This window comes from Lagenorhynchus albirostris, chromosome 17 (assembly GCF_949774975.1).
Source record: "Lagenorhynchus albirostris chromosome 17, mLagAlb1.1, whole genome shotgun sequence".
NCBI classification, from domain to species: Eukaryota; Metazoa; Chordata; class Mammalia; order Artiodactyla; family Delphinidae; genus Lagenorhynchus; species Lagenorhynchus albirostris.
Genome location: NC_083111.1, coordinates 18,071,469 through 18,143,557, shown reverse-complemented (window position 1 = coordinate 18,143,557; position 72,089 = coordinate 18,071,469). Strand labels below are relative to the sequence as shown.

The following is a 72,089-nucleotide window of genomic DNA, read 5'->3' as shown; positions in this document are numbered from 1 at the left end:
ATTTTGAAAATATTTTCAAATATTTCTTCTATTCTTGACATCCTGGGGAATGACTGGAACTCATTAATATTTGTGTGCTAATATTGAGCCACAAGTTGGAGTATTTTCTCCCATTGGTCTCATAATATACTTGTTCCGTTTAAGATCTACAAACATTTGATGATTACTTTAAAAGATTACAACAAAATTTTTTACAGTCTAGCCTAACTGAAGAAAATGTGCAGTGAAATCAAAGTGATGATTTATGATATTTGGAGGAAGCAAAGTAGAAATGCTTCTAAAAGTCTCTTTTTGAGACTCAACATAGAAATCATAACAACCAAATTTAATGTTTACATGCCACTGAAGATTTCTACTCTCTGATTTGAAAGCTAATGAATTTGCTTATTTTTCTAGAGACCCAGAATCCTTCTGCTCTGATACAACCTACTTTAATTGTATGATTTAAAATTCAGATGTGTTCCAGGAATTTTTACAACCATGCAAATTATCCTCTTTATAATTCAAGCGTCTCATTTGAATTGGATGGAATAAGAAGCAAAGACAGGGACTGACCCTGTTGAAATGATTTCAACCCTTTCATCACTCTGTATATCGACTCTGAATTGCCACTGAAAATACACTCCTGTGTTTTCCAGTTGGATGTTTCTTAGTTCTCTTTGGAAATAGCAGAGTCAGCTCTTGAGTATCAGTCAACCTCTGTCAGGATTCATATAATATTTTGTATCACTCCTCTCTCCGGCTTCAAATTGTAAGTTCCTTAAGACTACAGACTGTCTTTTTATTACTTAATATCTCTCAGTCTTGGGTTCCATGTATATCATACCAGAATGCTTTGAAGGAAGAGATTTCCAGGAACTTACTTCCAATAAGTGGTGTTCTAATTTTTTTATTTACAAGTAATTTTGTCTCACATTACTTTCGTGTCAGAAGAACAGGAGTTGTATCATGTAAAAAAAATGACTGCCATTTAAGATGTTTTAAAAACATCTGATTTTTAGGAGAGGTTACTAATGATTGAGCATAAATATAAAAATATTTTTTAAAATCTTCATTTTCTGCAAACAGCAGAATGGAAGTTTGGATGCATTCTGGAAAAGGTAAAAACTTGGAATATCCATGTTTAAGCTCAAATCTATTAAAAGATATGTTTCACACTTATGTGAAGTCACCTTCTACTCTCTATATGAAGTCACCCAAGCGTCACTTGCGAAGTTAGCTGTCACACTGAAGACGTGTCATGAGATGACTGTAATTCCTTATGGAACTAGGGATAATGAGAGCAGTTTGTAAGATTATGGTTTTCATTAGGAAGGTTTATGGTTGAGGGCGTGGTATGAGATCTGATTCCATCCATGAGCAGTTATCTCAAAAAGTTTTGGCCATTTTACCCATGTGTGATAAAGACCAGGTAGAATGAGAATTCGTGCTACATTTTATACCTAGATCCACTTCAAGTCCCATCTTCTTTGATATTGATCTTACTTTGTAATAACAGGTCATAGCACAGCATTTTCTGTACCATAGATTTTAGCACTTGATTACATTCAATTCAGTACTGCATCATAAACATTAAGTATATTCTGATGGTCTAATCACTTTATGAGAGCAGTTCCAATGAGTATTTATACAGGTTAATGCAGGGAGAAAGTCTCTAGAGCTTAAGTAACAGATACTCTCTCAGTACCAGTATGTGACTATACAACAATACCAATCCAGGAAGTGCATCCAAGCCTTTGTTATCCAGACTTTTTATTAAGACTTGATTACATACTGCCTGTATGATCTTTGCCAGCCCTTTTTAGAGGTTGGGGCTAATACCTTTAGTCTCCCGTTCCTCTGGAGTTTGGAACTGATATGGCAAGTCCCAAAGCCCCCGTCACAAATCACATTGTTAGACTGTGAGGTGGCCAAAGCCCCAGGCAAACAAAGACACTCCTATCAGGCAAGACATTCAAGACATGTAGACATCACCTCCCAGGAGCCAAACGCAAAGGCCAGAACTCTCTTTAGGTAAGGTTAATTCTTCGAAAAACAGCTTAAGATTCAACCGTAGGAAATTGCTGATATTCAACTATTTTTGATATACAAAAATGACAATTTCATATGGTTCAACATAATAAGGAAAATTTGTCCACTCATCAGATAGTCACAGTGTGCATAACCTATAAAAAGGATTATGATAATTTATGTGAAATAGGAAAACAGGCTGTGCCTATGTAGTACAGATAATCTAGTAAAGGGGTTTTAAAATGTTCATTCAGCAAATATTTATGAAACACCAATTATGTGCTAGCCTCTGTTCTAGGTGATGGAAATACAGCATTAAGACCAAAATGATCCCTACCCTCATAGAAATTTTAATGTAGTGGAGTTGGGAGGAGAAGCGGGCAGAAAAGACATCCAAGGGTTAAACAAACAAACATGGTAATTCAAGACACTTGAAAGTTCTACAGAGAAAATAACATAGTATAATATGATAGGGATTCCAGGGTAGGGGTTGGGCTAATTTAGGTAGGGTGAAGAGGAGAGGCGTCTTTGAGAAAGGACCTTAGATAAAGCATAAATAATGAGCAGAGCCCGGCCATAGGAAGATCTGGAAGTAGAGTCTTACAGACAAATGGGGATGACTAATCAATGGCAAGAAAAGCTGGGTTTTCTGAAGAATATAAATAAGACCTATTAAGCTGGGGTATATTGAGGGGAGACAATCATCTCATAGGTCATCAGAGAAGCTGGAAGGAGCCAGATCATGTGAGCCTTTGTACACAAAACTGATAGGATTTTATTCCAAGTATAAGGGGATTCATGATATCATATGAATTTTTTAAACATCCCAATTTTTAAACTAACTATAATATTAATACCAAAATGTCAGTGATGCATGCTGTAGAAGGAGTAAAGCAAAGGGCTATATAAAATGTAGGACAGCCCTTCCGGCACCTAATAAAGCAAATTTTCAGAGAAGAGTGACATTTGCAAAAGACCTTGAAAGATGAGAAGTCACTTATTAAATGGACAGGCAAGGTGTTATATTCCAGGTGAGAGGCAGCCAAGCCTAGAGGCACAGAAGCAGCATACTTAAGAACTTGGTCACTGCACCTGGTGGTCCAGTGGTTAAGACTCCGTGCTTCCACTGCAGGGGGCGCGGGGTCAATCCCTGGTCAGGGAACTAGGCAGAGTAGAACATAAAGCTGGAAAAGTTAATTTGGATAAAGTCAAAAAGGATGTTAAATACCAGGCTGAGTGGTTGGCTTTTATTTATTAAAAAACTAGGAAGTCTGTTCATATTTTGAGTGACAAGTATTATAAGTAGAGTTGTGCTTTAGGTAAAGGGTGGAACGCTGTTTAAGATATGTTAGAATGTGTGGAAATGACTAGAACAACTTCACTTGCTAGTGTCCGAAACCCAACTCAAATAGACTTAATAAATTATTGCCCCAGTAAGTGGGAAGTCCAGGGGTATGCTAGCTTCAGGAATGACTGAACTTAGGAGCTCAGTGTATGTTGCAATGGCTCTGCCCATCCAGTGCCTCTGCTTTCCTCTGAGTTATACCTCAGACTCCCTCTGTCTCCTAGTTTTCATTTATTAAACTTAGAGAAAATAATAATAGTTAATGATGATTACTAAAATTTCTTGTACACTTATTATGTGCCAGAATGTGCCCCGATCATCTCACATGTATTATCTCATTTAGGTGGCTCAAGAATCCTATGAGGTAATAATACTATCACCCTCAGTTTTCAGATTATGAAACAGAAAGGTAAAATGATTTACCTACAACCACTTATTTACTAATAATTCAAACCCAGGTGAATGGACTCTAGAGATAGCGCTCATTATAATTTTTTTATTATAAAGAATTTTTAACACCTTCAGGATTAGTTAAACTCGTATAGTTTGATTTATACTTGACTGAGCTCCCCAGCCAATCAACAGATCAATTGCCCCTCCATATAATTTTAAAGCAAATTTCAGACATTACATCATTTGCATTTGATCCTTATATACTTCAGCATGTATTTCTTCTTAACAAGATCACACTACACTCTCACCCTAAGAGATAAACAATAATTTCTTAATTTCATCAAATAACCAATCCGTGTTTGCTTTCGCAATGGGCTGATAAATGTCATAAATCTTTATGTTTACATTATGGGGATGCAACAGCAAAATACAGACTCTGAGGAAAACTATAAGATAAACAGTTTTCATCAACAAGAACAAAAATTTTTAAATAAAGGAGAAAAAGAAATGTAGGAGAAAATATAGATTATAAAAGGCTTAAAAGACATGTCAGACAGGCAATGTGTTGGACCTTTTTTGGATCCTGAGTACTGAAAATGGTTTAAAATTCCTTTTTGTGCACCAGGGATGAACGATCAAATTACAGTGTATTAAAGCCACTTGGACTAGTTCAGCTCTGTGAAGTCATGTCCCCAACTGAATACAGAGGATATTTAGGGATTGCTTTTTGGGTTTTTTTGTTGTTTTATAATTAGGTAATTACATAAAATATTCACACAGTTCAAAAATTAAGTTTACAAGACATATTCAAAAAGTCTAGCTCCTGTCCAAATTCTCTTTACCCTATGTCTTCCCTCCCTTTTTAAGTGATGTTTTTTTCATTTTACAGTTTATCGTTCCATTGTATACCAGTACACCCCGTTTTTCTCTGATAAATGATAAAATATACACTTTTCTCCACATTGCTTTCTTTCACTTGACTTACATCCCAAAGATATTCCTCATTCCTTGTAACAGCTGCGTAGAACCCTACCAACACCTTGATCTTGGCAACAGCTTGATCTTGGATTTCTAGCCTCCAGAACTGTGAGGAAAACATTTCTGTTTTTTAACCCACCCAGTCTGTGGCACATTGTTATGGCAGCCCTAGAAAGCTAACATACCGTAGAAACTCTTTTAAAGAGTGAATTTTTCATTCTTGTTTATATAAGAAAAAATCATAATAATTAGCAAGTTATCTATTAGATTTTCACCTGTTTCTGATTTTCTTAACATACATCACATAAAACATAGACATCCTTTCTCCCTACTCACTTAGGAGGTGTTCTGGTTCTTCTGTGATGGTCACAGAACTACTGTGGATCAGCTTCTTTGTATTTCACCACTGTCTGGGGGAACATCTATTCAAAGATGGTGATAATCTTTTCATTTTTCTTCCTAAGTGACTCTTCCTTAGGGACAATTAAAAGCCCACGAAACTGAAGCTTTGACAAATATTGAACTGATCTTTAGGTGCTCTTGCCTCTGGAGATTCAGAAGGTAGCTAGAACTTCAGTAACCACAGGATTTCTTTAAAACATTCTTGCCATTGGACATTGGTAAAGATAGACCAAATACCACCGACTGGGTTGCTTATAAACAACAGAAATTATTGCGCACGGTTCTGGAATCTGGGAAGGCCAAGATCAAGACACCAGCGTGGTCACGTTCTGGTGACAGCCCTCTTCGTGACCCATGGCACCTTCCTGCTGTGTCCTCACATAGTGGAAAGGCAAGGGGCTTCTCTGGAGCCTCTTTCATAAAGGCACTAATTCCATTCATGAAGCCTCTGTCCTCATGACTCAAGCACCTCCCAAAGATGCTCCCTAATACTATCATCTTTGGGGGTTAGGACTTCAACGTATGAATTTTGAGGGGACAGTTTCACACCATGGCAAGCGTTCAAAGTGTAGTTGGTCTAACTGTAATGTGGTATCCTAGAACAGAAACTTTTCATTCAAAGGCTCAAATACAGTTCCACTTCTAATCAAATTAAATCCAAAATACTCAACCTTCTTATCTGACTTAAGCCTAATATTCTAACTGCTCCTACCTGACCGACTTTCTCCCGGTGTTTGCATCAGCTATGTTTCCAGGGCAATGGCTTTATTCCTGTGCTTCCACCCACTTCTACTTTCTGTCTCCTTCCAGTTTGTCCCATCCAACTACAGTTAACCTTTTAACATCTGGTTTTTAAAAAATGTTTTTGGCGAGTTGTTACAAGTGCTATAGAATATCTCTTGTTGAACCCCAACTCAACAAAGTAAAACACGGTCACCGTTACCTGTCTTCACGTTCTGATTTGAAGAAGGCTAAGGCTACTTACAAGTATTTTCTGGAGCAAATAAGAGAGGAGTGAGATTACATATTGCAAATGGTACTAATCCACAGCAGCTTCAGAGGCCTTGGTGCTCAGAGGCCAAGGCAAATACGGGGAAAGAACAAGCCATGTGCTGTGCAGTTTGCTTTGGGAGTTAATATGGGATTTTATCAGGGTCATGCACAGACAGCATCCTCCTGAGGACCCAAACCAAATATGTGTGCCTGTAGGGAATATACCATCTGACCCGCTGCTGAGGATATTCCAGCTAGTTTGAGCAGAATACAGTTTGCCTTTAAAAAAAAGAAGGATCCAAGAAGCCAGTATATATATGCTCATTCTCATCATGCAGGATAAAGAATTCTTATGACTATAAGACAATATAAGAGGGAAGTTTAAAGATTTTGAATGCATATTGTAAACCTGTGGAAACTGCAAACTCAGTATGTGTTAGTGTGTGGTATCACCTAGGATGTGTAAAATAGATCTCAGTATAGTCCACAGGCACAACGTCCAACACCTAGACCAGACACTCTTAACCATTTTTGTTTCATGGACACCTCTGGCAATCTGGTGGAGTCTATGAACATCTTCTCAGAATAGGATAAAATGAAACACATTTAGTTACAGAGACAACTAGTTACATTGCAAGATAGTTATCAAAATATTTAAAAAATAAATGTGATGTAGCAATGCATGCACTCCTTTACTAGCACTTTAAATAACAAGATCTGGTTATGGGGTTAATAATTACCTTAGTGAAGAGTGTAAATGATAGTAGATGTTGGCCACTACTGTCAGGAAGTGAATATGTTCATGTTTTCTGCATAGTTAGGGTTTTCTGAGCAAATTGTACTGGAACCTAGATTAAAGGACAAATCTTGGAAGCTAAATGATGACTGAATAAACAGTGGGGGAACTCAGGAAAGTGATTTATCTCCTCAGAGGTATGTATTTTTCATTTCAAAGAGAGATAAAAAATGGAATCATGAAAACATTTCAGGGGTTGTAACCCAGAGAGGTCTATTTTATCTTCCCCCTAAAGATACAGATTAGTACTCCAAAGGGTAAGAACCCAGGGACTTTCCCCTCTCTTCCCAAGGAGACTTTGTCTACATTAGAGAAATTAGGTTTCTCTTCACTCTCAGGAGGGGAGGGAACAATGTGTATATAAGCTCCTAGACTCATAATTTGGGGATTCCTCTCCTGTGGATCATGAAATCCCTTTGGCATACACAGAGGCGTCTCTTTGGCACTCATCAATTTACCCCAGAAGGGGGAACAACTGAAGCATGGATAAACAATGGGGTTATTGCAGTAAGTAATAATAGTAAGTCCATCTTAATGCAGAAACCTCATGTTTACATCCAGGATAATATAAATAAATATAGATCAGAATCAATACTTATCAAGCTTGTATTGGGTTTATGAAAACCAGAGGGATTAGAAAAATGCAGAGTTACGTATGAGTCAACACCAATGCTAGCACCATCAATTCATTTATCAAACATTTGTTGAACATGTAATATGTGTAAAACACTGTATTAAGTGAGGCATTTATTCCTGAATAAAACAAACCTTATCCCTGTCTTTTGTAACTCTTACAAGTCAAGTGAGCCCAGGAAATGAGAAGAAAAATAATAATAATAAACTGTTCTTATAACACAGTAGAAATTGTACCAATTTCTTTTAAAATTAAATAGAGAACAATAGGATCAGAGCGAAAGGCTTCCCAGATTGGTAGCCAGGGATATATTTTCCATTAATTAAGATTTGCTGTGTGGCTGACTGCAAGGGCCATGGAGGCTAGGAATGGTGCTGGCTCACTAGTGGGCAGGGCCAGGTCCCTGGCACTAATAGACTAGAGAGAGGATTCTAAAATAGCACTTACTAGTGCTGGTGTTATCATGGCAGGATAAGCTCCCCAAAATGGCCAGTGTCTGCATCTCCAGGGGGAATCCCAGTTGCCTCCTGCCTTTCTAGGAGGTTCTCTAAGATCAACAAGTGGGTCTTACCCAGGCTTCTTTCAAACTACTCCCTCTGTGCTGGGACTCAGAGTTTGTGAGATTTTGTGCATACCCTTAAGAGTGGAGTCTTATTTCCTATAGCCCTCTTGCTCTCCCAAACATAAGCTTCTCTGGTTTTCCAAGCCAGATGTTCCAAGGGTTCACCTTCCCAGTGCAGGATCACCAGGCTGGGGAGCCCAATGTGGGGCTCAGACCCCTCACTCTTGAGGATGACCTCTACAGTTGTGTTATTTCTCCCATTTCTGGGTCATTGACCTGGGGGTATGGGTTCTGACTATATTGAGTCTCCACCCCTCCTACCATCTCATTGTGGTTTCTTCTTTATTTCTTTAGTGTGGAAAATCTTTTCTTCTTCAGGTTGTTGTCATAGATAGTTTCTCTGTAAATAGTTTAATTTTGGTGTGTCCTTGGGACTCCTACCAAGTTCAGGGTCTTCCTACTCTGCCTTCTCGACCACCTCTTCCAGGAAGAAGTGGTTTTAAAATGGTGTGAAAATTTTTGCTTTTAATTTTCAAAAATATTTTAAAGAACTCAATAGGTGAAGAATGGTATGAAATTTTTACCCAGATATATACTTTACTGCTGCTCTTCCATCATTCTTACTATTTCAGATTTCCCTCTGGTACCATTTCCCTTCTATCTCTCCAAATTTTTAAAGTAATCCTCTTAAAACAAGTCTGCTTTCAAGAAGTTCTCTTAGTTTTTCTTCATCTGAAACTATTTTTGCTCCTGGAGAATATTTTTGCTAGACATAGAACTTTGAATTTATACAACAAAGGAGCCAAGAATATATGACAGTCTCTTCAATAGAAGTTGTTGGGAAAACTGGACAGCCACACGCAAAAGAATAAAACTGGATCTCTATCTTATACCGTACAAAAAAGTTAACTCAGAATGGATTACAGACTTGAATGTAAGACCTGAAACCATAAAACTCCTAGAAGAAAACACAGGCAGTACGCTCCTTGACATCAGTCTTGTCAATAATTTTTTTGGATTTCACACCAAAAGCAAAGGTAGTAAAAGCAAAAGAAACAAACAAACAAAAAAACCAAGTTCAACTATATCAGACTAAAAATCTTCTGCACAGAAAAGAAAACCATCAAAAAATTGAAATGTCAACCTGTGGATGGGGAGAAAATATTTGTAAATCATATATCTGGTAGGGGTTAATACTGAATATATTAAGAACACATACAACTCAATAGCAAAAGAAAGTAAACAATCCCATTTTAAAAGGGCAGAGGAATTGAATAGACATTTTTCTAAAGAAGACATCCAAATGGCCATTAGGTACATGAAAAGTACTCAGCATCACTAACAGTCAGGGAAATGCAAATCAAAACCACAATTTGATATTCCCTCACACCTGTTAGAATGGCCATCACCAAAAAGACAAGAGATAAAAAGTATTGGCAAGATGTGGAGAAACGGGAACACTTGTGCACTACTGGTGGAAATGGAAATTGTTGCAGCCACTATGGGAAACAGTGTGGAGCTTCCTCAAAAAAATTAAAAATATAACTGTCATATAATCTAGCAGTTCCATCCACTTCTAGGTATATACTGAAAGGAAACGAAAATAGGATATCAAGGAGATATCTGCACTCCCGGGTTCACAGCAGCATTAGTCACAAGATATGGAAATGACCTAAGTGTCTTTTCATGGATGAATGGATAAAGAAGATGCAGTATATATACAAAGGAATATTATTCAGCCATGAGAAAGAAGGAAATCCTGCCATTTGTGACAGCATGGATGGCCCTTGAGGGCATTATGCTAAGTGAAATAAACAAGACAGAGAAAGACAAATACTGCCTGGTTTCACTTATATGTGAAATCTAAAAAAACAAAGTGAAACTCATAGAAACAGAGATTAGAAAAGTGGCTTCCAGAGGCTAGGGTGTAGAGAGAGGTTGGTAAAAGGGTACAAACTTTCAGCTATGAGGTGAATAAGGTCTGAGTATCTCATGTAAAACATGGTAACTATAGTTGATAATACTGTACTGTATAATTGAAATTTGCTAAGAGAGTAAAATTTAAATGTTCTTCTCCCCCACCAAAGAAAAAGATAGATATATGGGTTTGTTTTGGGGGTTGGTTTGTTTGTCTGTTTATTCTTGGGTTTTTAGGTGCAATTAGTCATAAAATTTCCCTTTGGTTGTTCTTTATATCTTGCATTACTTTGCTGTGAATTTCTGTGTTTCCGTTCCTTTCACAGATGTTTATTCTTATTTGAGCATTTTTATAATATGTATGCTTATAATGCTTTAAAGTCTTTATCATAATTCCAACATCTTTGTTATCTCAACATACACATCTGTTGGTTATATTTTCCCTTGTGGATTAAGATTTTCCTGGTTCTTCCTCTGCCAAATAATTTGGTTTACATCCTAGACATTTTTAATATTACGTTAGAGGTCTCTGGGCCTTGTTTGAACCCTGTGGGATAATATTGAAATTTTTATTGAGGCAGGTAATTGCCCAGTTGTGTTCAGTCCACCAGTTGGATTCAGACATCCAGTGGCTGAAGTGTCAGCTCAGTTTACAAAGCCTTTCCAAAGCAGTGTTACTCTGAACTCTCCTGCAGGTGCATTTGTCATCGACTAGTCTGAGATTCTGGTGGTGGTCTATCCCATGGTCTAGTTATCAAAGTCTGTCTGTGCCTGCTGTTTTAGGTCCAGGCTTGCACAACCCAAGGGTGAGCCCAGGAATTCATAACCAACTTAAAGGGTCACTTTCTCAATGGCTTTCTTCTCTGCAATCTCCCCGGTGCTTTCCTCTTCCCTCGTGCACTGCCCCCTACAACTTCCTCTGGCCAGAAAGCTGGGCTTTTATTTACCCTACTCTGCTGTGTACTTCCCATGACTGTACCTACTTTGGGGCCAAATGGTGGGAGAACAGGAAGAGAAAAAAGCAGCAAGTGTTCACCCCACCCTCTGGGAGCTACCACTTCTCCAATCTCTAATCGGGGAGGAAGAGTTCCCTCCTTGGAGCTTTAGATTTTAACTGGGCTCTTGTTGCTTCTGCTGCCACAACCATTATAGGAATGCTTGGGGGGTGGGGTGCGAGAGAACAGAGAAGCAAAATGGGTGATTTCTACACTGTCTCTAAGTGCTAGGAGATGTCTTTCCTACTCCTCCAGCCAGAACTAACACAAGAAACTGGGTGTTCCCTTGTCTCTCTCCCTCTGTCTGTCTCTGTGTCTGTCTGTCTCTCTCTCTCTCTCTGTCTTTCTCTTTCCCCTTCTCCCCAGTAGTGCCCACTTTGGGATTTGGGCTACGTTGAATCCAGGGTAGCACAATACAGGAGCCAGGAGAGGGATTGGTAAATCCACCACCAGTCCAGTGATACTTAGAATTCTTGCCTTCTTCCCAAATCTGCCCGCTACTACTCTTTACTTTTCAAAGTCCTCAAATAGCTGCTCTGTGCATCCTGTTCAGGTTTTATAGCTGCATTCAGTAGAAGAAACAGAGGGAAGTGGGAGTGGGCTTACTTCATCTCATCTGGGAAGGGAAGCCCTCTCTACTATTTTTAGTATACAGGCCTGAATTGAAAAACTCTATGGTTAATGTATATAAGAGCTTCAGAAATCTTGACATCTGATCACCTCCTCCCATCTTACATAATGTTTACCAGTGTTTATTCCATCTTGTTATTCCTTTGCTCTCAGTTTTTGTTAGTATGAAAATTTGTTTTACCTTCATTTTTAAATTCATGATTGACAGTAATGTTCTCTCAGCACTTGGAAGCTATTATTCTACTGTCATCTTCTTCTGTTTCTTTTTGTTGACATATCTGCTTTCAGTTTAATTTTATTTCCCTTATGAATGGCATGCCTTTCTCTCTTTTTGTTTTGAAAATCTTGTTCTCTCTTTTATTGGGACTTCCTGTGCTTCCTGAATCTGAGAATGTATCTTTAGTCATATCTGGAAATTCAGAGGCATTACCTTTTCCAATATTGCCTCTCCTCACTCCTCTCTAGTCCTTCTGGAACTTCAATTTGACTTTTATATGTTGAACTTCTTCACTCCATATTTCATATCTCTTTAATATTTCTCATCTCTATGTATCTTTGTGTTACTTTTACAAAATTCTTCAGGTATATTTTCCACTAATAGTTTTCCCTTTGGCCAAGTATAATCTGTTTTTCAATCTATCCAATGAGTATGACTCTGACACGTTATATTGTTATATTGTGTAACTGTGGACTGTGAACTCATGTTCAATGAGGCTTTACCTGTAGGAATACTGAATGATAAAGAAAATTCCTTAGATTTTATCTCAATTTTTTTAAATGTTTAAAAAAGAAAAAAAAAAAAAAAAGAAACTCTCCCACAGTGTTTCCAAATTCCTAACAGATATTAATGTTTCAGATTCAGGAATGAAAAATCAGAATTCTCAAAATCATAAATATTCTTAAAATACTTTTAACATTATCATGCTGTTTATTTACTGTTGTGGATATATTAAAAATGGTTTAAATTAAGAAATATTAATTTTACAAGGAACTGTAGACTATAGCAAACATTATTGAATAGTATTTTTGTAATACAACATTTGGATCTCCTAGCAGAGTTAGCAGCACTACACAGAATCATGAGTCAAAATTACCAATATGAGGACTTATTTTGATTCCAAATTTGTAATTTCTTAGAACACCACTCATAGGGGTTTTATAAAATATTCTATGTGTAAAAACATATTAATATTTACTTATTTACAAGAATGGTTCACCATTACCAGTAGTCAGGGCCACAAGCATATGCTTATAACATGATAACAGCTAGAAGCAAGCCTAACTCACTCCTGACCCCACTAAGCTGCTTCTTCCCTACATGCCTGCTCCCGCCCAGGTTCCCACATTTGTCCACTTTAACTTTAGGCTCTTCATGTCTGTATGTTCTGCTCTTGTTTTTGACTTAACATCAGTGGATTTCTTTGAACCAGTAATGTTATGTTGACTGTTAAACTTTAATTCTTGCAGTGAATTATGATACATTTTCCCCATTTCTCTACTGAGTTTTCTCAGGATTCAAAACAAAGATCATTTAACTATCCCAAGAAACTCTGGGAAGGAATTTCCAATGGGAAACGCAATGTAGAACTATAGATATCTGTTTTAAATTATATCCAGCCTAATATTTCATGGTCATAGACTCTGAAATTTTTCTCTAACTGAATCTACCTTAGTACCTAAGTCTCCGTTTCTGCTGATGGTAAGGAAATCCAACATTGCTGGTTCAAGGTACCTCAATTATTTTGGTCATAAATGCGGGAGAACTCAATCAATTCAAGATTTCCTCTTACTCCTCTCTCTCTCCTCTCCGTGATTTTTTCAGCAGACTTTATAGTTTTCTGGCTATAGACTGAGGTCGTGGTGGATATGTTGATAACAGAATTAACATCAGAATGTCCCACTGGTGACTGCATATAACTAATTCAAGAGGCAGATGGATCTTATACCATGTGTCATATTCTTTCATTGACAGTTTTCTCTTATATCTCTCTGTATTCTCTTCTCGGTAGCAATGTGGATGCAAATACACAAAGCTGGGGATATCTTCAATTTAGTAGATGTACCAAATCTTAGAAGACAAAGACAAGGGACCAAAGGGAGATAGACCATTAAAAAAAACTAGCTAATCATATATGCTTCTAATTTTGGCTCCTATACAAGGTTCAGAATTCTTATTGCACATCAGAATTGCCTGTGAGACGTTTTTTAATGTATATTTCCTAAGCTCCAGGGCTGGAGATTAAGTAACTCTAGGATGATGTCCAGAAATCTTCATATTTACAAGTTCCCCAAATGACTCTGATGCAGGTAGTCTGGATCCAAACATTGCTCTTGAAGCTCTACAAGGGATTCTTCTCAATTTACCTGGCAAGAGCTTCAGATAGGGATTAGGGACCAAATTTATAGCCAGTAACAAAGGGTGCACTTCCTTACTACCTGTGTTATATAATTCTCATGATCCTACTGGGGGTACCTGTGGCCACATTAGAAGGATTCAAGGATTTGGGGTCAGGTTGGCCCTCTTGTTAGAGATATCACTAACAAATGAGTCCTGAAAGCAACACAGGGCAGAGAACTAAGAGAATGATGCCACATTCTACCCTTTCACCCACCTCCACTAAGAAACATCCTGAGAGAATTAAACAGTATTCCATGGAGAGGGCAAAACAAACCACCATTAAAATGAATACCAACATTCTTCAGATGTAAGGAACACTTTTTCTTCAAGTCTATCCTCCAAGAATAGAAAGAAACAAAGATAAGAAATAACAAGGGTTGATGAGGAAATGGAGAAAAAAGAACCCTCCTACACTGTTGGTGGGAATATAAATTGGTGCAGCCACTGTGGCAAACATTATGGAGGTTCCTCAAAAAACTAAAAATAGAACTACTATATGATCCAGAAATTCCACTCTTAGGTATATATCCAAAGCAAATGAAAAAATTCAAAAACATACATGCACCCCAATGTCCCTAGCAACATTATTTACAATAGCCAAGATATGAAAGAAACCTAATTCATCCATCAACAGATGAATCCCATTGAATTGGACGCTTTAAATGGGTGATCTGTAGGAAAGCTATTTAAAAAAGACAAAAACAAGTTTAGTTCAAAATGGCAGAGTAGAAGGACGTGCTCTCACTCCCGCTTGCGAGAACACCAGAATCACAACTAACTGCTGAACAATCATTGACAGGAAGACACTGGAACTCACCAAAAAAGATGCCCCACATCCAAAGACAAAAGAGAAGCCACAGTGAGATGGTAGGAGGGGCACAATCACAATAAAATCAAATCCCATAACTGCTGGGTGGGTGACTCACAAACTAGAGAACACTTATACCACAGAAGTCCACCCACTGGAGTGCAGATTCTGAGCCCCACGTCAGGCTTCCCAATCTGGGGGTACAGCAACGGGAGGAGGAATTCCTAGAGAATCAGAGTTTGAAGGCTAGAAGGATTTGATTGCAGGACTTCGACAAGACTGAGGGAAACAGAGACTCCACTCATGGAGGGCACACACAAAGTAGTGTGTGCATCGGGACCCAGGGGAAGGAGCAGTGACCCCATAGGAGACTGAACCAGACCTACCTGCTAGTGTTGGAGGGTCTCCTGCAGAGGCGTGGTGTGGCTGTGTCTCACCGTGAGGACAAGGACACTGGCAGCAGAACTTCTGGGAAGTAGTCCTTGGCGTGAGCCCTCTGAAAGTCTGCCATTAGCCCAACAAAAGAGCCTGGTACTCTACAGTGTTGGGTTGCCTCAGGCCAAACAACCAACAGGGAGGGAACCCAGCACCACCCATCAGCAGACAAGCAGATTATTAAAGTTGTACTGAGCTCTACCCATCAGAGCAACAGCCAGCTCTACCCACCACCAGTCCCTCTCCATCAGGAAACTTGCACAAGCCTCTTAGATAGACTCATCCACCAGAGGGAAGACAGCAGAAGCAAGAAGAACTACAATCCAGCAGCCTGTGGAACAAAAACCACATTCACAGAATGATAGACAAGATGAAAAGTCAGGGGGCTATGTACCAGATGAAGGAACAAGATAAAACCCCAGAAAAACAACTAAATAAAGTGGAGATAGGCAACTTTCCAAAAAAGAATTCAGAATAATGATAGTGAGGATGATCCAGGACTTGGAAAAAGAATGGAGGCAAAGATCAAGAATATGCAAGAAATGTTTAACAAAGATCTAGAAGAATTAAAGAACATACAAACAGAGATGGACAACACAATAACTGTAAATAAAAATACACTAGAAGGAATCAATAGCAGAATAACTGAGGCAGAAGAACAAATAAGTGACCTGGAAGACAGAATGGTGGAATTCACTGCTGTGGAACAGAATAAAGAAATAAAAATGAAAAGAAATGAAGACAGCCTAAGAGACCTCTGAGACAACATTAAATGCAACAACATATGCATTATAGGGGTCCCAGAAGGAGAAGAGAGAGAGAAAGGACCCGAGAAAATATTTGAAGAGATTATAGTCAAAAACTTCCCTAACAGGGGAAAGGAAATAGTCACCCAAGTCCAGGAAGCACAGAGAGTCCCATACAGGATAAACCCAAGGAGAAACATACTGAGACACATAGTAATCAAACTGGCAAAAATTAAACACAAAGAAGAATTATTGAAAGCAGCAAGGGAAAAATGGCAAATAACATATAAGGGAACTCCCACAAGGTTAACAGCTGATTTCTCAGCAGAAACTCTACAGGCCAGAAGGTAGTGGAATGATATACTTAAGTGATGAAAGGGAAGAACCTACAACCAAGATTATTCTACCTGGCAAGGATCTCATTCAGATTCGATGTAGAAATCAAAAGCTTTACAGACAAGCAAAAGCTAAGAGAATTCAGCACCACCAAACCAACTTTACAGCAAATGCTAAAGGAACTTCTCTAAGTGGGAAACACAGAGAAGAAAAGGACCTACAAAGAAAACCCAAAACAATTTAGAAAATGGTAATAGGAACATACATATCTATAATTGCCTTAAACATGAATGGATTCAATGCTCAAACCAAAAGACACAGGCTCACTGAATGGATACAAAAACAAGACCCATATATATGCTTTCTACAAGTGACCCACTGCAGACCTAGGGAGACATTCAGACTGAAAGTGAGGGGATAGAAAAAGGTATTCCATGCAAATGGAAATCAGAAGAAAGCTAGAGTAGCAATACTCATATCAGATAAAATAGACTTTAAAATAAAGAATGGTACAAGAGACAAGGAATAACACTACATAATGATCAAGGTATCAATCCAAGAAGAAGATATAACAATTATAAATATATATGCACCCAACATAGGAGCACCTCAATACATAAGGCAACTGCTAACAGCTATAAAAGAGGAAATCGACAGTAACACAATAATAGTGGGGGACTTTAACACCTCACTTACACCAATGGACAGATCATCCAAGCAGAAAATTAAAAAGGAAACACAAGCTTTAAATGACACAATAGACCAGATAGATTTAATTGATATAGGATATTCCATCCAAAACCAGCAGATTACACTTTCTTCTCAAGTGTGCACAGAACATTCTCCAGGGTAGATCACATCTTGGGTCACAAATCAAGCCTCAGTAAATTTAAGAAAATTGAAATCATATCAAGCATCTTTTCTAACCACAACACTATGAGGTTAGAAATCAGTTACAGGGAAAAAAATGTAAAGAACACAAACACATGGAGGCTAAATAATACATTACTAAATAACCAAGAGATCACTGAAGAAATCAAAGAGGAAATCAAAACATACCTAGAGACAAATGATATTGAAAACACAACAATCCAAAACCTATGGGATGAAGCAAAAGCAGTTCTAAGAGGGAAGTTTATAGCTATACAAGCCTACCTCAAGAAACAAGAAAAATCTCAAATAAACAATCTCATGTTACACCTAAAGGAACCAGAGAAAGAAGAGCAAATAAAACCCAAAGTTAGCATAAGGAAAGAAATCATAAAGATCAGAGCAGAAATAAATGAAATAGAAACAAAGAAAACAGTAGCAAAGATCAATAAAAGTAAAAGACTGGTTCTTTGAGAAGGTAAACAAAATTGATAAACCATTAGCCAGACTCATCAAGAAAAAGAGGGAGAGGACTCAAATCAATAAAATTAGAAATGAAAGAGGAGAAGTTACAACAGACACCACAGAAATACAAAGCATCCTAAGAACCTCCTACAACCAACTCTATGCCAATAAAATGGGCAACTTGGAAGAAATGGAAAAATTCTTAGAAGGTATAACCTTCCAAGACTGAACCAGGAAGAAATAGAAAATATGAACAGACCAATCACAAGTAATGAAATTGAAACTGTGATTAAAAATCTTCCAACAAACAAAAGCCCAGGACCAGATGGCTTCACAGGTGAATTCTATCAAACATTTAGAGAAGAGCTAACACCCATCCTTCTCAAACTCTTCCAAAAAATTGCAGAGGAAGGAACACTCCCAAATTCATTCTATGAGGCCACCATCACCCTGATACCAAAAACAGACAAAGGGACTACAAAAAAAGAAAATTACAGACCAATATCACAGATGAATATAGATGCAAAAGTACTCAACAAAATACTAGCAAACAGAATACAAAATACATTAAAAGGATTGTACACCATGATCAAGTGGGATTTATCCCAGGGATGCAAGGATTCTTCAATATATGCAAATCAATCAATGTGATACACCATGTTAACAGATTGAAGGAGAAAAACCATATGATCGTCTCAATAGATGCAGAAAAAGCTTTTGACAAAATTCAACACCCATTTATGATGAAAACTCTCTAGAAAGTGGGCATAGAGGGAACCTACCTCAACATAATAAAGACCATATATGACAAACCCACAGCAAACATCATTCTCAATGGTGAAAAACTGAAAGCATTTCCTCTAAGATCAGGAGCGAGACAAGGAGGTCCACTCTCGCCACTATTATTCAACATAGTTTTGAAAGTCTTATCCATGGCAATCAGAGAAGAAAAAGAAATAAAAGGAATATAAATTGGAAAAGAAGAAGTAAAACTGTCACTGTTTGCAGATGACATGATACTATACATGGAAAATCCTAAAGATGCCACCAGAAAACTACTAGAGCTAATAAATGAATTTGGTAAAGTTGCAGGATACAAAATTAATGCACAGAAATCTCTTGTATTCCTATACACTAATGATGAAAAATCTGAAAGAGAAATTAGGGAAACACTCCCATTTACCATTGCAACAAAAAGAATAAAATACCTAGGAATAAACCTACCCAGGGGGCTTCCCTGGTGGCGCAGTGGTTGAGAGTCCGCCTGCCGATGCAGGGGACACAGGTTCGTGCCCCGGTCCGGGAAGATCCCACATGCCACGGAGCGGCTGGGCCCATGAGCCATGGCCGCTAAGCCTGCGCGCCCGGAGCCTGTGCTCTGCAACGGGAGAGGCCACAACAGTGAGAGGCCCTCAAAAAAAAAAAAAAAAAAAAACCTACCCAGGGTGACAAAAGACCTGTATGCAGAAAACTATAAGACACTGATGAAAGAAAAGAAAGATGATACCAACACATGGAGAGATATACCATGTTCTTGGATTGTAAGAGTCAATATTGTGAAAGTGACTATACTACCCAAAGCAATCTACAGATTCCATGCAATCCTTATCAAATTACCAATGGCATTTTTTACAGAACTAGAACAAAAAATCTTAAAAATTTTTATGGAGACACAAAAGACCCCAAATAGCCAAAGCAGTCTTGAGGGAAAAAAATGGAGCTGGAGGAATCAGACTCCCTGTCTTCAGACTATACTACAAAGCTACAGTAATCAAGACAGTATGGTACTGACACAAAAACAGAAATATAGATCAGTGGAACAGGATAGAAAACCCAGAGATAAACCCAGGCACCTATGATCTACTAATCTATGACAAAGGAGGCAAGGATATACAATGGAGAAAAGACAATCTCTTCAGTAGGTGGTGCTGGGAAAACTGGACAGCTACATGTAAAAGAATGCAATGAGAACACTCCCTAACACCATACACAAAAATAAACTCCAAAATGATTAGAGACCTAAATGTAAGACTGGACACTATAAAATTCTTAACGGAAAACATAGGAAGAACACTCTTTGACATAAATCACAGCAAGATATTTTTTGATCCACCTCCTAGAGTAATGGAAATAAAAACAAAAATAAACAAATGAGACTTAATGAAACTTGAAAGCTTTTGAAAAGCAAAGGAAACTACAAACAAGACGAAAAGACAACCCTCAGAATGGGAGAAAATATTTGCAAACGAATCAACGGACAAAGGATTAATCTCCAAAATATATAAACAGCTCATGCAGCTCAATATTAAAAAAACAAACAACCCAATCAAAAAATGGGCAGAAGACCTAAACAGACATTTCTCCAAAGAGGACATACAGATGGCCAAGAAGCACATGAAAAGCTGCTCAGCATCACTAATTATTAGAGAAATGCAAATCAAAACTACAGTGAGGTGTCACCTCACACCATTTAGAATGGGCATCAGCAGGAAACCTACAAACAACAAATGCTGGAGAGGGTGTGCCGAAAAGGGAACCCTCTTGCACTGTTGGTGGGAATGTAAATTGATACAGCCACTTTGGAGAACAGTATGGAGGTTCCTTAAGGAATCACCATACGACCCAGCAATCCCACCACTGGGCATATACCCTGAGAAAACCATAATTCAAAAAGAGTCATGTAACACAATGTTCATTGCAGCTCTATTTACAGTAGCCAGGACATGGAAGCAACCTAAGTGTCCATCAACAGATGAATGGATAAAGAAGCTGTGGTACATATATACAATGGAATATTACTCCGCCCTTAAAAGAACGAAATTGCATCATTTGTAGAGACGTGGATGAATCTAGAGACTGTCATACAGAGTGAAGTAAGTAAGAAAGAGAAAAACAAATATCGTATATTAACCCATATATATGGAACCTAGAAAAATGGTACAGATAAACTGGTTTGCAGGGCAGAAATAGAGACACAGATGTAGAGAACAAACGTGTGGACACCAAGGGGGAAAAGTAGCAGAATGGTGGGGTGGTGGTGGGATGAATTGTGAGATTGGGATTGACATGTATACACTGATGTGTATAAAATGGATGACTAATAAGAACCTGCTGTATAAAAAAATAAATAAAATAAAATTCAAAAATTCAAAAATGAATGGATAAAAATGTGATATATATATGTATATACATAGTGTATATATATATAGTGTGTGTATATATATATATATATATATATATAGTATCTGTATGGACTATTACACTGCCATATGGAATATTACTCACCCATTAAAAAGAATGAAATTTTGCCATTTGCAACCAAATGGATGGACCTGGAGGGTATTATGGTTAGTGAAATAGGCCAGATAAAGACAAATACTGTATGTTTTCACTTATATGTGAAATCTAAAAAATAAAACACACAAATGTATATAATAAAATAGAAACAGACTCACAGATACAGAGAACAAAATAATGGTTACCAGTGGGGAGAGGGAAGGGGTGCAGGAAGGGGTGAGGGGCAAGATAGGGGTATGGGATTAAGAGATACAAACTCCTAGGTATTAGATAAATAAGATACAAGGATGTAATGTAGAGCACAGGGAATATAGCCAATATTTTATAATTACTTTATATGGAGCATAATCTGTAAAAATGTCAAATCTCTCTGTTGTACACCTGAAACTGATATAATATTGTAAGTTAACTATACTTCAATTTTAAAAAAGGAGAAAGAAGCAGATATATCTCCCTGTCCTCCCCTCTTCTCTTATTTTGAAGCATTGCAGGGCTGGAGTGTTAGTGATTTGAGTTGCTCAGAACTGTAGAAGGATTCAAAGTATGAAGTATACTTAGTAGGTTGTGTCTGAATGGAGGTGTAATTTGCACTGTAGGTAGTTTAGTTTGGGAAAGTCCATTTGATTCTGGAAAGCTGAGAAAGTTGATAAGGCTCAAGTCCAGAGGAGAAATAGAAGCTTTTAGGCTTGCAATCAGGTCTGATTTTAAGAAGAGAGGTAAAGAGATAAGTACTTTTCTTATTGCCTAGACCAATCTTCCAACAGAATAAAGGAACAGGGAATGAGAACAGGAGTTGTTCCTAGGGATGAAGCCTGCATTGGTCAAGGTGTCACCAGTGCCGTTGTTCTAGAATGATATTACTAAGTCACAATTTCTCTCTGATTAATCAAACATACACACTTTTCTTTGGTATTTTGTATTGATCAAAGCCTAAACATGTCATGACGCAAGAGGAATTGATACAGAATTTTTTTTCAATTATGACAACTGCAACTAAGCATTACATCAGCAGACAAAATTATATTATTATGACTCCAAGAATAAGCAGCTAAGGTACCTGGCGGGCCTGACCAACAGTCATTATTCTAAGTAAACCTTCCCTTATGAGTCAACTGCACACAGTTACCAATTGGTACTTTATGAAAGCCCTACTATAGCTTTGAAACATGAATTATCTCACAGTGAGTTAACTTCTTGACTTTGCTAGTAGCAATTTGAACAATTATTAGTCAAAAGTCACAGTTCACTATGGGAATCAATGGTAGAGCTAAAGGATGAAAATCAAAATATTGAATTATCATGCAAAGTTCTCTACCATTTATAAGCTTCACCAAGCAGAAAAATAATTAGGAGACAGACAACACATACTATATCCCATCTGAGATATAGTTGTAGAATTTATTAAGCGACCTTAAAGGTGTACCCAGTATAGAAGCTCTTTAAGTGAGGCTGCTGCTCTTAAGTATAATTTTCCATGGTTTCTTGTAATAAGAAATGAAGGGAGCTGTTCATTTAAGGCAGAGCTGATGTTTCAGACCAGATTTTCTTGGTATCACAGACTATTACGTTAATGCCAGTCCTGTTAGTAGTGCATGTGTGTTTATAGGGCCCACTCCAAAGTCAAGTCTCAAGCATAGAGAATAAACAGTGTTAGTGAGTCACTGTTTATTTATCATTACTAACCTAGAATTCATTAAATGGCACTGACTGACCTGAACTTTAACTTGAGCCACAAATATTCTCAGCGTAGTGCCATGTTGCTGAAAAGACATGTACTCCACACATTTTTACCTCATCTGCTTTCCAGCATCTAAGAATTGCAGCTCAGCGGTGATTAAAACCAGGATTTAAACCAAGACGAGTTCAGGTGCGTGTCTTAGATGATCCAAGGGCGTGTGGATCTGGCTGAGCAGTCAGCTTTTGTTTAGGTCAAGGGCTTTATATTCCTACTTTAAAATGGTTTAAAAGCCTATGCAAGCAACTGACACTTATGGATTCCAATATATTTTTGGCTCCTTGGAAAATGTCCCGTGTGGAAACTTTCACAATCCGGAATGTCTCCTCAGACATATTCTTTGCCAGAACACACCATCTTGTACCCCAACGACACCCTTTAATGTTCTCAATGTCATATTCATGACTGGCCTCCAGTGCTGAAATATTAAAATTCTACTCTCTTTTTTTTTAACATCTTTATTGGGGTATAATTGCTTTACAATGGTGTGTTAGTTTCTGCTTTATGTCATACAGAGTGAAGTAAGTCAGAAAGAGAAAGACAAATACCATATGCTAACACATATATGGAATTTAAGAAAAAAAAATGTCATGAAGAACCTAGGGGTAAGACAGGAATAAAATTCTACTCCTTTTGATAGGTTTTGCCCTTAAGAAGCTCACTCATGCTTTAGTCCCTTAACCTCTCCCCTGCTCAATGTCAGGATTTACTAAAATGCTTCACCTCTGCTATATCATGACTGGTGTAGCAATTTTGAAAATAAGGTGACTATTTACTTAAAAGGAATATTATTTGTAAATTTTTTCAAAAATGAAGTCCACATACCACAATAGCAAATGGTAAATGCAAATATAAAGACATGAAGAGGATACTAGCAAAGCATAAAAAGGGCCCCTAGGCCAGCATGGGAAATAGTAAACTCTTTTTTAATAAAAATTCAATATTTTTATTCATTTTTTAATTTTATTGGAGTATGGTTGATTTACAATGTTGTGTTAATTTCAGGTGTACAGCAAAGTGATTCAGTTATACATACACATATATTCATTCTTTTTCAGATTCTTTTCTCATATAGGTTATGGCAGAATGTTGAGTAGAGTTCCCTGTGACCTACAGTAAATAGTAAACTTTAATTTGGTTCAGTTCAACAAGTCCTTCCTCTGCATCCTCAGTGTCTTGAGAATATCCTCAAAGGATGAGGGAAGATGACGAAGAGGAGAGATAAGTCCGATATAGGTTCAAAAGTCATTGAGGAAAGAAAAAGTTCTCCCTGGAGGTTAGACTACATCTCAGTATGTTCACTCGTAAAAATGAGAATGACAATAATACATTATACCTTGGAGAGTTTTTTATGATTGAATATGTTAATTCACATAAACTACCTAGCACATAGTAATCATCTAGAAAATGATGGCTACTAGATGGAAACAACCTAAGTGCCCATATCGGATGAATGGATAAAGAAGATGTGGCACATATATACAATGGAATATTACTCAGCCATAAAAAGAAACGAAATTGAGCTATCTGTAATGAGGTGGATAGACCTAGAGTCTGTCATACAGAGTGAAGTAAGTCAGAAAGAGAAAGACAAATACCGTATGCTAACACATATATATGGAATTTAAGAAAAAAAAATATCATGAAGAACCTAGGGGTAAGATAGGAATAAAGACACAGACCTACTGGAGAATGGACTTGAGGATATGGGGAGGGGGAAGGGTGAGCTGTGACAAAGCGAAAGAGAGGCATGGACATATATACACTACCAAACGTAAGGTAGATAGCTAGTGGGAAGCAGCTGCATAGCACAAGGATATCAACTCGGTGCTTTGTGACCGCCTGGAGGGGTGGGATAGGGAGAGTGGGAAGGAGGGAGACGCAAGAGGGAAGAGATGTGGGAACATATGTATATGTATAACTGATTCACTTTGTTATAAAGCAGAAATTAACACACCATTGTAAAGCAATTATACCCCAATAAAGATGTTAAAAAAAAAAAAAGAAAAGAAAATGATGGCTACTGCTATTGTTACTAGAGTGATGCTACCAATAAGAGAAAATGTGTTTTTTGGTTAATGCACAATGTAAATAATTCTCCGTTAACAATCAAATGAGAGTAGGTACATATCACTAAATGTATTTCCTAGTGCATTGTAAGCGCTCAAGAAATGGCCATTATCATTTGCAGCAACATGGATGGACCTGGAGAATATCATACAAGTGAAGTAAGCCAGACAGAGAGAGACAAATACCATATGACGTCACTTATTTGTGGAATCTAAAAAGAGATACAAATGAATCTTATACAAAACAGAAACAGACTCAGAGACATCGAAAACAAACTTGGAGAAAGGGAAGAAGGGGATAAATTAGGAGTATGGGATTTACAAATACAAACTACTATACATAAAATAGATAAGCAACAAGGATTTACAGTATAGCACAAGGAACTATATTCAATATCTTGTAATAACCTATAATGTAAAATAATCTGAATATATACATATATATGAAACTGAATCACTTTGTGGTATACCTGAAACTAACACAATATTGTAAATCAACTGTACTTCAATTTAAAAAAAGAAATGACCATTATCATACGTTTATTAATACAAATTAATGTCTCACAATCTCCTTATCATCATAGAGACTTTCTACATTCTGAGTAATTTGTACTGTATAAAGTCAAAACACTCAATACTTTTTTTTTTTTAAGTTGGAAAACAGTTTAATGATCACTCACCAAAATTCATAGAAGACTCTTAAATATTTACAGGGACAGACTATTCTACTACTCCTGCTGTCACCATGTCCTTCACAGTAGAGTATCACAAGTCAAAAGTTTCTGGTTGTTTTGTTTACTTAAAACCAAATGTAAGAAACAACCTAAGTCATTGCAGCTTCAGGCTTCAATGTGAAACCGTCAAACCGCCTCGGAAAGGTTTTCTTTCTGAAAGCAGCATTCTTGTCCAGAAGATGCTTAAGGCTCATCAACCTTTCTTCTTCCAACTAACCAGTAATAGTTAAATGCCTCAAAATGTCCTCAGAGGTCCCAATATTTAGTCAAGGCAAGTATGAAACAGGCTGCATGCCTTCAAGGTGTAATGAATATCAGAGTTTTGAAAAAGACATTAAAGCATCATGGAATCCTTCGAAGACTTAGATACTAAAGCACTAAATAGGATTATTTTTTCTTTTTTAAACTGGTTCATATTTAAAGATTGGTCATTGTAAAATTTTAATAAAGAGACTAAATACCAATGTTTTCCAGATACCATGGGCCTTAAAACCTTATACATAGCACCAAATTAGTTAAGGAGTTGAGTTTTTAAATCTCAATTGGGGCTTCCCTGGTGGCACAGTGGTTGAGAGTCCACCTGCCGATGCAGGGGACACAGGTTCGTGCCCCGGTCCGGGAAGATCCCACATGCCGCGGAGTGGCTGGGCCTGTGAGCCATGGCCGCTGAGTCTGCGCGTCCAGAGCCTGTGCTCCGCAACGGGAGAGGCCACAACAGTGAGAGGCCCGCGTACCGCAAAAAAGAAAAGAAATCTCAATTGAATTAAATTGAAAAGCAGCTCCGTCAAGGTTCAACGAGGTTAAACATAAACAGCACTGGTTGGATGATTTTAGTTCATCCTGACTGTTCTATCAAGTGGTCTCTAAAAGTTACTGAAGCCTACACAACAGAGAGCTGCAAAGAAACTTGCCCAAATGTCTTACCCAAATACTGCTGACCATAATCCGTATACTTTTACTGGAAGTTCTGGTGGCAAAAGCTAACATGTAAAATCATGTAAAACTTATAAATATTTGGCAGCCTTATTTAGAACGAAAATTCCATAATCTGGGTTCATTTGCAATTCTAGCCCTCTCCCATGTAGAATGTAGACCAAGAGAGCCTCCCAAGTAAAACATGTAAACATACCCTGTGCTTTTCTCTGTCTGGATGGGGAAAAATTAAGAATTAAACTTTTAAATCTATTTGTAGCGCCTTCTTCTTGTATGTCTTCCATTTAAATTTTATTCAAATGAAACAATAAAATGTAGTCAATACTATCACAAAAATTTGGCAGGATGAAGAATCCAATACTAATAAAATATAAGCCATTAAGCTGAATCATCAATATCATTAAAAAATAACTGAGTGTAATCAAACTTAAAATATTCAAATGTTTTGTTTTAATTTTTATTGGAGTATAGTTGATTTACAATGTCGTCAAATGGTTTTGATAAACAAACTTGGCTTTAGTGCAAAAATTTTTAATCTTTTTTTAATTTCTATGAGATATGTTACCTTGGAATTGTGAAAACTAATAATTGCATGGACTTTTTTTGAATTTGTCTGACATTTAAAAATACCTTTCTTAGGAATTTCACAACTAAAAATCTGCATGGGGAGAGGGTCTCTAGTGCCCCAAAGATTATCATGTAAATTCCAGTGTTTCTATAGCAGAACTCCTTAAGCAGTGGCTCTTAAATTCTTTTGATTATGATACACAGTAAGGAATCTCTTTTACATCATGACCCAGTACACACATGCATACATATGGAAAATAATGTTCCAGAAAACAATACTCCTTATTACATGGGAGGTACTCTATTTATTCTTCTGTTTTATTCTATACTGTTTCCTTTCTTTCTTTTTTAATGCCAATCATAATCAACTGAATTCATTTCACTATTCATTACTAAGTTGTTACCACTAGCTTGAAAAGGCTGCTTTACACCTAAACTATGTCTTTCACTTCTTTTAACCTGTTTCTCTATCGCTGTAAAATCTAAAACAGTGTGGTACTTATATAGATGCTAAATAAATGTGGGTGTGTGTGTGCGCACACGCCCGTGTGCATGTGTAGTTTTTTAAACAAACTTGCATGAAGCCTAAGACCAAATGACTAGAGTTACAGGTACAGACATGGTAAAAATTTGCTTTATTTAGGTTTGACTGAAGATGCAGTTAAACCCACTGCCATTGTTAAAGCATTATAGTCCTATGCCCACATGCAATAGGGCATCAGGAAATTACCGAAGGCAATGTGCCAGTATCATTCATTCGAAAGCAGGATTATGTGACCCTAAGTTTCATCCACACTCTCAACAACATGGTCTTGGGACTGCTATACAGTGAAACTGTCTTGGGCACAAAAAAGATCCTTTCTCCTCATCCATGTCACTCATTGTTCTGCAAAAGAAGAGAGGACATGAAATTAAGATTCCTGTCTTCTGTGCATTTAACCTACCTCTGACTTTGGATTCTTCACCGAGACATACTGGGGCCTTTACATATAAATTAGATACAGTACTTATAAGGCATAACCAGGTTCCTGGACTTAAAAGTAAGATTGGTAGACACTGAGTTGCTCTATGTTCTAACTAAAGTATTATTGAAGCAGTGTGCGTACTCACTGACATGCTTAAAAGCTTTGACCTACCTCTAGGTTGATCATCTGTAAATTAAGCACTGTGAACAGAAGATGCAACAGAAATTCCCAGGCTAAAAAAGAAGACAGATATGGTCAAAGGACACCCCACAGGGATGAAACAAGAAGCAAATCCCAGCTAAAGCAATATCTGGGCCCCACGCATGTGTTCTTTGCAGTTGATGCAACTTCAGGGATTCTTCCACTTTGGGTTTCATGATTTTACTTCCTGACCTGACCCTCTTACCATGACAGCTCCCTCCAGTTTTGAGCATCCTTTGAATTCCCATTTCCAGATGGAATTGGGCTCTTCTTCTGTCTTTTGGCTCTTCACCTGCAATACCACTCCTGGTCCCCAGCTCAGTTTAACTCCACCGACCTCTGGGTGCCCTCTCTGAGTAAACACCTCATTACCCTTTTGTACTCAACCCTCTGGTCAATATCAATGCATATGTGTAAGTGTGTGGATAACAGAGTTAAGAATCAAATGCTTTAGAAAGAGAGGGAGGAATAATTAGCTCTGCCTGGGGAAGTCAAAGAGTGCACTTAACCTGAACATTGAGGCTGAGAAGAAGAGGACCTATAAGAAGACATACTGGAGGGACAACTACTAGAAGATTCTATCCAAAGTGGTTGATTACCTCACATCACTCAAGGCAAACATTCACATGAGGATTATACCAGAATTTGCTATGGAAAGAACAGAGTCGTAGAAGAATGAGGGAGAAGACGGAATATACAAGAAGGAGAAAAAAATAGGCTTCAAAAAATATCCAACAGTGTGACCACCATTTGATGGTTCTACTTTCTTCAGGTACATCTCTCAGTAGGTAAAGAGTTATTTCACACTTAAAAGTATTCACAAATATATATGTCTTGTTGAATGATATTTGCCCCCATTTAACTGCACTTAAGTGTTAATTGAGAGGTTTATAATAATTTTTAAATTATCAGCTATGGTAATATTTAGTGATCTGCTTTTTGTTGATAGGAGTTTACTTTTTAATCAAACATACAATGTATTTTTTTATTTCCTAGATCAACATGAGGCACTTGAACAGTCAAATACATGGAAATTTGTTTTTAATTTCTGCCCCATATTTTTTCTTTCCTTGATACCAATAAAAAAGACCTAAAATAGTCCTTATCATCTTTCTTGGCTGTTCAAGGCATTTTGATCCAGGATACTTTGCGTAGTTTATACACATTAAACAAAAATTGGGGGCCAAGCTTTTTCATCTAAAATTCCCTGAGTCCTTTTATTCATCCCTTATGCCCATCATCCCTTGTCCCAAACTTAGCTCACACAGCAAAAAAAGAGGGAAACAACGTGGCAAGATTTTAAAGCCAGTAGTGGAGGAAGTGGAGAGTGGGGATTAAAAATAGAGGTTTTTCTCACTTTTTGTCTAAGCCAGAAAGTTGCAGGTTTTCGTGATTTTGTCAGTCTCTTTACTAGAAAGGAACCATTAACTTAAATTATTTAGCCCCAACTAGAAAATCTAAAGATGGTCTACATCAGGACTTCCCTGGTGGTCCAGTGATTGAGAGTCCCCCTTCCAGTGCAGGGGACGCAGGTTCTATCCCTGGTCGGGAACTAAGATCCCACATGCTGCAGGGCAACTAAGCCCGCATGCCACAACTAGATAGCCCGTGTTCCACAACTACAGCACCCACGGGCTCTGGAGCCCCCGCGTACCACAACTAGAGAGAAGCCCGTGTGCCGCAGGTGGGACCCAATACAGCCAAAAATAAATAAATATATATATATTTTTTTTAAATAAAGATGGTCTATGTGCTGTAATGTAATTCTCATGGTTGTTAAAAATACTACCTTATATGATGCAATTCTAAGACACTGCTGATTGTATTAAATTTTCTCCCTATAAATTTAAAGTTCGTTTTAATACCATAATATTTTTGGTATGATAAAATAACACACATAGAGATTGAGTGTAAAATACCTTCTGTATTAGTAAGAATAATGCTAACATCTGCAACAACAACAACAGAAAACCACCCAAAGGTTCATGTCTTAACCCTGTAGATTTTTCTTGCTAATATAAGTTCAGTGTGGGTGTCCTGATCAGCAGCAAATTCCTCTGGCCTATGTAGATCCTTCTGTCTTTTGACTCTGCCATTCTCTGAGTTTGACATCTGTGTCTGTTCCAATGGGAGGAGAAAGTATGTGGGAAGGATCAGGGAAGATTTGTAAGGGCCAAGTCTCTTTATGGCATAAATGACTTGGATTTGGTAATACCTAATTTCTACCTGCAGAAGAAGTACCATGGTAAAAAAAAAAAAAAAAAATCCCTAAATCCCTTTTACTTCTATAATTCTAGGTCTTTTGGAAGTTGATAGATTAATATTTAGCTAATTAGCATCCATATCATTTGTCTTGTTAATCTTGTCATTCGAGTATGGTTTAGAATAGATCCTTATCCATATAATATTGTTCTTTATTTAGTACACTGTTTTGTGTAATTTCACAATGTAAAGTCAATATTTGAATTTTATCTACAAATAAAATGTGCATAGTTGCATTTACTGCAAAACATTGAGTGGACTTCATTCAAGACTTAAAGACATAAATTAGTACCAGTATGCAATGATACATAAGCATGACATTTTGCTGGAAACAGATCACTCCATCCGGTATTGCTTAGTGCTTTTTTAATAAGGTTATATTAAATTTTTGTAGTGAAACTTGAAACCAAATGGATCTTTCTTCTTGGGGTTTATTTCTAGAGGTTTGGGTTTGTCTATAAACTCCAAATCCATGTGTGGTTCATAGAAAATGTTGGTAAGACTCAATCAACTTTTAGAAAACCTGGATAGAATTTCAAGCAATTAGGAACAAGAAGATGAATGTGCTTTGTTTACTTTAGACCAAATTCTGTGGCTTTGAATTTAGAATTGAACAATTGGAGTTCAAGTTCCATTCACAGGGAAAACATGACTTCCTAGTGGAAAGACCTGGAGAAAACAACTTTTACTTTGGAAAAATATAAAAATTGTTCATGCGTGGGCTCTGGAACAAAACATCGTGGTTGAAAAGAGGTCGCCTGAGAAGAATTTAAAGAAACTGTGTAATACAGTATGTTACTGCTGGTTGTTATTCTCACTACTGAAGTGAACTCCCAGAAGCCATAAGAGGTGTCAACACATATAATCTTCTTGGGCAAGAAAATGTTAACATAAGTCATATATTAATGAACAAAATTCAACCAGTTGCTTTTAAAATAAACAACAGAATGTTTTTAAAAGCAAACAGTTAGTTATCAGTGCATTGTCTGAATTCAGCTGATTGTATTCCAAATAATAATTCCTGGGAGGTAAATAAATGAAATCATTATCCTCATCATTTCAGAGGCAGGAAATCTGCTACTTGTTGTTAAGGGTTGAATTCGTGTGTGCTATGTGATAATGTGAGCCTTACAACCTTACTGCTCAGACAACAACTACCACCAAGACCTGGGTTGATTCACATTGTTGAAGAAAACTCTGTGTGCTTATGCTTTGCCTTTTGGCCTTTTATAGATTTTGATTGGATAGCTTCATGGAAGAAGTGAATTTTCAAGAGATATAGCTAAAAATACTGGTAAACTGGGAAACTAAGAGAAAAAATAACTTCTTCCAATTATATAGAGTGTGGAAAAGAGATACAGATCATGAATGTCAGAAGATATAGTTAAAGGGATGATTAAGCCCCAGACCTGGGGAAGATAAAGAGACAGACTTAGAAATGAGAAAACTTCTGTCATGGCTTATATACGGTGTTGGATCCTCTTTTGCTTGAAAAACACATTTTTAAATTAAGGATGGAAATACTGTAAAAATTCAAAAACAGGCTATTAAATCTAAAATTTCTGAAATCAGTTTTACTCCTCAAAATTCAGCTGGATTCTTCTCTCCCAAGAGAAAAAAAATGAGATTTCTAGAGATAAGTTTTGGACTAACCTGGGCTGCTATTTGAGTGGGATGCATTTGGAACAAACTTGGGTTAATTCTAAAGTCAGTGCAATCTGGTTTTCAAATAAACCTGGACTGAGTTAAAGGTTGGGATGAAGGCCAACAGAAACCTGCAAACAGGTAAAATTTAACAAAACAAGCTAATTTGAATTGATTTTAAGATTTCTCCTGACCCAATTCTGGAGGGACCAGCCAAAATATTGAATGGTTATTCTGGATTTAGATTTGGTTAAATAAGTTTATATGCAAATACCCAGGGAAACAAAATGTCATGTTTTGTGAAACTTTGCTTAATTTGAAAGCCATAACCTGAAAAGACCCAGACTTAACCCAGGTTTGTAAACAGCACTGGAAAATTTTAGATTTTGCAAGCTGATTGATTTGTAAGCAAATTGAGGAAGAAGCTTATTTTTCTTGTTTTGTTTTGTTTCCTTTTGTTGTTGTTGTTTAAATGTAATTTAGATTCCATGAATTCTAAGTTTTTAATTCAATAACTGGGGGTGAAAACCTTAGAACTGCTGGAAAGAAGAGATTCCATATAGAGAGTAATTCAAATAAAAGGTAGACAGAATTAATAATCCAAAATTCTCCACTTGGATAATTCAAACTCCCAAGCAGATATGTACGCAGAAGAAAAAACAATAGAATTCTAAACAGAAAATATTTGTTACAGTTTCATCTAGATTACTGATGACAACAAAACTCCAGCCTGCCATTTTCTCCTCATTAATTATTTTTCTAAATAAGGTCCCAATCATTAGTATAATCATCTGAACCCAGCACTGATGAAGAGAACTCAAAAGCAGTATTCACCTGTAGAAAAAAGGATGATAGACTCTGGATTAATTCAAAGCATGTTACTCAAAAAAAAAAAAAAAAAAAAGCATGTTACTCAACATTTTTTTAATTCTTAGGCAAAATCAGTAAACTCCAATTAAACGGTAAACTTACAGAGGACCAGTGACAGTATTTTCTATATCCTTTTTAAAGTACTCAAGATATCTAACAAGGTGTTAGCTAGAGAATAGGTCCTATTAGGACTTCATGCTTTTAGAACATACCAACTTCTATCCACTGAAAGGATCTAGAAAAAAATATATCATCTCAATAACAATAACCAACCCTCACATCAATTTCCCATTAACAGGGATCAAGACTCTTTGAAAAAAGAGCTGATTCCAAGTCTGGGGCAGGAAATGTAAAACATGTGCTTGAAGCATTTTATCATACCATAAAGCAAAGGAGCTATCAAATTATATTATGCACATAATAACTCAGAAACCAACTTGAATAGACTTATAGTGGCCAAAGATAGAACAATATGAACATTAGTAAGATAATAAACGCAGTGAATTGAAACATGTAATATGTTTAAATGCCTGCAAAATATTACCAAAAATCCCTCATTGTTCATCTTTGGAGAATACTAGGAAACCAATCCACTATTTTGAAAACTGGAAAATAATAGAAAAGGACCAAGTCATTAATGTACACTTCAGCATGGTAGCCAATATTAGGACATGAAGGAAAAAGCAGAGGATAGAGATCTCAAAGATATGCAAGCTATATTGATTTAAACACAGAAGGTAAAGTAAAAAGTTCAATTCCTCTCCCTCACATACCCCTTCACAATTCCAATTCCCTCTCCAGATTCAACCACTATTAAGAGCTTTAGTGTTAAATTTTTTCATATGTGCTTACATATTTCTGTACATAAATGGAATCACACATAGTAATACACATATACTAATTTTCAGTTTACTCTTGACAATCTTTCTACTTTTTTAATTGCTACATATTATTATAGATGTGAAATAATTTGTTTATTAATTCTCTTGATAATCAAGATGGTTTCCAGTTTTTATTTTCACCTCTGCTACCATGCACATCCTTATTCATATGTCTCTGTATTCATATGCAATTGTTCTAATAAAATGGAGTCTTAAAGGTCAAATAATTGGGTCAGATGATACACGCAATTGTAACAGCCTTATTTGGGTACAATTAGTATAAATAAATATACAGTTTAATAATTTTTGACATATGAATACACTTTTGAATTCATCACCACCCATAAACACAGGCAAAAACTATCCATCACCCCCATGTTTTCTCGTGCCCCTTGGTAATACCTCTCTCTCACACCTTCCCCAATCCCCAAGCCATCACTATCTGCTTTCTTTCACTCGTCAAAGGAAATTGCACTGGACTGAGTTAAACAAGCTAGGAAGACTTTATTCAAAACTATTGCGATAGAGGCAGGGGAGGATCTTCAAGACGGCGGAGCAGTAAGACATGGAAATCACCTTCCTCCCCACAAATACATCAAAAATACATCTACATGTGGAACAGCTCCTACAGAACACCTACTGAATGCTGGCAGAAGAACTCAAACTTCCCAAAATGCAAGAAATTCCCCCACGTACCTGGTTGTGTGGCTGACAGGGTCTTGGTGTTCTGGCTGGGTGTCAGGCATGAGCCTCTGAGGTTGGAGAGCCGAGTTCAGGACATTGGTCCACCAGAGACCTCCCAGCCCCACATAATATCAATCATCGAGAGCTCTCCAAGAGATCTCTGTCTCAATGCTAAGACCCAGCTCCACTCAACAAACAGCAAGCTCCAGTGCTGGAAACGCAATGGCAAAACAACTAGCAAGACAGGAACACAAACCCACCCATTAGCAGAGAGGCTGCCTAAAATCATAATAAGTTCACACACACCCAAAAACACACGACAGGACGTGGTCCTGCCCACGAGAAAGACGAGATCAGCCTCATCCACCAGAACACAGGCACCAGTTCCCTCCACTAGGAAGCCTACACAACCCATTGAACCAACCTTACCCACTGGAGGCAGACACCAAAAAGAATGGGAACTAGGAAACTGCAGCCTGCAAAATGGAGAACCCAAACATAGCAAGTTAAGCAAAATGAGAAGACAGAGATACACAGCAGATGAAGGAGCAAGGTAAAAACCCACCAGACCAAACAAATGAAGAGGAAATATGTAGTCTACCTGAAAAAGAATTCAGAGTAATGATGGTAAAGATGATCCAAAATCTTGGAACTAGAATGGAGAAAATACAAGAAACGTTTAACAAGGACCTAGAAGAACTAAAGAGAAAACAAACAATGATGAACAACAAAATAAATGAAATTTAAAACTCTCTAGAAGGAATCAATTGAAGAATAACTGAGGCAGAGAATAGATAAGTGACCTGGAAGATAAAATAGTGGAAATAACTACAACAGAGCAGAATAAAGAAAAAAGAATGAAAAGAATTGAGGAGAGTCTCAGAGACCTCTGGGATAACATTAAGTGCACCAACATTCGAATTATAGGAGTCCCAGAAGAAGAAGAGAAAAACAAAGGGACTGAAAAAATATTTGAAGAGATTATAGTTGAAAACTTCCCTAATATGGGAAAGGAAACAGTTAATCAAGTCCAGGAAGCACAGAGAGTCCCATACAGGATAAATCCAAGGAGAAACATGCCAAGACACATTTTAATCAAACTATCAAAAATTAAATACAAAGAAAAAGTATTAAAAGCAGCAAGGGAAAAGCAACAAATAACATAGAAGGGAATCCCCATAAGGTTAACAGCTGATCTTTCAGCAGAAACTCTGCAAGCCAGAAGGGAGTGGCAAGACGTATTAAAGTGATGAAAGAGAAAAACCTACAACAGAGATTACTCTACCAGCAAGGATCTCATTCAGTTTCAACAGAGAAATTAAAACCTTTACAAACAAGCAAAAGGTAAGAGAATTCAGCACCACCAAAGCAGCTTTACAACAAATGCTAAAGGTACTTCTCTAGGCAGGAAACACAAGAAAAGGAAAATAAGTACAATAACAAATCCAAAACAATTACGAAAATGGTAATAGGAACATACATATCAATAATTACCTTAAATGTAAATGGATTAAATGCTCCAACCAAAAGACATAGACTGGCTGAATGGATACAAAAACAAGACCTATATATATGCTGTCTACAAGTGACCCACTTCAGACCTAGGGACACATACAGACTGAAAGTGAGGGGATGGAAAAAGATATTAAATGCAAATGGAAATCAAAGAAAGCTGGAGTAGCAATTCTCAAATCAGAAAAAAATAGACTTTAAAATAAAGACTATTATAAGAGACAGAGAAGGACACTACATAATGATCAAGGGATCAAACCAAGATGAAGATATAACAATAGTAAATGTTTATGCACCAACATAGGAGCACCTCAGTAAATAAGGCAAATGTTAACAGCCATAAAAGGGGAAATCGACAGTAACACAATCATAGTAGAGGACTTTTAACACCCCACTTTCACCAATGGACAGATCATCCAAAATGAAAATAAATAAGGAAACACCAGCTTTAAATGACACATTAATAAAGATAGACTTCATTGATATTTATGGGATATTCCATCCAGAAACAACAGAATACACTTTCTTCTCAAGTGCTGATGGAACATTCTCCAGGATAGATCATATCTTGTGTCACAAGTCTTGGTATATTTAAGAAAATTGAAATTGTATCAAGTTTCTTTTCTGACCACAATGCTATGAGTCTAGATCTCAATTACAAGAAAAAATCTGGAAAAAATACACACATGGAGGCTAAACAATGCACTACTTAATTACCAAGAGATCACTAAAGAAATCAAAGAGGAAATCAAAAAATACCTAGAAACAAATGACAACGACAACACAATAACCCAAAACCTATGGGATGCAGCAAAAGCAGTTCTAAGAGGGAAGTTTGTAGCAATACAGTTCTGCCTCAAGAAACAAGAAACATCTCAAATAAACAACCTAACCTTACACTTAAAGTAATTAGAGAAAGAAGAACAAAAAAAAAAAACCCCAAAGTTAGCAGAAGGAAAGAATCTTGAAGATCAGATCAGAAATAAATGAAAAAGAAATGAAGGAAACAGTTGCAAAGATCAATAAAACTAAAAGCTGGTTCTTTGACAAGATAAATAAAATTGATAAACCATTAGCCAGACTCCTCATCAAGAAAGAAAGAGAGAAGACTCAAATCAATAGAATTAGAAATGAGAAAGGAGAAGTAACAACTGACACTGCAGAAATACAAAGGTTCATGAGAGATTACTACAAGCAACTCTATGAAAATAAAATGGACAACCTGGAAGAAATGTACGCATTCTTAGAAAACCACAATCTTCTGAGACTGAACCAGAAAGAAATAGAAAATATAAGCAGACCAATCACAAGCACTGAAATTGAGACTGTGATTAAAAATCTTCCAACAAACAAAAGCCCAGGACCAGATGGCTTCACAGGCGAATTCTATCAAACATTTAGAGAAGAACTAACACCTATCCTTCTCAAACTCTTTCAAAATATAGCAGAAGGAGGAACACTACCAAACTCATTCTACTTGGCCACCATCACCCTGATACCAAAACCAGACAAAGATGTCACAAAGAAAGAAAACTACAGGCCAATATCACTGATGAACATAGATGCAAAAATCCTCAACAAAATGCTAGCAAACAGAATCCAACAGCACATTTAAAAGATCATACACCATGGTCAAGTGGGGTTTATCCCAGGAACACAAGGATTCCTTAGTATACACAAATCAATCAATGTGAAAAACCATATTAACAAATTGAAGGAGAAAAACCGTATGATCATTTCAATAGATGCACAGAAATCTTTTGACAAAATTCAACACCCATTTATGATAAAAACCCTTCAGAAAGTAGGCGTAGAGGGAACTTACCTCAATGTAATAAAGGCCATATATGACAAACCCACAGCCAACATTGTCCTCAATGGTGAAAAACTGAAACCATTACCACTAAGATCAGGAACAAGACAAGGTTGCCCACTCTCACCACTATTATTCAACATAGATTTGGAAGCGTTAGCCACAGCAATCAGAGAAGACAAAGAAATAAAAGGAATCCAAATCGGAAAAGAAGTAAAGCTGTCACTGTTTGCAGATGACATGATACTATACATAGAGAATCCTAAAGATGCTACCAGAAAACTACTACAACTAATCAATGAATTTGGTCAAGTAGCAGGATACCAAATTAATGCAAAGAAATCTCTTGCATTCCTATACACTAATGATGACAACTCTTAAAGAGAAATTAAGGAAACACTCCCATTTACCATTGCAACAAAAAAGAATAAAACACCTAGGAATAAACCTACCTAAGGAGACAAAAGACCTGTATGCAGAAAACTGTAAGGCACTGATGAAAGAAATTAAAGATGATACAAAGAGATGGAGAGATATACCATGTTTTTGGATTGGAAGAATCAACATTGTGAAAATGACTATACTACCCAAAGCAATCTACAGATTCAATGCAATCCCTATCAAACTACCAATGGCATTTTTCACAGAACCAGAGCAAAAAAATTTCACAATTTGTATGGAAACACAAAAGACCCCTAATAGTGAAAGCAATCTTGAGAAAGAAAAACATCTGGAGGATTCAGGCTCCCCAACTTCAGACTATACTACAAAGCTACAGTAATCAAGACAATATGGTACTTGCACAAAGACAGAAATATAGATCAATGCAACAGGATAGAAATCCCAGAGGTAAACCCACACACATATGGTCATCTTATCTTTGATAAAGGAGGCAAGAATATACAGTGGAGAAAAGACAGCCTCTTCAATAAGTGGTTCTGGGAAAACTGGACAGCTACATGTAAAAGAATTAAATTAGAACACTCCCTAACACTATACCCAAAAATAAACTCAAAATGGATTCAAGACCTAAATGTAAGGCCAGACACTCTCAAACTCTTAGAGGAAAACATAGGCAGAACACTCTATGACATAAATCACAGCAAGATCCTTTTAGACCCACCTCCTAGAGAAACGGAAATAAAAACAAAATTAAACAAATGGGACCTAATGAAACTTAAAAGCTTTTGCACAGCAAAGGAAACCATAAACAAGATGGAAAGACAACCCTCAGAATGGGAGAAAATATTTGCAAATGAAGGAACTGACAAAGGATTAATCTCCAAAATTTACAAGCAGCTCATGCAGCTCAATATCAAAAAACAAGCAACCCAATCCAAAAATGGGCAGAAGACCTAAATAGACATTTCCCCGAAGAAGATATACAGATTGCCAACAAACACATGAAAGGATGCTCAACATCACTAATCATTAGAGAAATGCAAATCAAAACTACAATGAGCTGTCACCTCACACCGGTCGGAATGGCCGTCATCAAAAAATCTACAAACAGTAAATGCTAGAGAGGGTGTGGAGAAAAGGGAACCCTCTTGCACTGTTGTTGGGAATGTAAAGTGATACAGCCACTATGGATAATCCTATGGAGGTTTCTTAAAAAACTAAAAATAGAACTACCATACGACCCAGCAATCCCACTACTGGGCATATACCCTGAGAAAACCACAATTCAAAAAGAGTCATGTACCAAAATGTTCATTGCAGCTCTATTTACAATAGACATGGAAGCAACTTAAGTGTCCATTAACAGATGAATGGATAAAGATGTGACACATATATACAATGGAATATTACTCAGCCATAAAAAGAAATGAAATTGAGTTATTTGTGGTGAGGTCTGTCATACAGGGTGAAGTAAATCAGAAAGAGAAAAAAAATACCGTATACTAACACATATATATGGAATCTAAAAAAAAATGGTCATCAAGAACCTAGGGGCAAGATGGGAATAAAGACACAGACCTTCTAGAGAATGGACTTGAGGACACAGGGAGGGGGAAGGGTAAGCTGGGACAAAGTGAGAGAGTGGCATGGACATATATACACTACCAAACGTAAAATAGATAGCTAGTGGGAAGCAGCCGCATAGCACAGGGAGATCAGCTCAGTGCCTTGTGACCACCTATGGGGGTGGGATAGGGAGGGTGGGAGGAAGAGAAACGCCAAAGGGAAGAGATATGGGGACATATGTATATGTATAACTGATTCACTTTGTTATAAAGCAGAAACTAACACATCACTGTAAAGCAAGTATACTCCAATAAAGATGTTTAAAAAAAAAAAAAAGGAAGAGCTTAGGGGGAAAGAGGACTTTAAAAATGAATTGAAAACAAACTCAAAGGCACTGGACGTTCATTACAAGTTCCTCCTGCCAGGCAAGAGGCTGTTAAAATGAAATAAAGAATTTAAACAACAACAACAACAAAAAAGAAAGTGTGTTCACATTACTCTATCATCATGTTGAATTAATTTCAAGATAGACTTGTCCTGAGTAAATTCAAATTAATTAATTTTAAATGTTAATCTTTTATGATTATAAAATTAGTACATGCTCATTCTAGAAAATTTGGAAAGAAGAAAAAATAAACAGAAGGAAAAAATTGAAAAAAATAATTCTGTATACTTTCTGATTAACAATTCCATCTTTAAGTCATTTCTCTCTTCTCTAATTTTACTGTAAGCCGTCAAGAGAAGCCAAGCCACGTCTTCAACACCGGGTCTAGAAATTTCCTCAGCCAAATATTCAATTTCATTGCTCACAAGTTCTACCTTCTACAAAACATGAGAACACAAACATAATCTAGCCAAGATCTTTGCCACTTTAGAACAAGGATGGCCTTCCCTCCATTGTCCAATAACATGACCCTCATTTCCACCTGGACCTCATCACATTGGCCTTCACTGTCCATATGCCTATCAAAAATCTGTTAAGATTACCAAGGTATTCTCTAAGATTCTCTATAGCCTTCCTCTTTTATTTCTGGGTTCTCACCAGAATCACCCTTTACAGTCTGCTCACAACGAAAGAGGCTTTTTCTACCATGTACCTCAAAACTCGTCCAGCCTCTACTCATTGCCCAGGTTTAAAGCCACGTCCACATTTTTAGGTATCTGTTACAGTAGCACCTCCACTTCTCAGTACCAATTTCTATCTTAACCCATTCGGGCTGATATAACAAAATACTGTAGACTGGGTGGCTTATAAACAACAGAAATTTATTTTACAATTCTGGAGGCTGGGAAGTCCAAGGTCAAGACAGCAGCATATTCAGTGTCTAACGAGGTTCCATTTCCCTCTTGATGGCTATCTTCTCATTGTAACCTCATATGGCAGAAGCGACAAGGGAGCTCTCTCAGGCCTCTTTTATAAGGGTACTAATCCCACTGGTAGGACTCTGCCCTGATGACCCAACCACCTCCTGTACGCCCTACCTACTAATACCACCACATTAGGTTAGGATTTCAACATATGAATTTGGAAAGAGTTACACACAATTAGTCTATAGCACCTGTTAAAGGAAAACCTTAAGCACGAAAAAGACATTCAAATGAAGGAAACAATTACAATGCTTAGAATAGAAAATTTATGATATGTATTTTGATTACATGAAATTATAAGTCAGGACTTAATATTTTAATTGCAATATTTTCAGTCTCACAGAATTTAAGTTGAAAATATTTAAAGAAAAATCATTCTTATTTTATCTTTTGAAAAATTTCCAATGACTTTAGACTTTACCAGAAAAAAAGAAGTAAATTAAATTGAAATACTTCAACATTGTCTTTAAAAGGACGGGCTGTGAGCCAACAGCTACCATGTGTATACTTGCCCTATAACATTTTTTGTATACATTTCTATACTTTCTTGTAATGAAATAGGTGAGCCTGGCCACAGGTCCCTTGGTGAAACATTTGTCAAAGAAATATTTGTGGCAAAGAAATATTTGTCATGCACTTTTGTGGTGAAATTGCAAGTTTGTTTCTCAAAGGGACATAGTATCGCCTTCAGACAACAAACTTGGGGTCTGAGAATTTCTTTAGATCTGGAAGCTGAGTGAAGGATCATGATTTTCCATAACAACAACTGTTATACTTCTCACCCACACTCAATTTTTTCTGGTTATACAAGCCAAGTAACCCCCTAGTGGGTTTTGCCTATATAGTGTTCCTCTGACAACAGATGGTCTGTTAGCTGCCCAACAGGTCCCTGTGGGTCAAGGACTATGACTCCAGTTGCTCCTCATTTTGGTAATTATGTGTACCTTTTACTCTGTTGATTAAATGCTACCAACTAGCCTCTGTCAGTTCCGAATCCTTTGGAACTGATACCAGTTTGATGACACTGATAGTTTGATAGCAGTGTCTTCCACTGTAAAGCCTGGTCAATCAAGACAGCCACTCCCGAACTTCTCAAACATCTCACTTATCAGTATTGCCCTTAAACTCAAGCAAGCAGTCTAGGTACCTCCAGGGTACACCCCAAGGTACCCCCCGGGATTGCCTGCACTTTAGAGGGATATGTTTACATTTTTCTAAGTTCTCCTCAGGTGCCTGGGACTGGCCATGACCAGCAATTCCAAGCAAGTGGAGAACTTCATACTTGGACCTGGACTCACATCCCTCTTTCTCCCATTTGGGACATTCTCCAACTACCTAGCCTACATGTAGGGTCACCAGATGCCCTGAGGAACCCCATAATCCGCAACTATGGGACTCTCCGGATCAGAACCCAGTTCTAGGAGAGCGGCCTACTAGGCAAATCATTGCTACTGACCAGTGCAGTTTTTCTTTCACAGGATCACATGAGGTTGGTTCACCAGAATAGTGTTGACACACTGATTTGAGGTGACTGTCACTCACGTCAGACGCAGGACAAGTTCAGGGCTGTTGGCTAGTGATGTTCACTCTTGGGTTTAAGTCACATGTGTGAGCCCATGCCTTATTTCACATAATGTGATTTTGAGATTCATCTATATTAGTGTATATATCATTAGTTCATTCTTTTTATTGACGAATAGTATTCCATTGTGCAAATATAGCAGTTTATCCATCTATGATGTACATTTCAATGGTTTCCAATAATTGGCTAGTATTATTAAAGCTGATATAAACGTTTGTGCATAGGCCTTGTACATAAATGTGGATATTAGTTGTCAGTCCATTGGGATAAATACCTAAGAGTGGAATTGTTAGATACGTTAAGTACCTGTTTAATGTATAAGATACTGCAAAACTGTTTTCCAAAGTGGATGTAAAATTTACCTCTCACTGAAAATTTATAAAAGTTCCAGTTGCTCCATATCCTTGTCAAGAATCAGTATCAGCAGTCTTTTTAATTTTTGCCCTTCTAGTGGATACAAAGTAGTACCTCATTGTGGTTTTAATTTGGATTTGGATTAGACTGTATAATGTTAATAGCTTCTGTATTGGCATAATGATTGGTTTATTTTATTTCCAGTTGAATCCAACTATCTCATTGGATTTGATGAATAATGATGTTGAGCATTTTTCATATGCTTGTTGACCATTTATGTATCTTCTTTTATGAAGTCTCTATTCAATTCTTTTCGAATTGAACTATTTGTTTGTTATTATTGCATTGTAAGAATACTTCATATATTCTGGCTTTAAGTCTTTTGTTAGATACAAATATTGTGAACACTTTCTTCCATTTTGTAATTTGCCTTTTTATTTTCTTCATGGTGTCTTTTGGAAAGCAGGCAGTTATAATGTTGATGAAGTCTAATTTATCATTTATTATGATGAGTACTCTTCTGTGTCCTCTCTGAGTCTTTGCTCATCACAAAGTAGCAAAAGTTTTCTCTTGTATCTTCCTCTAGAAGTTTCATAGTTGTAGCTTGTATATTTAAGTCTGCGATATATTTTAAAGTAATTTTTGTATACTGTTGGAGATTAGTGTTGAGGTATATATATTTTTATATAGAGATCTATTTGTACCAGCATCATTTTTGAAGAGACTGTAAAAAGATAATGTAAGTCCTGCCTCTAGCTCTGTCCTGTCTCAAAATTGTTTTCATTCTTCTAGGTCCTTTGTATTTTCATATAAATTTTAGAATAAGATTGCCAATTCCTTTTTAAAAGGGGAGAAGGGGGCTTCCCTGGCGGCGCAGTGGTTGAGAGTCTGCCTGCCGATGCAGGGGACACGGGTTCGTGCCTTGGCCCAGGAAGATCCCACATGCCGCGGAGCGGCTGGGCCCGTGAGCCATGGCCGCTGAGCCTGCGCGTCCGGAGGCTGTGCTTCGCAGCGGGAGAGGCCGCAACAGTGAGAGGCCCGCGTACCGTAAAAAAAAAAAAAAAGGGGGGGAGAAGGGTCACTGGATGTCAGCTGGCACTTCACTGAATCTATAGATAAATTTAGGGAGAATGGACTTCTTAACAATTTTGAGTCAGATCTTCACTAACTTCTCTTATCAAATATTTGAGGTTTTCAGTGTAACTGTCTTGCACATCCTCTCTTAAACCTAAGTATTTTATCTTTCTGATGTATTGTAAAAGGAATTTTTTATTCCATTTTTCAAATCTATATTGCTGGTACATATCAATACATTGAGTTCTTCATATTGATCTTGCATTCTGTGACCTTGATGACTTCACTTAATATTTTTAAGTTTTTTTAGAAGATTCCTTAGGATTTTCTATATAGACAGTCATATCAATTGCCAACAGAAACAGGTTTTTTTCTCCCTTTCTGATTTTATATCTTTTATTTCTTTTAGAAGTTGCCTTATTGTACTAGTTATTCCAGTGGGATAATGAATAGAAGTGATGACAGTGACATCTTTACCTTATTCTTGATCTAAGAGGGAAAACATCACTCTTTCACCATTAAATGATATTAACTTGGGGTTTTTGTAGATGCCTTTATCAGGTTGAGAAAGTTTCCTTCTCTTCCTACTATGCTGAATGGTTTTATCTTGAATGTGTGTTGAATTTTACCAAAATCTTGCTCTGTATGTGCTGAGTTGATCATATAATGTTTCATCCTTGTTCAGTTAATGTAGTTAATTATGTTGTGTGCTTTTCAAACATTAAAATAAGCTTGCATTCCGTAAACAAACTCTACTTGGCCATAATGGAGTTGTATATCTTTTGTGTATATTTGTGAGTTCATTTGCCTGTACTTTGTTGAGGATTTTTGAATCTGTGTTTGTGAGGGATACTTGCCTCTCTCTTATTCAATTCAGGCTTCTATAACAGACCATAGACCAGTGGCTTCTATACAACAGAAATTTATTTCTCACAGTTCTGGAGGCTGGAAGTTCAAGATCAAGATACCAGATGATTGAGTTCTGGCAAGAGCCCTCTTCCAAGTTGTAGACGGCCAACTTCTCATCGTATCCTCACATGGTGCAAAGCAGACTTTAAGCAAACTCTGACCCCTTTCCTGACCTCATCTATTCCTAATTACCTCCCCACCTCCTAGTACCATCACATCAGGAGTGTAAGATTTCAATATACGAATCTGAGCAGGGGATGGAGGAGCACACATTCAGTCCATAACAGTCTCTGATCTCTTCTCTTATAAATCTTTGTCAGATTTTGGTATCAGGCTTATACTGATCACATGAAATGACTTGGGAAACATTCCTCTCTCTACTTTCTGAAGGAGAGTTTATATATGATTGGTATTATTTCTTACTTTGTGCATGATAGAATTTACCAGTGAAACTGTCTGGGCCTTGAGTTTTCTTTGTGAAAATTTTTATTATTACAAATTCAATGTATTTAACAGTTATATGGCTATTCCAATTGTCCACTTCTTCTTGAGTCACTTTTGGAAAGTTGTATTTTTCAAAAAACTTATCCATTTCATCTAATTGCCAAATTTGTTGGCACAATTTGTTCCTAATACTCTTTTACTTTCCTATTAAAATCGGTAAGATATATAATAGTATTTCTTCTTTTATTTGTAATATTGGTAATTTATATTTATTCATTTCCTGGTTTGTCCTGTGGGGCTTACTGATTTTATTACTCTTTCAAAGAATGAATTTTGAGCTTTGTTAATTTTTCTGTTTCTAAATCATAGACTTCTGTGCTGACTTTATTATTTTTTCCTATGATTTTTTCCTTCTACTTATTATTTTTCCTTCTACTTATTTTAGGTTTAATTTACCCTTTTTCTTTACCTCTTAAAGTGGAAACATGTCAAATTTTTTAAAACTTCCTTCTCTTCTATTATAGACTTTTAAAGCTATAAATTTCCCTCTAAGCACTACCTTTCCTGTATCCCACAAATTTTGATATGTTGTATTTTTACTATCATTCAACTCAAAATATTTTATTATTTTCTTGTGATTTCATCTTTGAGTCATGGGTTATTTAGACTTGTGTTATTTAATGTCCAAATGTTTTGACATTTTCTAAATAATTTAGTTATTGATTTCTGATACAACTCTATTGTGGTCATAGAATACAATCTGTAATTTACAAATCTTTGGAAACGTATTGAGATTACTTTTATGATCTAACATATGTCTACTTTGATGAGCTTTCCATATGCAGTTGAAAAGAATGTTTATTCCATGGTTATTGGGTACAGTGTTTTGTAAATGTCAATTAGCTCAAGTTGGTTGAGAATGTGCTCAGATCTTCTATGTCTAAACTAATTTTTGTCTATTTGTTTATTAATCACTGAGAAAGTGGTACTCAACAGTTCCATTATTCTTTTCCATATGTTCTGTCAATTTTTTCTTCATGAATTTTGAAGCTTTGTAATTAGATATATATACATTTATTATTATGTCTTCCTAATGAATTGGTCCTCTTTTGACTTATAAATGTCCCTTTTATCTCTTGTAAAATGCTTTGTCTTAAAGTCTACTCTTTCTAAAATTAACATACACCAGCTTTCTTGTGCCATTTGGTTGGTATATTACTTTCTGTCTTTTTTGTTCAATTTATGCATATATTTAAATTTAAAGTGCATCCTTAATAGATGCATATACTTGTGTCTTCCATTCTTATCTAATCTGACAATCTCTGACCTTCAGTGGGAACATTTTACATTTAATATAATTTATATTACATTTACATTTAATATAATTATTGCTGTAGTGTGTTTAAGTCTACCACCTTGCTATTTGTTTTCCATTTGTCTCTTCTGTTTTGTTATTCTGTTGTTCATTTCATTGATATTTTATTTCTATTACTTCTATTGGTTTCTTAGCTCTTCTTTAGAATTTTTAGTGTTCTTTCAGGGCTAACAATGCATTCTTAATTTATTAGAGTCTGGGTAGAGTCAAAATTGTACAGTTTAACACATTACACTTGACAACACTTCCTTCTTCACACTTTTCACTTGTTACTTGACACTTGACACACCCCTCTTCACATTTCATACGTATACTCCACAAATCTAACAGCCTTACAATATTATAATTCCTTTTATCCAACGCCCCCAACTTCTGTGCTTTTTTTGGTCATATATTTACTTCTATATATATTATAAAATCCACCTTATAATGTTATCATTTTTGTTTTAAACAGGTGCCTTTTAAGGAAATTATGAAGTGATAAAAATAATCTTTTATACCATCCACATGTTGCCACTTCTGGCAAACTTCTTTTCTCCTTTGTGTAGATTTGGGTTTTCATCTGGTGTCATTCCCTCATCAGTCTCAAGAATGCCTTTAGAATTTTTTTGTTTTGCAGGCCTACAAGATCCAATTCCCTCAGCTTCCATTATCTGAAAATGTCTTTATTTCACTCCGTTTTTAAGAGATATTTTCTCTGGATATAGAATTCTGAGGATTTATTTTCCTGTCAGCACTTTCAGGACATTTCTACTCTCTTCTGACATCCACTGTTTCTGATAAAAACTAGGCAAACTTGCTTATTGTTGTTCACTGGTATGTTATATGTCCTTTTTCCCCTCTGGCTGCTTTCAAGATTTTATTTTATTTTTATTTTTTTTTATTTATTTTTTTTTTTAGCAGTACACGGGCCTCTCACTGTAGTGTCCTCTCCCATTGCGGAGCACAGGCTCCGGACCCGCAGGCTCAGCGGCCATGGCTCACGGGCCCAGCCGCTCCGCGGCATGTGGGATCTTCCCAGACCGGGGCACGAACCCGTGTCCCCTGCATCGGCAGGCGGACTCTCAACCACTGCGCCACCAGGGAAGCCCCAAGATTTTATTTTTATGCTTAGTTTTCAGCAGTCCACTATGATGTGCCTAGGTGCAGCTTTCTTGGTATTTATCTTTCATTGAGTTCAATTTTCTTAGAGTTGTAAGTCAATGGTTTCCATCAAATTTGAGGAAATTTGGCATTATTTAATTATATATTTTTCCTGCCTCATTCTTACTTTCTTCTCTTTCTAAGACTCCTATAACACATATATTAGACCAGCTGATATTATCCATGTGTCCCTGAAGTTCTGTTCCTTTGTCTTTCCTTTACCATCTCCTATCTGCTGTGAAGCCTATCCAATGAATTTTTCACTTCAGTTACAGTGCTTTTCTATTTTAGAATTTCCATTTAGTCCTTTTTATGGTTTTTATTTCTCTGCTATGAATCCTTACTTATTGACTCAATCAGACTGTATTTTCTTTTAATTCTATTAAAAGAATTAAAAGATCTATTGGTTTTTATTTTTTCGAGCCTTCTGTTCTTAAAAAAAAAAAAAAAGAAACTTTCTGCCTGCCGGGAGCCATATAGGAAGTGCCTTTGAGTCTCAGCACGGACGAGACCCATAGTGCCAAGCAAAGCTGGTACTGTCAGGTACAAATATGGAGAAGCAAAGCTCTCCTCTGTGTGGTTCCCTTGTTCTCCTCTACTCTTGCTTAAGGTGATTTTTATGGGATTGCTATTAGTATTGGGATATATTATTCATAGTTTTGGTGGAGGGTTTAGGAAAAGACCCTGATTTAGGGTAAAACTAAAAAAGATTGTGATTACCCCGGCTCCCTTAAAGATTACACCTGAAATCCCCATTCCCAGGCTAGGGCATTGGGTTCAGGGAAATATATAGGAGCATTTGTGTGGTAAAAGCTTACTTTAGAAGACAAAATGAGTTATGGCCCTCCTGGGGAGCTAAAGATATGTTAAAAAACACTTGGGTATGGTGGTGGGAAAGTTTTATGCTATAATGGGATATAGCAAATTAGATAGAGTAGGCTATTTGGCAATCTTTAATAAGTTTAATTGTTTTTTGTATAGAAATAGATATAAAGCACAGATTATATTTTGTAAGTACTTTGCAAAGGAACTTGGTGATCAAAGGTACAACGCCCTCCCCTGAGAGTTGTTAAAAGAATAATGTGCTTGAGTTTGTGCTTTGAATAACTGGCTGATTGAACAGAACATACAGGTACAAGAACATCTAATTTTGAAACCTGCTGATGTAATCTGCTAATGTAAATTACTTTTGTTTTATGGCTTATGTAAGGGATTTTTTTGGTATGGGAATAAGGTTATTAAGATTGAAAATGAGATTACTTTATAGTATAAGTACTACGGAATCATGAAAATAAATTTGTCAGATCCTTGCATCCTTTGAGGTGTCTTGTGCTCTGTCCACGCCGACTCCGTCTCCCCTTTGGGTAAAACCTGTCCAGCTGGGGCTGGTCCCCGGCATCTGCCAAGAATATTTATCCATGCATTAACTTTGGAAATTATTGATTTGTAAGATGTACATGAACAACAATGGAAAGTGTGGAAGTTGTGAGAATAGGCTGGCTTGTCTGGGGCATAGGCTTGACTATCAGATCTAGATGCAGATCCTGTATCCTGGCTTTCACACTTAATAGATGTATTAGCTTGCATCAGGTACCACATCTCACTGAGCCTTGGTTTTCTCATCTGTAAATTGCAGATGAGAACAAAGTTCTCTTGAGAATAAGAGATACTATGTGTTAAGGGCCTAGCATTGCTCCTGACACATAATAGGCTCAGTAAATAGTAGATCTATTGGTCTTGAGTTGCTTTAAAATCTTTACTAAATCCAACATTTGAGTCATACCACATTGTTTCTATTTACTATTACTTTTTGGTTTTGCATGTCTGGTAATGTTTTTATACTGTGCACTGGACATTGTTAGTGATACATTACAGGCTCTGGATTCTGTTATCTTTCCTCTAAAGGACGTTGACTTGTTCTAGTAGGCAGTTCATTTACTGGCTAATACCCTTCATATCGTGTATTGTTACAGAGGATATGTGGAAATCCAAGACATTCCCCAAGCACCTCTAACTTGGCAGGACCCAACCTCCAAAATCTGTCTCCCCTGCAGATCTTGTCAGAGCTTGGTTTTAGGCCTTGTTAGGGTGGGTGTAGAGCAGTGGTCTTTGAAAGGAGGTGATTTTCTCCCCAGGTGACATTTGTCAAATCTGAAGACATTTTTTTGTTGCCACAACAGGGGAGCAAAGGGGAGCTACTGGCGTTTAGGGGGTAGAGACCAGGGATGCCGCTAAACATCCCACAGCATATGAAACCCCTCCACATAAGAATCATCTGTCGTGTAATATCAATAGCGCCAAGATTGAAAAGCCCAGGTCTAACTTAGGGCTTTCATTAGGGCATGGTTCTGCCTGGGGGGTTAACAAGGTGCTCAGGAGGCCCTCCACTCTGCCTGGAATGGACTTCCAGTGACTTTCTTCACTACATGATGTCTAATATCTCTGGTAGGTTACTCTCTGGTAAGCCTAATATATCATGCTCTGCAGATGCTATTTCTTGAAGGTAAGATTGCAAGGAAATGAGTGGAGAAATGAGAAGAATTTGTGGCTATTTTACAACATAGCCACCTCTGCTTTTAGTGCTAGTAATTTTTAGCTCATCTAAGTTTCTTAATGCAAACCTTTACTTTCTTTTGAGCACTGAACTTAATATAGAATCTCTGAAATTATATCATTATATTTTTGATATAATGCATAGTTGATGATCTGTATGTGTGACTATTGAATATCAGAACCTTACATTCAAAAGATAGCTTAATCTGATAAAACAAAAAGTTATACACGCTGGCCATATGCCTCAAAAATTACCTGACACTTTGAATTACATTTCATTAGCATCTCTACATTTTCACCCATATTATTGGCTTTTCCTAGTAAGGGAGTTCAGTGACAGCACATTGTAATTAAGTAGCCAATATATAAATAATGAATAAAGGTTTAAGACAAAAAAAAAATTCTATCCTTCCCAAAGGAGTTTTTTTTTTAACATCTTTATTGGAATATAATTGCTTTACAATGGTGTGTTAGTTTCTGCAGTTTCTGCTGTATAACAAAGTGAATCAGCTATACGTCTACATATATCCTCATATCCCCTCCCTCTTGCGTCTCCCTTCCACACTCCCTATCCCACCCCTCTAGGTGGTCACAAAGCACCGAGCTGATCTCCCTGTGCTGTGGCTGCTTCCCATTAGCTATCTATTTTACATTTGGTAGTATATATAAGTCCATGCCACTCTCTCACTTCGTCCCAGCATACCCTTCCCTCTCCCCATGTCCTCAAGTCCATTCTCTATGTCTGCGTCTTTATTCCTGTCCTGCCCCTAGTTCTTCAGAACCATTTTTTTTTAGATTCCATATATATGTGTTAGCATACGGTATTTGTTTTTCTCTGACTTAACTTCATTCTGTATGACAGTCTCTCGATCCATCCGCCTCACTACAAATAACTCAATTTCATTTATTTTTATTCCCCAAAGGAGTTTTATGACAAGGTACTATGGATGAGATATGCCACCCTACTTGAATCAGAGTATATTAAGGCCCATAATAAGCATGAGTTGTCTCCAACTCCACATGGTGGTGTCGCCTTGCACCTCACAGCCTGCTCTACCCCACTGCCTCATGACACACATGTCAATCTTCTTCCTAGGACAAAATCCAGGGCTCAACTCAGGCACAAGTAATAAAGTATATTGTTTTCATCAATGTACTGCATTTCTAACCCATAACGTGAGTCCGCCTTCTCTTTTCCTCTCTTCATTTTCATAATGTAATACACAATTAAAACTATTATCCCCACTCTAGAAATTATACTTCTTCACTTGGCTTGGAATCTACTACCCTACTTAGTAAAACACAGGTGTTCTGGAAAATTAGAAAACCAAGACATTCTGGTATGACTAAGTAGAGAACAACAATATAAATGGGCCAAATATTTGGCATAAACAATATGAAGACTATGTCTAAATACTGTTATTCACAGTATTAATTTGACTCTTCTGTCATTACCCTAGTGCTTTTTTTTTTCTGAGCAGACTATAGAGTGGTACATGCACATCACGTTCCATGGTATTCAAAATTGTTGCCTTTTGTTTGCAAACTTAGGGAAAATGAGATCAATTCGATTCTCATTTAGTTGGCTTTGTTCCATGTAAAACAGAAGTAGTACTCAATTTCTCTTTGATGATTAGAATAATGGCTAAGCTCACCAAGGCTAGAAATATGGATAGTAATTTGAATATTCATAATCCATGACTCGGTAAAAGGAAAAGAATTAGCTATATCAAAAATATACATAAATATCATAAAAAGAGTAGTATTTGAAACCCAGTGAACATGTAACAAAACTATTTTGAAAAAAAACTCTTGTGTTGACCATTTTCATGCTATATACCCTGTTAAGTGGCTGGCTGCAAAAGAACCCCTTTAATGATCAGGATCGATATGGTATTCTTTAAGCCACCATTCAGTTTAACCATAAAATTATGTGTATTTAAATAAATCGAGAGTCAGTAACTTTTATGTTACAAGGAAAATATGACATCCTATAGCTAAATATTTTAAACACCTAACTTCTGCTTATTTTACCTTAATTACGACATTATGCTTTGACATTAAATGGAAAACATAATCTGATTTATCAAAAAAGATTACAAAATTAGTACTTTCAGGACACATATTTATTTTCCAATTAATTTCATTGATCTTACAGGCAGAATAGTATCTTGATCTATTACATTCAACAATACCAAAAAGTCTACAACTCTGGTGTCAATATCAATAATTACTAAAAATCGAGCAAGCAATTTACAACTATCTGCAGTTAAGGAAATTAGATCCAAAAGGCATGTAACAGCAATAACAATAAAATAGTATTTGTGCTTAGACATAAATAGCCAACATAAATTTAGTACCTCAGGCATTTTTCTAATTTATACAAATTTTGGAAATTGAGGAGCACATTGGCCAGTCCACGAATGATCATGAAAGAGAAAATACATAAATGTGCCTATTTTGCTAATAGTGTATGTTCAGCACTTTAGCTTGACATTGTGTGGTACAGTTATCCCTTCCAAGCATTAGACGTCAATACTACATATGCCTCAAGCTCTTTTACAGATGAATGATCTGATGAAGATGCCCTCATTTCAGAAACTAAGGTCATTAATGTTTATCTTCACTTGTAACATTTCAGAAGACTTGCTGAACCTAAAGAAAGCCCAATCTCAGAGTGCTGGATGAACAGCGACACCTAGTGGTCATTTTACCCCTAAACAAATATCTTAAAAGTATAAACTCAAGGGTATCCATGAAACAAGTGAAATTGCCACAAATGCATCACCTTTAATAGCGACACAAGCCTATTTCCAATGAAACTGTATCTGAAAATCATAAATACTTTTAGTAGATTTTCTCTTGATCAGTAATAATACAAATTTAATGAAAAGCCAGTATTGGACTTCGAATCTTTATTCTTAATCAACAACCCTTATATAGGTAAATATCCTCCTTTGTAGATTTTTGTAAAAATCCAATTTCAATTTCTTCATGTCTGAGTTCTTGTTCATAAAAGGATGACATAAAGAACTCTGAAACACTCTGACCTACTGAATAATCAGTTTTGTGGCTCTTTTATGAGTACATGGTTTGGAATGTCCCAGAAACAAATTCAGACACTCTATACAACAATGCACTGAGGTTCAAAATCAAGACATTATAAAAGCTGCCACTCTGTTCATTATTATTGGATTGAGTTTACACTGGAGATGTTATTAATTTTTTGGAAACAGAGAGTATCCAGTTCAACAATATTTTCTAACACAACTGATTCATGAATTATAGAATCATTTTACCATCAAAAAGTCATTGTTTAGTAGGTATGACTGTTTCCTGTTAATGAAAAAGTTGGTAGGTACATTCTTTGGCCATCTGCACAGCCCATCTGAGGCAGTCCAAGCAAGCTTCTGCTGTTCGCTGGAACCTTAGCTCACCATTCCCCATACATGCTTCCTGTCACACCTAACACTGCTCCCCACACCTTTCTGGCCAACTCCAGAGAAACTCCACCTTCCTGTCACCAGGAAAGATTCTTCCTGAGCACAAACTGTATCTTGCAGTTCCATTATTGTTCATGGGACACACAGGGTTTTTCCCTTCCAGATGGACTGAGGCACCCCCTAAAGTGCCCATGAAGGAATGAATGAAGTGAATATAGGTGGAAATGAAGGAATATAGGTGGAATCACTATGAAGTGAATATAGGTGGAAGTGAATATAGGTGGAAATGAAGGAATATAGGTGGAATCACTATGAAGTGAATATAGGTGGAAGTGAATATACGTGGAAATGAAGGAATATAGGTGGAATCACTATCTATCGACTTATTTCATCTCCCCTAAATTAATTGCCAAGGATCAAGACTAGATTTTCTCCTTCCCTGTAACCTTTTAAGGCTTTGTTGATGACGATAAATAGATGCAAGGTTTAGACAACAGTTTTTGCATTAACACACCAGCCTCCCTAAATGCAGAACGAGCCTATTTAACACTCCCAGATCAACGAAATACCCACTCCCCAGCCACGTGCCATGCTAGCAGTTACCTGGGACATTCACCTAAATGCCACCTGTGGGCACAAAAGGGCTGGAGAGACAAAGACTCCCAGTGACTGTTCACAACAGTCCACAGGAGTGATATCTCACAGGCACCTTCGAATTGGGGAACCATGAGGAAATTTCAGAGTTTCATGTAAATGCTAGTCAGACATGTTCCAGTAGGCATCTCATGCCCAAGTAGGTAATCAGTTAATTTTAATAAATTAGTGACTGTGATTTATGTGCATTTAAAATTAACACTAAGGTCAGATTAGGTGCTATAAGTGTAAAGCCCAGGGTTTTCTCCAGCCAACTCTCTGCAGTAACTCCCCAGTCCTCTTTTTCCAAGGTCCTCAGTTACAGGAGGATGCCACACTACACTACTTGTAGCCACAAGTAGTCAAACATAATGTTTACTAAGGGGACAGGCAGCCATGAGTGGCATCGGAGGCACCTGGAAGTTGCATTCTATTGTCATCATTATATAGACTTCATTCTCCCTTTTCCCCCTTCTTTGTCCCTTTGCCTCCCTTATTTCTGCCTAAAGCTAACAGTGAGAGTAGGAAGCACTGCTGTGCCCTGCTGCTATCTGAACTCCTGTGTTGAGTAACAAAGATGATTTCTGAATTCCAGGAGAAAATACTGCTAACTATTCAACGCTCAACACACCCAGATAGTCTCAGATGAAGAGTTATGGGCAATCATAGGTTATTATTACTGTCTTCTCATAATAATAAACTTCTCCCCCAAAATCACCCAGAACTTGAACTGACATTTTGAGCGAAAGGTCTATTCTCTACCTGTCAGCATTCACATATCTTGACTTTGCACATGTTTTAAGGAGGAATTAGTTCAGGGTTGCAAATAAGTCCTCTCAAAGTTACCAGCCCACAAAACCATCTTCATTGCCTCCTCTCCCTGCATAAACGAGCCAAAGAGTAAAGGAAATTATGCGTTTTACTAGCTGCCCAGGGTCATTCTTCACTGGGCCTGGAAGAGTGGAGAAGGGTCTAGTTGAATGGCTAGATGAGTTGCCGCCACCAGATCCCCAAAAGCCTAGAAATAATTTGGTCTGGGTCTGAGCACTAATATCATGCTGCCAAGTCTCTTTCTGAAAAGCATAAAAGCAAAATATCCCATTCCTGCAAGAAAACCAACCACAAGGATGGTGCCAAGAACTTTTGGGGCCCTTTTCTTGGCCACCCGGAATGCGGTTGGCAACACCGCAGAGATTAATATATTGTTGACATGTCCTAAAACCTTGTTAAATGTTTTTCTCTTCAAGACACGCTCGTAATAGGTTTCCAAGTTCGGTCGCTTTCCATTTCCCCAGTTTCTCCTTGCAAACCCCAGGAACTTCAGTCGATGCAGTGTAACAGCAAGCGAGATGTCAGCCAAGGTGAAGGATTCCCCGCAGAGCCATGGCTGGCGGCCCTCTTCTAATTAGAGAAAGGGACATGGAGGATAAGGGGCAAGCACGGTACAAATAGACTTTGGTTGGCATCTTTGGTCTTAGTCTTGACGGCAAGGGTGAGGGTAGCAAAAGATGAAGGCCATGGTACATTTTCTTGACAATACTCAGCAAGTAATTCTATGCTTTAAAAAAAAAAAAAAAGTCCATGCAAATGTATCCCAAGCTAAGGGAGACTTGTTTGCCATCTGTCAGGCACCTGGGTCCCTAGGTGCCACTAGAGCCACTTGAGCTCAAAGCCTGTCTATCATTTTGAGGAGTGGAGAGCTTCCAAGCCAAAGGAGTTAACAGATATTTCCTTCTGGGTTAAGAAAATGACAGGTGTACTTAAGGAAAATCCATGTGTCACTCAGTAGTTGCCGCTTTTAGTGACTTATTTAGAAAGTCCCTATTGTGAAGCAAGTTTCAGGTAAAATGGTCTTTAACTTTGTTGTCAATCAGAATAGTGCAAATGGTCCATATGTCTGCACCTGGGCTTCATCGTGAAGCCAGGTTCACAGGTGCAGCCGGCGGACGCTCACCTCACCAGCCAGCCTGCACATGTGCACAGGCTGCTTCCATGTTATACTTTACTTCAATTTGCAGTTTTTCTCCCTGCCTAAGGGAAACACTAGAGGGAGCGTTCAAGCAGGTACTCAGGTTATTCAACCAAAGTAACTCCTTTAATTAAAATTTGTGAAACAGGCCAGGTAGGAATCTACGAAGCATACCTTAAATTGTGCAGAAAAATTCTTCACCAGTCATATTTCACATAGACGCAGAGTTACCATTAGACACCTGGGTTTTGCTGAATTTGACACCTAGTATTGATGCTATCATAATTGAAACTGCCCATGAGTACTAACAATTAAAAACAGATTACAGAATGTTTTTGGTGAAACCTAAGAACGTTCCCATAAATACTCCTGATGTCCAGAAAAAGAGAAAAAGGACACAAATGAGAACCTACCTGGGGTTTCTTCATTTCTTCTTTGCAACTCAGTTTCAACCTGATCCAAGACTTTCTCCAATTCATCAAGAATTTTCTTCAAATATTTGACATTGTCGTGGTCAAGGAGCTTTGACTAATTAACAAAAATAACTTATAGGTTATTTATGCCTGTAAAAGTAATCAGCGTAGAGCAGAGCAGATACAAACTCTTACAGAGTTGAAGCCTGTTTATTCTCAACAATGAGAAGAAATAGAATAACTTTGTTAAAGCAAAAGCAAACCTGACAGAAAATGCCCTGGCTGTGAAAATATCCCAGGGGTCAGACCCACTGTTCACTGGCAACTCCTGTGGAACCAAATGATCAGAGAGGGCAAAGAATGTGAGGGGCATAAAGAGACTCCTCTCGTGCCCAACTCCAGAATGGAACGTTGGCAGCCTTCAACAAATGAATAACTGAGGGCTCAGAGATGCGAGAGGAATCTGAATGCAGTGAGTTAAAGAGCAGGTAGAGGGCTTCCCTGGTGGCGCAGTGGTTGAGAGTCCGCCTGCCGATGCAGGGGACACGGGTTTGTGCCCCGGTCTGGAAAGACCCCACGTGCCGCGGAGCGGCTGGGCCCGTGAGCCCGCATACCGCAAAAAAAAAAAAAAAAAAGAGCAGGTAGAGAGTAAGGAGTGTTGTGTGTGCAGGCGTTTCTCTTGAGAAGCTCACTTATTTAGCTCATGTAGGATAAAGGAGGCTGGGAAGTAGAGGCAGGATTGGGAGTGCTGACGTTTGCTAGATTTTCATCATGGGAGAAGCTTTACACAGTTTGTTGGAGGAAAGAATCAGCAGAAAGAGAAGGGCTGACTCTAAATGATGAAGCAAAGACCTGTTCCTCAGGAGGCAGACACATCAAAATGGATTAACTCAAAATGGATTTAAGACTTGAAAGTAAGACCCGAAACCATAAAACTCCTAGAAGAAAACACAGGCGGTAAGCTCACTGACTTGGTCTTGGCAATGATTTTTTTTTTAATCTGACACCAGAAGCAAAAGCAACAAAGGCAAAAATAAACAAGTGTGACTACATTAAACTAAAAAGCTTCTTTCTGCACAGTAAAGGAACCCATCAACAAAACGGAAAGGCAACCTACTAAGTGGGAGCAAATACTTAAAAATCATATATCTGGGCTAATATTCAAAATCTATAAAGAGCTCATATAACTCAATAGCAAACAAACAAACAATCCAATTTAAAAATGGGCAGAAGATCTGGATAGACATTTTTCCAAAGAAGACATACAATGGCCAATAGGTACATGAAAAGATGCTCAACATTGAAAATCATCAGGGAAAACAAATCAAAACCACAGTAAGATATCACCTCACCCCTGTTAGAATGGCTGTTATCAAAAAGTCAAGAAATCACAAGTGTTGACAAGGATGTGGAGAATGGGGAACACTTGTGTTCTGCTGGTGGGAATGTAAATTGGTGCAGCCACCGTGGAAAATAGTATGGAGGTTCCTCAAAAAATTAAAAATAGAACTAACATATAATCCAGCAATTCTACTTCTGGGCATTTAGCCAAAGAAAAACAAAAACACTAACTCAAAAGATATCTGCACTCCTATGTTCATTGCAATATTATTTACAATAGCCAAAACATGGAAACAACCTAAGTGTTCATCAATAGATGAAGGGATTAAAAAATTGTGATTGGTGTATATAGAATGGAATATTTTTCAGCTATTAAAAGACTGAAATTTTGCCATTTGCAACAATGTGGATGGACCTTGAGGGCATTACGCTCAGTGAAATAAGTCAAGGAGAGAAAGACAAATCCCATATGAGCTCTCTTATTGGTGGAATCTAAAAACAAACAAACAAATAACCAAGCTCATAGATGCAGAGAACAGACTGGTGGTTGCCAGAGGCAGTGGGGTGAGGGGTTGGAGAAATGGGTGAAGGGGATCAAAAGGTACAAAGGAAAAAAACTGAAAGGCATGTGGGGTATATATATTAAAAAAACAAATAAACTCGCCTGTAACTTTATTGGTATAAAAAAGTCATAGAGGTCTATCTGCCTCAAAGTGGAAAAATACCTGAAATGACAGATTCCTACAATATTTTATTAACTTGCTTTTACATTTTATAAGTTTCCTTGGCAACCAGCATGAGCAATGACTGCTTTTTAAGCAATTGTCGTTAGGTCTGAATATCAAATCTAATAAAGGAAAATTCTTTCTAAAAGCAGAGCCTAAGCTGAAGGTAACACGTGTTCTGGTGACTTGCGATAGTTCATAGAATATGTTCTAAAAAATAGTGATACTGTACAAAAAGTAGAACATTTAATACAAACAGCGGATGTCAGTTGAGGACAGCCCGGTTTACTTACCTGAAGTCGCTTCTGTTTTGCAATGTACGCCTCTTGTAAATCTGGGTTTTCTTCGGCAAGTTTTTTCAGTTCAGACTCTGTGTTACCAATTTGGCCTGATAACAAAATCATTTTTGGAACAGAAAATTATTTCCTCCCTTCCATAAAAGAAACAAAGAAAAGCAGGGAAACTCAATGGTAAGAGCATAAGCCCTGGGGTCATGCCCTTCCTCTGACTCAGACTCTGTGTGCCTCAGTTTCCTCACTTTTAAAATGGAGCTATCCGGTGCTTTGTGACCACCTAGAGGGGTAGGATAGGAAGGGTGGGAGGAAGACGCAAGGAGGAGATATGGGGATATATGTATATGTATAGCTGACTCACTTTGTTATATAGCGGAAACTAACACACCATTGTAAAGCAATTATACTCCAATAAAGCTGTTAAAAAAAAAAACACTACAGACAAAGTCTACATAAATAAATACTGCACTCTGTTAAAAAAAAAGTTCAATGCATGAGACCCCCTATGCACACACGTTGTCTCCCTCTCTCTCTCTCTCTCTCTCTCTCACACACACACACACACACACACACACACAAACACACACACACTGGAGCAACCAGTTGTTCTTTTCTTCCTAGTGACTCTCTACTCTTTTTCTTAAGATCCTCTCTCACTTGTAACATTCTGACTTTCCTGAACTATAAGGGTGACCTTTCAGCTATTATATTACTAAGAAGAATGAATCAGGAAAAGAAGAAAACTAAACACCCATCTTGATCCTTTCATTATCCTCTTAAAAGGGGGTTTCTACCTCTACATTGTCCCTCTGCATCAAAGGACCCTGCCGCTTATCTCAGTAGGTGGGAGCTGCTAAAGTGAAAGACCGGTAGAACCTTGTCATGGCAAAGCCCATTAACAATTCCCAGGAAATAAAAATAGAATCTGGGTAAATAAATAAATAAATAAATAATAAAATCAAATGGAGCTCTCAGAGTATCTGCCGCACAGGCTGAGAATGAAACGGGAGGCACCGTGAAAAGGCATTGAATGCAAAGCCCAGCACATCATAAGTGCTTGAGCAGGGTAGTTGTACCTTTCAATACCTTCCAAGTTTTCTGTAATAAATTTCTATGGAAAGGGAAGGGAAAAGCCTTATTTAGAGAAATATTTACTCTAGGGAAATATAGTCAGAATACTTGTTTCAAATCATATAATGAGTATTTCTGAGGAGAAGGCGGAGGAACAAGAGGAAGGTGAGAAGTTGGAAGAGGGAGGAGAAAAATGCAGGGAGGGAAAGCAGGGCAGGGAAGGTAAGAGGAGAGGAGTAAGGAGGAGGGGGTCGAAAAGAAAGTAAAGTAGCGTCAGTAAGAGAACTGTAAAGGCGAGGTATGATGCAACAGAAAGAACGTGCTTTCTGGAATTGAAGCTCTGGGTGTGAGTGTTCCTGGTCAAAACCCCCAGTTTGATCACAGCCCCTTCCCTTTCCAATCCCCTGGGCCATGGAGCACACCTCCTCACCTTAATTAGTTGTTTGTATCTTTGTATCCCAGGCACTGACCCTTCCCTATCCTCAGGGCAGGAGGAAGGAGAGAGCTGGAGGTCACAGCTCAACCTCAGTGAATCTCCGATCACTAAACTCAGAGGAAGAGTAATGGCTACACAGCCTGTAGCCCAGCTCTTCACATAATGAAACAAAAATTAAGGACCAGAAATGTGAACTCAGTCACCCATAACTCCCAGCAGATCCCAGCTTTCCTTATTTCCTAGTCCATTTGTCCATGAGAACATGTTACGTTCTCTACTTTTCCACAGGCCACTCTTCTGAGTTTTATTTAAGCTTGGCCCTCAAGGCCAAGAGCTGGAAAATCAGGTCCTGTAGACAATAAATGTCCAGCTGAACAGCTGAAGCATAGATTCATCTGACTGGTGCGTGGATTGATATATAACATGCACGTCCATGAAGCAGACTCAACAACCCTGCCCCCAAGTCTTCCTGAGGTGTGCTAGGTCTCAGAGATGAATTAAAAGAAACTTGAGACAGAATTCCAGGTCTTTAAGATCTTTACATACTGCGAATCCTTGTTGTTGCATAAGCTGGGATCATGGAGTCCACAGTTAGCTCAGGATGTAAAATGCAGCCGTGTGTATAGGCATCCATGGGCAGGGAGTCAAGCAGTTCTCGATAATGTTGTACCCGTGGGTAATACATGCTTCCTTTATCAGGCATTAACCTGGGTGTTTTTTCTAAAATACACACACAAACACATACACAAACATTGAAGGAAAAGTTACAAACAAGATGTTACATCCAAAAGCAAGAAACAAAAAACTCCAGCCCCTCCACATTAACATTTTCAGTATTATATGAAGGGATTTAAAGGATGATATCTCTCCAGCCCAGACATTCAAAATTTGAATTGGACTGACGTACCAGACCAGATTCCCAAACCATTATCACACTTCTCCACCTTGCAAATCACTACTCTCAAGGTCTAGTTTTTTATGCCAACTACCCTGCCGAAATTTCGCCAAACTTCCACAACTACCAACATCTGACTAAGTCAAGTGTGCCTTCCTCTGTACATGCAAAATACTCTGTACATACTCCATTATAGCCCTTATCACCTTAATTAGTTGTTTGTATATTTTTGCCCCATAAACCCCTTCAGGGCAAGGAACGTATGATCCGGAGTGTAGCATAGTGTCTCATACATTTTAGGCCCTTGGTAAATGTTGGTTAAGTGAATGAAGGCTCATTGTGGAAAGATGATCAGGGACCACACCTTCCCAGGTTCCAGTTAATACCAAGAGTGAGCCCATTGATGCTATGTGAATGGGAATTGATAATCTTCGTGGAATTCACCAGCAATTTCTAATATTTTATCTCTGGAAAGTGGGCTCTACATAAATCTTCATTTGCTGGTTAAACTCTAAACTATAGACTCCTTAAGGGCAGGGACCATGTATTGTTCCTTGTTGAATCCCAGTGCCCAATATAATGTTTGGCTCATAGTAGGTGTTGAATAAATTTCAATTAATGACTTAATATATTCCCAAATTGCTAGTTATTATAGAATATTTGAGCTGCAGAAGCTCTGTAGCAATTAATGAGGACACTGAGATATATAGGCTGAGACATTCTCCCAAGATCCCACAGCTAATTAGAGGCAGACCAAGAACCAAAGTCATTAACTCCTAATGCAGTGCTCTGTTTTATTACATCATTGTAACATCTTCAAAGGGTTTACTTCTCAGAGACTATTCAAGAAGAATAAAAATGAACCATGTGATCCAAAGGTCAGGGCTAAGTCCCTACAGAATCTATTCCCACTTCTGACTCTCAAACTTCCCCTAAAAAAAAAATGCCAACAAGCTTATTAATCTAACAGGTGAAAAGAATGACCTCAACTCTATTCATTTATTTTTTGCTTATTCACTTATTCATTTAGTTTGAGTTATTTATTTAATTTGGAATCCTTTTGAGCATCGCACACTCATTCATAAGCATTGACAATTCAGAGTTGGTTGGAGAGTAAGATTTCAGGCAAGATCTCATAATGCCAGACCAAGTAGTACAAGATTTTAAGCCAACAGGCTATTTCTGACTCTCTAAGAAAAACGAACATGGATTACTCCTCAAACCAGTGGGCAAATGTCTAATTCCCTGCTGGGAGTCCAGTTCTGAAGTCTGCATTAGAATGACCAAGAACGAAGGGTCAGCTACATTCTGCTCGTCAACCGTGAACTTGCCCAACTAGAGCACACTTCCTTGCTGACTTTTCAGCCCAACTAGAGCACACTTCCTTGCTGCCCAACCAATGCATGGTAAACATTCCCATGAGAATAACAGACTGGAGGCCTTCTAAGGTCCTTGAAATTCTAAAGAGTTCTCAACCTTTTGTGTGCCACTGACCTCTTCTCAAAATAATGTTCTTAAATGCATAAAATACAAGACATAGGATTGCAAAGGAAATTGATTATATTAAAATAAACTATCAAAGTAATTTTAAATTATAAAATACTAATATGGGTGTCTTTTTATTAATACACTAACAAAAGCTAGCAGCAGTTCTAATAACTACCATAATTTCAAAGTAGTGATGGGCATAAGTGATATTTTAAGATATCTGCAATAACTTGATATGCCATGAACACATCACAGTCACATGAACATACGAACAAAGTCACAGGCACTCCTGATATTGCTTTGGATTATGCCTACATTGGAAATGAAAGGAAATGATAAATTTCTGTTTGATATTAGTGAAAAATAAAGATGTAATTTTTTCCCGTCTAAGATATCAAATGTCCTGAATTCTATTCACAGACCACTAGCGGTAAAAGTTCTCAAAGTATGGTCTGAAAACCCCTGGGCTTCCTGAAGACACTCTCAGGGGGTCTACAAGTCAAAGCTATTTTTATAGTAATACTAAGATGTTAATTGCTTTTTCACTCTTATTCTCTCTTGAGTGTATGACGGTATTTTCCAGAGCCTATACAACATGTGATAACTCCATCACTCTGGCATTAATGGAATGTGGGGTTGTATAGTCTTGTATTTTAAACTATTCTCAATTTTAATTTCTAGTTTGATAGATATTGATAGATAGAACCCATAAACAAAAGCTCTCAAATGTCTTTCTTAACTTTTAAGACAAAGGGGCCTTGAAACCCAAATGTTTAAGAACCACTGTTCTGGGGGGTCCAAGAACCGCAGGTTAATAACCATAAATGATACCGACATTTTAAAATGCCTCTCAAGTGGGTAAATCTATAGCTACTGGCTCTGGCTGCTTTCTTGTGCCAGGCCGGGGGTTTGTCTTCAGAAGAGCATACTACTTCCTTCCTGGGAAAGAGAATAAAAGCAGGGAAAACAACATCCAATTGCTTTCTGGCGAAGGTCCATCTGGCCAAGTCTGAATCCAAAGATTTGAATGCACGAAAGTAATCTTCTACTCAGTGCTCCATTACTATATAACTATCTCCTAAAACACTTTGTCAGGCAGCGCATCAGATACCCACTGAACCCATGTTCTTTTCCAAGCTCACTTTCTCTCTTCAAGGACACCCTGTCCAGTATCACACATCCAATGTGCACCAGCGCACAAAAGTGTCCAGTGCCTCTGGAAAGAGAGTTTTTCAAAAGACAACGGGGAATTTCCTTTGAATTATACAGAACATCTTCCCTCTCATTCTCATTTTATTTTCCAGTCCTTCCATAAAGCATTTTTGTTACGATACTAAAAAGAGAAAATCTTTTCTTGGTATTCTACCTCGATCAGGAGTGAGAAAGCAATAGAAGGGTTACAGGGTTTGAGAAACAGGCAATAAGAATAATTCTGGGAACTCTTCATTGGGGTGGAAGGTTGCAGTAGTGGAAGCCAGGATCAGTGACTAAGCTGGAAGAATAAATAAGTACATTGGCAGAAGACCTGACGTTGTAGAACTGAGTAGGGACAAAGGTAGGTCTTGTACTGCACCTAAATTTAGGCAGCAAATTAGAAACAGGCAGATGGACATAAAGCAGAAAGATGTGATAAACAACAAAGAGAGAAAATAAAAGAACAAAATTCTAAATCAGAAAGAAACAATAAAAGCATTCTGTAACCATTTAATGGGGACCAACAGCTCCATATATTCTCAAGTCCCTGTACTGTTGGGTAGAATAACAATGGCCCTGAGCCATTAAAAAAATTACATTCAGTTTCCCCAAGAGCAAAAACGAAAAAGAATCTAGGGGCTTAAAGGCATACATTTTAATTATTTTCCTAAATTGGCTGCTTTGATTTCCTACACTCCCCAGTGATGGCAGATAAAGGAGGCATTATTATGACTGTTTTCTAGAAAGATACCCTCTAGGTCTATTTGAATAATTGTCAGGTCTTCCTTCAATGAGAATAGATTAGACTTCATTTCTATCTCTATCCCTTTGCCGATTTTTTATTTTACTTAGATCACTTAGTGATGACATTGGTACGTAAGATAATATGCAGCATGTAGCTGAACAAAATTGTACCCTTCAACTAGTCATACACCAGGCTATTAAAAAGATAATAATGGTAAACAATTAAATTATGACCTGAAGCAAAAGATATGGTTACAGACTGACTACAATTCAAGGCTGCCATAACTTCAGAGCTAGGAAGATCAAATCTAAACACAGATGAGAAAAAACACGATGTCAAATTACACAAGTTCATTACACACATCCAGAATTTTCTGAGACACAGCCAAATTTGTAGCAAGATAGTCAATACATTTTATACCTTAAATGTTTAACTACTTTTTAATTGGTAGTATATTTAAAACTTTTATAGGAACATTCATAATTGGGGGGCAAAATTCCTTGATCAGATAGTTTGTTCCAATTATTGTATACACATAATATAGAACCAGGACCTCTGTAATTTTAACACCCCATCCTGTTCACTAAAATTGAACAAATCAGAGAAAGGTTTTTTTAATTACTTTTTAAAACCACTTTTATTGGCATAATCATGAGTTTTAAAGACTCATTTTCTTTTCCTTACCATATACCATATTTTCTCTGCACTCAGTTACAATTCTTTGTGCTAACCTGCAATTTCAGTAGATGTGTGAAAAAGTGTATAATGTTATTCAACTATATATGAGACCCTTTTAGTAACAGATATAAAATTATTTATTCTATGACCTTAACAATAATTGAAAATTCCTTACATAAATAACTATATTTTTAATATAACAGTAATTTCAGAATGAATATTATCTTTAAAATCTGAGTTGATTTTCAATATATATTGATAAAACTATATTTATAAAATAAATTTATATTTCCTAATCAGACGTAGTATGTGATACTTTAATATATACCAGAATACTTGGATTATTTCCAAACCAAATTCTTTTCCTAAGAATACTTAAAATGATATATCTAGACATAAGACATGGGGCATAGTCTTCAGAGAACTGTTATAAAACATATTAAATTACCAAAATTCAATATTCACCATATGACATCCTTGATTCCAGGTTACCACTGATTGGCAGTAATAAACAGTATATATTCTAGTATTTTGTAGTTATTTCATGCTCTTTTTTTTTTTTACTAATAAAAATCTGAATTTAATTGGGATGCCAGATTCCTAGCAATTTACATTTTTAATTTTCCAGATAATTTGGAGATTACATGCTCACTTTTTTTTATTATTTGGTGGCCAAGTTACAGTTCACTAAAAGAGATTATGATATACCAAAAGGATGTAAATATGTAAATACTGATTATACAGAAAGGTTGAGAAAGGTGTACAGGTCAGCAAGCCATCATTTTTAGTACAATCCCCAGTTGATAGACTAATAAAGGATAGCAAATAAGAGCAAAGGAGATGCCAGTTGACTACACTCTGTTCTTTAGATGAATGGATACACTTAATTAAAGTCTCTTATATAACCATGGGCAACTATACACCTCATGAAATCCATTCACTCATTATCATTCTAATTTGTCACCTTTCCTCAAAGTTCCAACCATATTTGGTCAAAATGCTGCATGTTCCAACCAGTTCAAACCTATAGCAGGTCACAATTTGCCACGTTCTAGACAGAATCTATACTTTTGAAACAACTTGAAATCACACTAGTCTTTTATTTCATTGTTGGCTTTTGTTGGTAACTTATTAGCAGGCCAGGTCTCTCGTCCTTCATTAACGCAGCTGATTTTTTAAAACAAAATTCATATACTACTTTTAGCCTTGTTAAACTTTATCTTAGTTATTGTTCCACTTTATTGTCCATGAGAAGCATTTGATAAGCTAGTCATCATTTTAACTATCACAGCTCACACATCTGCAAGTATAATAGTGTTTCTTTGATGTCTTTATTCAAATCATTTATGGAATTGTTAGACTCAGTCAGAGAATAGAAGCCTAAAAGAACACCAGTAGAGATCCCTGTCCAGGCTGACATCTGTTTTCAATAACTCATTCAGTTTAATCATTCAAAAGTATTTATTAGCTCCCATTAAAGAACAGTCACCATACCAGGCACTGGGAATACAGTTGTTAATGGAACAGGCACTGTCTCTGACCTCGCGGTGCTTACAGTGGTCTACAAGTAATTGAAATAATTAAAGTGTGATAAAATTATCATAGGATAAGTGAAATGAGAGAATATAGCTAAACAAGCAACATGGTATAAGAAATTCATAAATGAATATTCTTCATTATGGTGGTTTATTCATTGGAAAATGTGCATTACTTTCATCTAGCCATATATGCTCCTTCATTCCACAGGGGTATGACTTAACCTCAAATGCTCTGCTTAAATCAAGATACACTGTAGGTAGAACTATGCCCAGCACCTAATAGATTCACTTTTTAAAGTGTTAAAGACATTCTCCAGTAATGTAAAACTTAAGCTGTTTCCTTTTCATCGAGATACTCAAAAAATATATACTTTACAATTTTTTGACAACACATTCTAGAACTCTGCCACACTTGAAGACAGTAATTTATAGCACTGCTTAAAGCTTAAGCAATTATTTAATGCACAGTAATTTGTAGTAGTGCTTCTCAAACTTTTATGTATATATGAATCACTTGGGAATCTTGTTAAAATGCAGATTCTGATTCAAGAGACTTGCAGTAGAGTCTAGAATTCTGCATTTCTAACAAGCTCCAAGGTGATACCAGTGCTGCTGGCCCATGGAATACGTGTTAAATAGCAGGGATTAGAATTCAGCCTCCCCTCTGGTTAACAATTGGGATAACATTTGTCTCTCTCTTGTCTGGCCCTTTTCCTAATCTCCATGAGTTCTTAATGATAAATACAAATTATCTAAATGATCATTGTGATAATGCTTACATGTTTGTTTTTTATTTTAACACTTTGACACAAACTTCATCTGGAGACTAGACGCCTGCATTTATATAACTGTTTTCTTACTGTCTTCATAGCTACCATGGGTTTTAGTTCCCTTAATCTTAATCTTCCTTTACTCTTTCCAGTTGAATGACTATTCTCCTTGGGAAATGACAAAGAGTGAAATAAGAGTTGATTGGACTTGCTTTATCTCTGCAACTGATAAAATTATATCACCTAATCCAAGAGGACAAACAGAAACGTCAAGTCACCAAGGATATGCAACCAGTTTGCAATAGCTTCAGATTAAGAGCTAGAATTCTCGATTGTCTACTTATTCTATTGGTACAACCAGAATTAAAGTCCTTAGTTTCCATATTTTCCTCTTAGCCCACAGTACCTTCTCCTCTGATTCAATAAATAGTAGTAAGAAAAGGTCAGTATTCACCTTGAGTAGGACTCTGAATGCATTTCAGTTTTGCTATTATATAGTCAAAAAAAAAGAAAAAGCCTAAAAAAAATTTGATGAAGCCTAATAATCATTAACATTACTATACTGTAAAGTAATACTGTATATTACTGAATATCTAACAGGAGAGATAATGTCACAAAGAGGAGGAGAATGGTAGTAGTTCAAGGGATGCTAACAAAAGATTTAAACATTTTCATTTGCTATATCCTTTGAAAGTTTTTGATGATTTAAAGTAGAATTCTTATGCAATTATTTTGTCTTATTCACATTATTATAATCACTTCTCCCAAGAAATACAAATTATTATTCAACAGACTTGTCCATTTCCAAAAAGCTCAAGATTGAGAAAAATTGTCTTAAATCAATTAGCCCCCATTTCCTGTTCAGTCCCCAGCATTTAGACTTATAAGGAATAGCAAGTAATGATGGATGGAAAAGCAGTTTAGATCAGTGGCCACCTCCAATCAAAATCTTAGGGAACTAAACACTTGGGTTAAGAATAAGGGAAGTCCCCTGCTAATCTAATTCCCTGGGGTAAACTCCCCCCAGCCCCCATTTAGGTCCTAAACCTATCTTTCTTCTAAGTACCTCAGACTTCTTGGGGCCTTATAATTTCCTTTCTCAGCTTCCAATAATTTGGGGTTATATTCTGGTTTTATCTTGCCCAATTAACATCAACATAACTGGTGGCAGATGAAGAGTAACTGGATCTCGTCGTGCAACTTCTTTTTCAGAAGAGTACTTAGCTGATAGCTAAGAGCCCTCTGTTCTGCTCTCAGTTCTGTCCGTGATCAGCTGTGTAATCCTGGGCAAATATTGAAGCTACAGTTTACCTCAAAGGCTTGTTATTAAGAAGAAGCAAGACAATGTGTAAGTGGCAATGACTATGAGAGATGGTCCATGTAATAGGAAGGTTTGGATTTGAAAGGCTTGCGTTCCAGCCCTAATCTGCCATAAAATAGCTATGTTACCTTAGGCAACCACTCTGTTTCTCCTTCCTCATGTACAAAAGGGGAATAATTAGTCTACCATGCCTATCTCAGGTTGCTTTTTTTTGAAGACTGACTAGAACAGAAATTATAAAATGTCTGACACAAAACAGGCTGTCAATAAATGATTAGTACTTAAAATCACTGTACAAATTTGAGCCCTATAATTCCTCACAAAAGATATAAAAATTCAAACCATACAGATGTAACAAGAGCAAAGATCTCCAAGTATACCAACATTCTAATCTCCCTTGCCTAAGATTTATCCTCTTTTTCCCTCTTATTATTCTTAAGGTAGAACCATTTAGTAGACTAAATGAAACTGATTTTCATACTGTTCATTTAAAATCAATATTATGAATCTGACTTCAAGGCTAATAAATCACCACCACAAACCATACACCTGCAGGGTTTTTTGCAAGTGAATTTAAAAGGAAAGTTCCGACATTAAAATTGGTAGTTTACGTGAAATCTTTTCCATGGAGTTACAATGGCTTATACAAAATTTATTTTATTGACCCATTTTATATTTGTGTGCTTATGGAAATGGAAAAGGTTGTTGGCACTAAACCACCATCATGAAACCAAAAAGAGGGGAGGAAGGGAGGAAATAGGAAGGAGGGAAGGAAGGAAGGGGGAAAGGAAGGGAGGGAAGGAAGAAAGACATATATTTGTGTTGAAAGTAAATCCAAGAAATCACAAATAGCCTTAACATTACCATCCAGGAAAGTCTGTTCAAGATAATCAATGATCTGAGTGGCCTCACAAATAATGTTTTCCCCGTGGATAAGGACGGGCACTTCTCCAGTTGAGTTCAAACGCATAAACCAGGGCTCATTGTGCTCACTCAGGGGCAGACTTACATCATGTTCCTCGCACTTCAATGCCTTTTCAGCAATTACCAAGCGCACCTGGAAGAGTTCACACTGGTTACCACAACGCGTGGAGGCTTTTAATTAAATGACATCCCTGGATACCATCAAGCAGTTCTTTTGTGCTTCCCTGAGTTATTAATATTTTCAAGATTCTTTTCAACTATTCCTGTTCCTGGAATTAACAAGTGAGATATATTCTAGCGTCTTCCTCTTATAAGTGAGAAAAGATAATTAAGTAATGAAAAGGATTCTGGCTATATTCAGTCCACAGTCACCCTCTTCATCACTACTACTTTCTCGGTGTCCTAAACCTTACGATGTGTCCTCCCCATAATAAGGACCTGAAACAGATAGGCTAGGCCTGTTGAAGAGAGTGAATGCGACCAAGAGTAAAAGAAGGAACCCTAGACGATGTGGTTGCAGGAAGGCGCGTCCCTCTGCCTCGCTCTCCACGGCCCCGGAGACAAGGCCTCCCGCCCAAATACCGAAAGCGATGCTTTTTTGTTGCATTTCACGACTGGTAGTGCCTTTGCACCTCAGACTGATGCTCCCTGCTCCCCTACAAGGCGCACCCCCGCCCCTCAGGGAGCGCCCGCCGGGGTTAGGGCGTCGGAGGCCTGTTTCTAAGTGGGCCGGCCTACCCGGGCAACACCCAGAGGGAGCTGTCCCGGTGCTGAAACCCGATCCGCACCGCCCGCCCGGCGGAGGCCTTTACCTTTTGAGAGCTGAAAGAATGCGTCCAGTGGTACAGAATGAGCTTAACCTCCGCCTCCGACTTGCCTTCCGCCATCAAGGGCGCTCCCCCTCTCTGCTCGTCCTGCCTCCGGGCCATTTCGGGGACGCGCGAGCGCAGGAGGGCCTCGCCTGTCCGCCCTTTACTTCTCCCAGCCACAGCGCCCTGCAAATCGCCCTTAGCTTTGCCAGGATGCCACCCGATGCTCCGGGAAAGAAGAGTTCGCGCAGATGAACGAACAGACCGCTGGGAAGTGTAGTTTCGTGGGCGAGAAAGCTGCGGGGGAGAGTCTGCGCACAGAAGTCACCTGGGAGGTGCAATTGGACGTTTTTTAGGGAAAACGATCTCAAATATGAGTCCCTGATTATTTAACATGAGTAATGGAAAATGTTGATTGCAAATTATTCATCGGTTTTGTAGATGGAGTAGAGGTTGCTCAGGCATAAAAGCATCAATTTCCCAAGATACTTAGGGGTCCTCTTGGAGAGTCTGTGCCTTTGGTGGAAGGGAAGTTCCCGGTTTACAGACAAAACAACAGGATAAAGATTTATGAGTTCTCATTAGAAGATGCTATTATGCGGTCATGTAATAACAACAATAAAAATAATAATAAATCTCATAAACAATGGCGAATTAAAATAGCCTAGTTAAACACAGAAAATATTTTGCCCATTAAAAAATTTTTTTAAACTTATTGCAATATAATAAAATATTTATGTTATAAATATTTAA

General features: G+C 37.4%; 1 protein-coding gene across 4 annotated transcripts; it reads right to left on the bottom strand.

The window, feature by feature from the left end:
- Positions 1–54,379: 54,379 nt before the first annotated feature.
- Positions 54,380–71,456, bottom strand: GDAP1 (ganglioside induced differentiation associated protein 1). Of its 4 annotated transcripts, none has more exons than XM_060127523.1 (6): positions 71,340–71,456; positions 70,468–70,660; positions 61,521–61,694; positions 59,468–59,562; positions 57,095–57,223; positions 54,380–56,113 (listed from the first exon to the last, which is right to left on the bottom strand). In XM_060127523.1, exons 1-6 carry the CDS (start codon positions 71,454–71,456, stop codon positions 55,745–55,747), a joined length of 1,077 nt encoding a protein of 358 aa, XP_059983506.1. In that variant the 3' UTR covers positions 54,380–55,744. The 4 variants fall into 4 exon arrangements, with proteins under 4 accessions (XP_059983506.1, XP_059983505.1, XP_059983507.1 ...); XM_060127522.1 differs by having other exon boundaries at positions 54,380–56,127; positions 57,109–57,223; XM_060127524.1 differs by lacking the exon at positions 61,521–61,694 and having other exon boundaries at positions 54,380–56,127; positions 57,109–57,223.
- Between the last annotated feature and the right edge of the window lie 633 nt (positions 71,457–72,089).

Bases quoted from the DNA above. Each gene is read 5' to 3' on its own strand.
- GDAP1 (XM_060127523.1), bottom strand. From the start codon at position 71,456: ATGGCCCGGAGGCAGGACGAGCAGAGAGGGGGAGCGCCCTTGATGGCG. The intron at 61,695-70,467 runs GTAATGTTAAGG...TGTGTATTTTAG, and splicing joins TGAACAGACTTTCCTGGATG to AAAAAACACCCAGGTTAATG. The intron at 56,114-57,094 runs GTGTCCTTTTTC...GAGGGCCGCCAG, and splicing joins CCCCAGGTAGGTTCTCATTT to CCATGGCTCTGCGGGGAATC.